Source organism: Nuphar pumila, chromosome 11 (assembly GCF_984573655.1).
Source record: "Nuphar pumila chromosome 11, dmNupPumi1.hap1.1, whole genome shotgun sequence".
NCBI classification, from domain to species: domain Eukaryota; kingdom Viridiplantae; phylum Streptophyta; class Magnoliopsida; order Nymphaeales; family Nymphaeaceae; genus Nuphar; species Nuphar pumila.
Genome location: NC_143259.1, coordinates 5,204,269 through 5,276,357, shown reverse-complemented (window position 1 = coordinate 5,276,357; position 72,089 = coordinate 5,204,269). Strand labels below are relative to the sequence as shown.

The following is a 72,089-nucleotide window of genomic DNA, read 5'->3' as shown; positions in this document are numbered from 1 at the left end:
TTTATTGCATTGAGGTAGAGGAGTATACGAACCTGCCTCTAGGTATTCCCCCAATGCTATTTTGTTTTTGTATGTTCTTATGCCTTTCTCTAAGATGGATGAAATTAGGGGCCCCTAATAAATAGGTTAGATAAGTTAGTATGTCAGATATAATGTATTTAATAGGTAAAAAGGCTACATGGTGGAAAGATTTGAGTAGCAGGAGTAGCTATATTGTCATAGATATGCTATGTTCTGAATTCTGCTATATATATAGCCTCTGATTTCATCAAGGTATGTGTTTTTCACGACAAGAATGTGTATCTTTTTTAATGAGTTTGATATACACTATATATAAAATAAAGATTAAAAGATAAGGATTCTATGTCGAGTGACAAACATTCGCATGATATATAATGGACTAAAGTCATAGGAATCAAGAGACACCAACATGTGGTTAGAGGACCCATGAGGAAAGCAACTTGGATATATAATTAATATATGACTTGGCTAAGTGGGACTTTTGTGATACAATACAAACACTAGACACCTGAGGTGATACTTTCATTTTTAAAGGGATAGTACTTTCTCGGATGGTTTCTTGATAAAACCTTGTATCCTTTGTCATGACTTGTATCTATGATTGAATATTTTAGATAATGACTCCTTCAAAAATATATATATTTTCGATAGTGCTAGTTATTGTTGCATAAAATGGAAACTAAGACATACTCAAACCTAATGAGAATGTAGTAATCTTCATGATATGATGGCGAACGAGGGATCAGCCCACATTTTGGACATTTTTTGAATTTTCCTCAAGAGCAAAGACTTGAGCTACATAGAACCAACAAATTGATTATGAACTATCATGGAAAATTAACTAGCATCTCAATGATTCCACACCACATTGCCCCTGCCCCCCCCCCCCCCTTCCTCAAACAAGCTGCTTAAGTTTGGCAAGCAAAATTTTTCTTTTTAATTACATAGGAAATCGATTCTGCATTAGGAGACCTGGCACACTGAAAAGCCTTTCCCACCTGTGGTTGCGAAGGTCTAGTAGCGTAAAACCCCAACCCCCCACCGAAAAAAATAGAAAAAACCCTAAACCCTAACCAGGGAGCCTGTTGCTTCAGTCTTGTGGCAAAGAACGTGCACCCCAGGTATCAATCTCTTGATTTCCTTAAGCTTGAGCATCTTAAGTTAACCCACATAGCCAGGTGTGTGGAGCCCCTGTCGGCTTGGCGAGCAATTTTTACCTTCCTCACGAAAGGAAGTACCATTATATGCACTCAGATATTCAACAATCAGAAAAATCAGTGGGTGCTTTTACTCTTTATGCAGCCAAGCAAGTAATATTTCACATATTGTGGATTACATCTTGATATGATGTTTGTATTTGCGCCTGAGGATTAATCTTAACCTATATCGTTGAAAAAAAAATATCAAGCTAATTATATTAAAAAATGGGTTGCAGATACACCTTACCAACATTTATTCTAACGATGGATGCAGTACCACATTTATTTATTCGTACATTCATTTTCTTGAGTGAGTGAATTAGTTGGATGTAATTGGAATTGTAGTACCTGCCACAATCATGTGAAAGATCTGAGCCGGAGAAATTGCGTGAAACATAAATAAATGCATATTTGTCATGAAATACTTGATTTTCCTTATAAAGTTTGATTACAAACTGGTACGCATTGAGGCAATTTATGATTGCTATTGCTAAGAATGTCCATGAAATGGGTATGTATGTCTTTCAGGCAACAGTTTCAAAACTTAATTGCATCAATCCATTGCAAATTTCATGCGAATCAGTCTGTTTCCTTGAAATGGTTTTCTTAAGATTGGCAATTTCAAAGTGTGTAAAATTACAATTGCTGATAAAGATTTTCTATCTCTTCATTAGAAAGTGTATCTTTTTTTCTGAAGGAAACTAGAAAACGTATTATCTGAACTTGTGAATTAGTCGTGGTATGGTCCTCTACCTTTGGCTAGTTAACCTTTAGATAGCCTTAGTTGGACTAACCCCTTGTTGTCTAGAGATATATGGTAATGATAGAACTCAGCCTTAAATTTTTTTTTGAAGGAAAACATTCATTTCATTGGAATTAAAACAGAAAGTTACAATGCATGTGTAAGGGACGAGGTGTCTCCCTAATGCCAAAAATGAAGAAGTACAAATGAAAGACTAAAAATAAATCGAGAATTCCTCAGATTCTTGGACGTCCGAATCTTAGGAGATCAATCCAGTGTAGATCAGAATCCAGCCATTTGACTTGATCAATCCAATCATGTCAAGAACGAACCCCATTTGTTTGAGGTGTCCGATAAAGGTCCTCTAGCCAAACTGGCCTCCATGCAATCAACAACCAGCAACGCCTCACAAAGCCCCATTTAGATCCTTTCGGATGAAAGTCTCTTGCCAAAAGTAAGTCCCTAAAAGAGTAGTTTGTGTCAATCAGCCGGCCCGACTCCCCCCACACAAAATGATTTAAATCACTCACAAATTTACAGTCATTAAAAAGATAGTTAATTATCTCTTCATACATGAGTCACACATACGACATTTGCTAGCTAAATGGAAGTCCCTTGATTTAAAAAACAAACCTGTTTTAACCTTGTCATGCAAGATTAACCATGCAAGGTAGAACCTCTCGCAGAAAGATCCTCACCCCAATGTAGCATGCAACATTTGGACATAATGCTCTATAGCAAGACTTCACCGAAAAGTACCTTAATTTCGTAAGCTTGATATCCATACATTCAGCTAATGTAAAGAAAAAATCAGCCTACTGAAAAATCTACAATTATCTCGCGGTTGCTTTTTAAACAGTCAGGATACATAGTATATATGCCTCCACCAAAAATGCTAAGAATACATGTAACTATGAGAGATTCATATTAAAGCATATTGTAGCTGTGTGTGTAAGAGAGAGAGAGAGAGAGAGAGAGATCCCCCACTAGTGCATTTAATCGGTGCTTTAGCGAGTCTAGGACATCCATCAATAATCTGAATGTATATATACCGTGAGAATGAGTGCATTCAGGCACCCTTCCTTGTCCCTTCTTTACCATAATTGATGCTCTCTCTCTCTCTCTCTCTCTCTCTCTCTCTCTCTCTCTCTATATATATATATATATATATATATATATATATATATATATATATATATATATATATTATTGCTCAAAATAAGAGCATAAATGTGGGAATGGATTTTCCATTTTTTGTTGCTACTGATATGTAAGTTTGCTTTGTTATCAAATTTGGGTTTATCCCCTCAACTCACATGATGGATTTCCATGTGTTTTCCGTCCGACATTATCATGAGATCCTGGATAAAGTTTTTGTGTGATCCAAGAGATCACATGCTAGAAAAGGCTGCAGAATAAAGTCATTGGGCTGCTGCAAATTGATCAGTTTCAAAGATACCAAGTTGTTGGTTTACCTAGTAGCACAGAAAAAAACAAAAAGTTAGAGCATCAGATAGAGTCACCCTCTGGCGTGTATGTACTGGATCTGTGCATGGTTGGCTGAAAGTTGGATTAACAGGTTAACTGGACAAAGGACCTTGGACAGTCTCTAAATTGTCATGGCCTTCTCGTTCCATTGATATCCTAAATATTATGGTTAAATAGGTTCAACATTTTTTTAACATTAACATGGTTTGTTTGTTGAATAAAATAATGAATCTCTGCATGTAAACTAACTGACTGTCATGGTTCATCAATGCAATGAAATGAATGGCAGGGATAGTTGAGAAATGAACAGAAAAGACAAAAAAAAAATCAAGAATGAGACAACCCCCGGATCGCCCGAGTGGCAGCAGGGCTGAGGAGAAGGTGCTGACTCCTTTGTCCCATGTTCAACACTCAACAGGTATGCAGGCCCGGTGCCTTTAATCAGTGAGCTCCCTAAGGGCGGGGGTGTGCGAGTTTTACCTGAGAGGAGCAGGCTCATTAAGTAACACGGTTCTATGTCGGGGTGTAAACGGGTCCAGTTTACCTGGACCCGACCCAGACCAAACCTTATAGGGGTCGTGTAGGGTGACAAATAAGAAAACCCGATTAAGACCTGGGTCCACACCCTAAAGTTTGATTAATACATGGACCTGGGTATAGTTTGTGAAATTTTATACCAGACCCGGTCCTTACCCGAAAGTTCGATTAATACATGGACTCGGGTATAGTTTGTGAAATTTTATACCAGACCCGATCCTTACCCGAGTTCTGATTAAGACCTGCATTTTTTCAATATAAAAATGATAAAAAATATTATTTTACCAGATATGGTCTGGGTCTGATTCATGTAGTTCTTATTGGGTCTGGGTATGACTTCTCTTGTAGTAGACCTGATTATACCCTGGTCAGGACCCGATACCATAACGAAAAATCTGGTCCAAGTCTGGTTCCACCTGGTTTGAACCAAACCCTGCCCATTGACATCCCTAGTTCTAAGTAAATTAATTGCTTTTTGCTTGGTTCCATATGGTCTTCGATCCATGTAAAGGAAAAAAAACTCTCCCTTTAGACCTCTTATGTGATGTTATCAATTTCTTTCTTTGCAATCAACAAATTCTTGCTGGCCAAATGTAATGGAGAGTGACCTTTCCTGCAGTCCATACATATAGAAAAAAAAGGAAAGAGCTCCAACAAGGAAACATTAACAAAACCGCCCTTTCATATGGTTTAGATCACTTGGTTTTAAAATTATGCTCTTCCTCACTACTATAACAGATCCAAGGTGGGGGGACTATGGTTCCTCGTCATGAAAAAAAAAGAAGAGAGGGTGTTCTAGCTCCACTTGGTTTTAAATTTTTATGACAAGTCAAATTATGCTCAAGCTGGCTTGTTTACAGACAACCATATTTTTAAAAATTAAAAATAATAAGATTTGTACTTTAAACATAGATAAGGCAAAACTAACTCATTTATTAAATAAATACATTGTTCCAAAGTTGTAAGCAATAGGATTTGAACTCTAAAACTTACCGCTTGCCAGCCAAACATTTCAACAATTTACTCTCTGATACTTAAGGTTGGGTGGTCGTGACCTCAACCCGGAGTTCCCGCAGGGTAGCAGGCCCATTAAGTAACCTAGTTCTAGTTGAGGGTTCCTTGGTCATGATATATATATATATATATATATATATATATATATATATATATATATATATATATATATATATATATATATATATATAGAGAGAGAGAGAGAGAGAGAGAGAAAGAGAGAGAGCCGAACTATAACCATCAACATTACGATACGAAAACAGGTTCAACCATCATTGAACCTACCGGGTAACCAAACACGGGCCCAAGACATGCCAAGTAGCCCAAAAAAGGAAAAAAGAAAAGAAGCGATGCAAGGAGAGAGAGAGAGAGAGAGATTACTAGTTAATGAGCTTACACAAGCCCATCTAAGTCAAATACTTATTGTTTATGTTGGACTGGACAAACCTATTTCATGAATTCAGACGACCTATTTATAAATCAAGCCATGAATGCCTTGGCTCGTTCCCCAGCCCTAGTGGAGAAATTAAGAATTATATTCATATACATTTTCATAATCATGCCCGTCAAGTTTTTCCCTTTTTTTTTTTTTTGATAAATCTTTTTTTTTCATGTTTTTGACTAGTCCCTTATAGATTGCATATCTAGATTCACATGGCTGCAATATGCACAAAAATTATGAGCTATACGCATCACCTTTTACTTTTTTTGAGAGAGAGAAAGATGCTCTATGTCAGAATGACATATAGGATCAAGACTCAAGATCCACGATGCTGTAGATGTGCATTAAAAAGACGGCATCTGGGGACTTGGAGTTCCACAGGAAAGAAATAACTTGCCAACTAAACTATGCCTACTTTAAAAAGGTGTCCCTGAGGTGCTGCCTGCCACCTGTAAAGCTGACTTCACCTTTTGCGTTAAATCTAAAGGTACACTCGAAATTTGTACAAATGGCAGCATGACATGATGGAACTTGACGTTAGGATGTTGTACGGGGTCAACTATTGAAGATGAAGAAGAATTCTCTCCCAATTAAGCCTAGTACACGGTTCACTTGAAAATTGTGAGCAAGGTGATCCTAGCAGCGCAATATTGGCCACTGAGGGTACGTTTGTGTGTCACGGGAAATGACTGTTTTCGGCAGAAACTCATACTGGAGTGCGTTTCTGTGGGGACTTCCGTGACAACACAAACAGTAGAAACTGCCGTTTCCGCGAAAAACTTTCGACGGGTGTGCCAAAATACATTCTCGAGGTGGGTTTTCCGCGGAAACGGTTCCCGTGGGAGATCCTATTCCGTTTCCCCCTAAATCCTCAAAAAAAAAAAAAATGGCACAAGAAATGTTCGTTATATCATTCAAGGTAAAGGACAATCACGTGGGGCTTCGATTCATTTCTCAACGGAACTCGATTTTGGTCCTGGCTGTAAAGTTATAAGAATCAGCCACATCGAGGTTCTGCCACCTGTGTGAAGTTTTGGCCGCCTTCAAGAAATTTTTTTTATCTGATTAGGGGGTGTCAATGGGTCGGGTTTGACCCCGACCCAACCCCTAAGGGTTTGGTGATAAATAAAGTCCAATTAGAGTTCAGGTAAGGGTCTGATTAATATATGGAATCAGGTATGGTTTGTGAAATTTCATAATAGACTTGAGTTCTGACTAAGATCCATAATTTTTCAATGTAAAAAAGATAAAAAATAATAATATTTTACCATGTATATGGTCAGAGTTTGGTTCATAAAATCTTTATAGGATTCGGGTATGGTTTTTCTTATGGTGGGTCTCATTAAATCCCGATACTATCATCTCAAATCAAGTCTGGACTTAGTTTCACTTGAGTCTGAACCAAACCCGACACTGTTGACACCCCTAATTTTATAGCCTCTAAAAGACCTCTATGCATTTTCCAATGAGTAATGATGTGTTTGGCTTCTTAATAAAAAAAATGACAATTTTATAACGTAGACCCACCTTTTACTTGTTTGGAACTTTAGAACTAGAGTGTAAACTAGGCATTTTTATTTTTTTATTTTTTTGTGAATCCGACCCGATGCATTCAACATGGTCCATTTGCTAGGTATCAATTATTAGATCATGTTTTATTGACAACAAGCCATGATTTTTAGGTGCTTGAATATTTCTGAAAATTTTTAGCTGTTTATTTTCAAGCCTTAAAAAATCCTGCATTACAATTCTCGAATGATTGTTTTATTGACAACAAGACAGAAGGTTTCCATACTGACTTCATATGTTTCCTTGTTAAACAAAATTCTAAAAGCCCAAAATGGAAAAAATGATAACTTTCTTCAATCTTTTTTTTCCTTTTTCATTTTTAAGGGGGCTTGGACCCACATAACTTATCTGGATCCTGGCCCCCACATAAATCTATTTTTAAACATCCCGCGGACGGGAATTCAAACACACCTTAAAAGTACATCATCGCCAAATAAATGACAAGCTTTAACACATAAATAGCCTAACTACATTTAGTAAAATATGTGGCATAAATTTGACACTATTATTATTTTACTAAAATGACATTGGTACCATGTGTTCTGAGAATGTAATTAAAGATGTGATTGGGCAATAGTATTTTTTTTTTTTAAAAAAAGGTGTTACTTAAATGACAGTTTAGTAAATTTTCAAAAACAAAATAGTTACCATTTACCAAGGTATAACAGTTCAAACAGATAAGCACAACCCTCTCTTTTATATATGTCATATGGAAAAACTGAATAGTTACTATATCACGCGTAATTCTAAACCCAAAAGATAGGGAAAAAAACAGGTAATGTAATTTGGGGTAACAGCCAAAATCAACCATGATATTTACTTTTTTTTTCTAGGTTTTAATCCTCCAAATGATGTTAATTAAGGAACACCACAGGTTTTTTAGGAAAATCAGTTGAGAATGTTTAAGAGAATCACAATTCCTCAATTTTCTGGGCAGTTTTCACCTATTGAACATAACGTAATTAGTGTTTCTATTTTCTCTTCATTTTCTTTCTTTCTTTCTTTTCCCTTACAGTCCATAAGAAATTGGTTTGAGATCTCTTTTGTCTATGTTGGGATCCTTTTATTTAAGCCCTTCATTCTTGGAGTTCCAATATAGCATTCCAGGGCTCACGTTTGGGCAATCCATCAGAATGAGCCCATCTGCAACTTTGAATTAGGGATGGCAGTGGACTGGGGCGGGGGGCGGAGGACAAGATCTCCACCCCGGCCCCGTATCAAAATTTCGCCTTCCATCCCCACCTTCATCCCCGCATGGGTTTTAATTTTAACCTTCATCCCCGCCTCCATCCCCGTTTCATATCCTCCATCCCTGGTCCAAACGGGGCGAGGTGGGGCGGAGCCCCGTTTCTCCTCGGTCCACTGCTATCCCTAAAGGCATTTTTTTTTATTTTACTAACAAGGATCGGGAGCAGGGCGGGGAAAAGTGTAATTAAGTTCATCCCCGCCTCCATCCCCGCACTAGTTTTGATTTTAACCTTCATTCCGGCCTCCATCCCCGTTTCATGTCCTCCACCCTGGTTCAAACAGGGCGAGGCAAGGCAAGGCGGGGTGGGGCCCCATTTTCCCCAGTCCATTGCCATCCCTACTCTGAAGACCAATAAAAATAATTAATTGAGCGATGTTTAACGGCAAACTTATTTGAGTGCCCCATTCTGAAACTGCAGCTAGCCTTCAACTCCATGGTTAGGTCACGCATAAATTTTTATCTTTTTTCTGAAAGAAAGGACCTTCCATATTCAAATGCTTGCAGTTCTAATGATATGTTATTACTTGCAAACCTTTTGCTTCTTGGGAGCATCACCTTCCCCTCTTGCATTGAGATTATTCCTTTTTCAATAGTATTTCATTTTTCCTTGCTCTTATTAGAAAAAAGATAGTTGGGAAGATGATTGATATTGGCAAAGTTGTTTGTGTTGACTTCACGAGTATGTATTTCAATTTTCAAGTGCATAATTCAATGCAAATTTCAATTTGTTTTGTTTTTAAATCTATTTACAGTCCTTGTTATGCAACATTTTAGGATCAATTGATAGTTACAACTAGCATGTTGAGGTGGTCAGTCCAAATTGACCCTTTTATGATGTAATTAGGAATTGCTAATAAATTAATGATACATAAGTTATATATAACTGATAGGCCTTATAGATGGCAAATGAAAAGCTATTGATGTATTGACTTCTGACCATGAGTTACCCCTGACCCTCTCTCTCCCTCTCTCTCAAAATAAGAATCTTTTAATTAATTTATTTCATGACTTAATCCAATCAGATTTATGTAGCGTACTCCTAATTAGATATAGAACATTTGCATACAACCATCACTATATTTATATCTAACTTTTAATAGGTCTTGGATTATTAGATACTAGTGGTGGTAGCAGATTAGATTCAGCAGATGCATGAACTGTAATTAACATTTTTCCTTAGTTTATATGTAAAAAAGTATTTTTTATTATTATTTGGATGATCAGTTTCATTGTTTTCATTTAGATCCGATGACAGTTGGAGTTTCCAGTTCAGATTGATGTTTTAGGGCTAGTTTTGGTTGCTTCTATTAGTTTTGCAAAGTTGGTCTGCAGAAACCAACATGAATCTAGTCTATTGAAAGTTATTGCCAAATTTTTGTATTTATGTGTTTACTATGTTACTTCTTTAGGCTATTAAGTTAGTTGTCCATCTACAAATGGATTTAGACTTTTCAGTTGCTATTGGCAGTGTCTATTTATTTATTATGGGTTGGATCATGTGTTCAATATGAAATTAAGATATATTCTGAACCACAAAATATGTTGCAAAGAAGGCAAACAATTTTTAAAAAAAATGTCAAGTTTGAAAGACCAACTTCTTATCATGATTAATATTGAAATTGCAAGATCACTACAAGAAAAACACTAATTAGTGATAGACATTTGCGCCAAATTTTGTTCGTCGCAAATTGGCGAGGAATTAGCGAGAGAAAGATATTCGTCGCTAAAATATCGTTTATTTACGATTTTAGCGACGACAAATATTCTGTCGATAATCTATCGCTACTTTGCGATGGATTAGCGATGAATTTTATTCTGTCTCCATATTCGTCGCAACTTAGTGACAGATCAGCGGCAGAACTATTTTGTTCGTGAATCCGTCGCTAATTTCCCCGTAAATCTCTATTTTTTTCTCCTTTCTTTCTCTTTTCTGTTTCGTCTCTGCCGCGTTTCCCCGGCCTGCCTCTCATCGCCCCTCGACCCGCCTCCTGTTGCTCCCCGACCCGCTTCCCATCGACCCCCGGCCCGCCTCCAATTTTCCCCCGGCTCGACAACATCGTCGTCGACCCTCCTACCTAACTCACTGTTACCCCCTCCCTCTCCGGCATCCTTGTCGACCCCCTTCCGCCGTGCACCCAACCTAGGCTGACACCCCCGTTCGAACATCCCCTTTTCCCCTCTTTTTCGCTCGTGTTCCAGACATCCCCGATGCCTTACCCTCATTTTCGGCAACCTCGCAGGTAACCCCCCAGCCCGCCTCCCTATATTGTACTGTATATTTGTGCTTCGCAGGTACGTTGCTAAGCTAATTGCGTGATGCTTAGTGCTAAGCATCGCATGCGGCTAAAAATATAATGCAAACAGAAATAAGAAAAAAATGCAAAGGCATAAGCAATTCAAATTAAATAAATACGCGTGGTGAGTAAGTGATGCAAACACATCACATGCTATTTAATTTATTGGATGTAACATTTTTCTGTTCACACACTCATTTAGTTGGGGATATTTAGGACTGCTTTGATAAAGTTTAGAGATCATGCTGAGAATGATTTTAATGTATGAGAATAGAAGTGTTCTTATTTTTGGAGTACGGATTCCATGCTCAACATGGTAGTAGTTAGCGGGATATTGGAGTGTGTTTGCTGCAAGTACATGTTTGATATATGTTTTGATATGAATGTATTGCAATGTTTGATGTGTCTGTATCCATGCTTGCACGAAGTTATTTTCCATTTGATTATGCCTTCCATATAAAATTGTATCCTGAAAACATACTTCAAATAAATGTATCATTTTATGAATTGTGATTTCATATTTCTAAATATCATCATGATGTGTATAAATATGATGTGATGGTGTTATACATGAAAATTTACGCATTCAAAAAATTGCTCACAAATAATCACCAAACAAAAATTAATAAATAAATTAGATATTTTTTTATCATAGGATTATTAAGATTCTCTTTTAACTGGTGATGATAATATCTGTAATATTATAGGACAAAATGACTGCAAACCGTGAATGGATGTACCATAGGATAGTTGATAATGAGGTGTTGCATGAATATATGGATGGTGTTGACAGTTTTATTGAATTCGCAACGGCAAGTGTTAGTAAAGTGGATCACACCGGTCGGATCAGATGCCCCTGCATGATATGTAAAAATAATCGAATTTCTAACTCATTGTTCTGTAGCAACTATTTTGCCTACACATAACCCACCTACGCTGGATGCAGGGTCTTCTCAGTGTGACACACGCCGAGTAATTCAAATAGTGTATATCGATAGTCGACCGTAACTATTTCATTGTCACTTGTCTAATACTTAACTTATAAAAAGTGTATATCGACAGTCAATTGTTAATGTGTATCAATTTATGTGCAGTGCGAAGTTTGAGCAGTAAGAAGTAATATGAGAAATTATGAAGTCATTACTGCATCATCTTCTAGGACCGGTAGCGCAATGAAAAGAGTACCCGAGAGAGATGTTGGACAGATTAATGTCCTCATTCATGGTATGCAATCGTTTATCATAACAAGAAGTGTTTCATATTTATGTGTGCTAACTTTCTGAAAGTATTTGTAGGATTTCCATCGCTTCGTGACTACAAACGAGAAGAAAGATGTGGGGTAGTATGGCAGAAGGTGGTTGCCAATCGATTTGATGACACACTACAATAAATCTGTGGATTAGCGACGACCTAATCCGTCGCTAAGCCATCGCTAAACAGTTTAGCGACGGCTTAACGACGGATTAGCGATGGATAGAGGCCATCGCGAATTTTTGCTCGCTAATTGGCGAAAAACTTATCTGTCGTTAATTCCGTCGCAAATTTGCGACAGATTAGCGATGAACATTATCCGTCGCTAATCTGTCGCTAAATTTAAAAAAAAAATAAAAAAAAAATTGATCCCTGTCGGGCGGTATTCCGGCAGCAATAAGCCGGACTTATACCGCACCCGACAGGCATTTCACAGACTTGTATCGTCCTCCGTGAACCGGTGCTCTCCGGCATCGCCGGCCTCCGTGAACCGGCGTCGCCTTCCTCCAACAATCGCTCAGCCTCGTCGCCATCCATCGTGAAACGGCGTCCTCCGAACTCGTCGCCGTCCTCCGACGTCGTCACCGTCGCTGTCCTCCGACGTCGTCACCGTCCTCTGGTGTCGCCGTCCTCCATGAAACGGCGTCCTCTGAAGTCATCGCCGTCCTCCATCGTCGCCGTCCCTCGTCGTCGTCGTCCTCCATCATCGTCGTCCTCCGGCGTCGTCGTCCTCCGTCGTCGCCGTCCTCCGTCGCCGGCGTCGCCGTCCTCCAACAATCTGCCTCATCGCCGTCATGCTCTCCAGCGCGCTCTTTGACGGGGAGAGAGCGGTTTAAATCGCGCGATCGATTTAAATTTCGAACGAGGAGAGAGGGAAAATTTCGCGCTTAGTTTAAATAGAAAATTAGCGAGGGATTTAGCGAGGGAATTTTTCCGTCGCTAATCCGTCGCTAATTAGCGACGGAAAAATTCCCTCGCTAAAATGGTTTTCTTGTATTGAGAATTAGCGACGAAAAATTGTTGTTGTTAATCTATCGCTAATTAGCGATGGATTAGCGATAAAACAACTTTCATCGCTAATCCGTCGCTAATTAGCGACGGATTCATGAAAAAAGTTTTCTCTAGCTAATTTGTCGCTAATTTGCGACGAAAAAAATCCGTCGCAAATTTCCGTTGCTAATTAACAATTTTCTTGTAGTGACATGTTGCACAATATGAAGACTGCAACAAAAAAAATAGCTGGTGGGGTAGATGATCCACTGCAGTAGAAGAGCCATGGACCTTCTACTATCAGGAGAGATTATTAGGAGGGCATGTGCGACAAGTGGGCGAGCAATGAATTTCAAAATCGCTCAGCAAAGGCTGCACAAAATTGAGCGAATATGCCCGATGCTCATCTACACACAGGTGGATCTAAGACTTTTATGAGCCACCAGAAGAGAATGATAACTCATCAATATATATATTGTCAAATTTGTAAGTATTTCAGTATACTTATTAATCGATTTTTTAATTATTTAACATTGCAGGAAGCATAAAAAGGAGACATTATGCCTTAGACGGATGTGTTTGTTGAACCACATAAATGTAAGCGCACAGGAGATTTTGTATCAGAGAAGGCGAGAGCGACATCGGTATATATTTATTGTATTAATAAACATTGTAATATACAAGTTATTTTGAATTGTGTTATCATAAACATTATAATTCTAAATTATTAATTCATATTCTAATCATTACTTTGTAGGAGTCATACGAGCAACAAATAGTACAGCGATATGACGATGACTCCACTCAGCATCTGCCTTTTGATCCTGTAGCATGGGTGACTGCAACTGGTGAACCTAAAAAGGGTCATGTGTTCGGGTTTGGAAGTAACATGAACACCACACCAATCGTTGCCTCCTGTAGCCTTGACTCTCAGAGTTCTCCCGCCAGCATCAACTCCCAACGTTTGATTGACCCTGCTATATCTTAGGATGGTGTCTGTCAGCGTCTTGAGAACAAAACTGCAATACTTTTTAAATGAAGTCATTCTCAACATTGTCTATAATGAGTTGTGCAACTTTTTTCAGGACAGGAGAACTTCGTCTGCATTCAACATGAGCTTTGGTGCCCTTCAGGTATAAAGATTCATATCATTTGTTTCATGTTGTTAGATTTCAAGGTAGTATATGCATGATTGAATACATATATGCATGATTGCCTCACTATGAATTTTTTTGACATCTTCTAACACATATATGCATGATTGATTCACTATATAATTTTTTTGACACCCTTATAACACATATATGCATGATTGATTCACTATGAAAGTTTTTTTACAACCTTACAACACATATATGCATGAATTCATCACTATAAATTTTTCTTAGTGCCTATAACACATATATGCATGATTTAATTACTATAAAAGTTCTTTGACAACCTTAGAATACATACAAGCATGCTTTCATCACTATGACAACCTTAGAACACATACGATCCTGATATTGGTATACATGAAAGTTTTTTAATGTCTTATAACATATATGAGCCTGATATTAGCATATATGAAAGTTTTTTAATGCCTTATAACACATATATGCATGATTGATTAACTATAAATTTTTTTTATTGCTTTAGAATATGATAGACATGATTGAATCATATATAAAATTTTTTGACTGCCTTAGAACATATATAAGCATGATTTCATCACTATGAAAGTTTTTTGACTGTCTTGCGACACATATATGCATGATTGTGATACATAACACATTTATTTGGCAGTCTTATAAACTATATATGCATGTGTGAATCACTGTGAAATTCTTTGACAAGCTTAAAACACATATCTGCATGATCGAGTCACTATATATTTTTTTTCCAGTCTTAGAACACATATTTGAATTCTGTTAATGTTCTTCAGTTTATTGCTATTCTCTGTGTCATTTAGCTATTTACTTTATTGCATCAGATTAGGTGCATTGCATATAATTTATTTCATTATATTTTGTTTATAAATACTAACATTTTTTTTCTCTTGTAGGATGCTGAAGGTGATCAACGTATAGGAGCTGATGTAGGCATGAAGGGAGGCGCAAATCGATAAAATAAAGATGATGATGCCCAGAATTTTGACGAGGATTAGATTCATTTGTTTAATTTCATTGACATACTTGTAACTAATTATAACTTGGCAATGACTGTATTTGGTTGTTAAAGTTTGCCTAACTTAGAACTTGTTACATTTGTTTCACCTGCATATGTATTTTTTATGTGTATTTTATTTTTTATAAGCAGGTTATATGTTTTGTATAACGAGAATTTTTTCTCGAGTTTCAGAAAATTTAAAAAAAAAAATTATTTTTTTTTTAAAAACTTAGCGACGGATAATATCCATCGCTACTCCACCGCCAATTTGAAGCAGTCATCGGTTTGCGATGAAATTAAATTTGTCGCTAATGTCCATTGCCAAATTAGCAACGGACATTAGCGACTGACATTAGCGATGAATACATATCCCTCGCTAAATAGTAGCGACTGATTAGCGATGGATTAAATTCCGTCGCATAATCAAATCAGTCTCTATTTAGCGACGGATTAACGATGAACATGATTCGTCGCTACTTAGCGATAGATAAATTCTGCTGCAGTTTAGCGACTAGGGTTATGCGACGGACGCTATCCGTCGCAAAAGCCGTCGCTAACATATTTAGCGACAGATTAGCGACGACGTAGCGACGGATAGCGTCCGTCGCTAATACACATTTTTCTTGTAGTGGATGAAGATCATTTGTATGAGATAATTAAAATTTTTTTCAGTATAAAATTATGTACTTTATTTTTATTTATTTCATTTCATTTTTTTTATCTCTTATCATTATGTTTCAATATTAAATTTTTATGTATCTTTTTAGGCTTTTTTTATTAGTGCCTGTCCTCTTTTGGGAATTGTAGGCAAAGGTAGGTCTCTAGTTGATTTTTTTTTTTTAAATCTCAAATCAATTGGGTTAAAAAATTAAACTTTTATGGTCCGCGGGTTATCATGAAGATTTATTCTTGAGATATAGGATCGTTGTATGGTAATCATTTTTGGCTTTCAACTATGCAATATTTTTTTGAAGTCATTATTATGACGGTGAATTTTCAGCTTTGAAACTTTGTGAGATCTTATTTGTAATATTTTGCTTGTTTTATCATAAGAATTCATGATATATAAATAAAAAAGTATAAAGAAAAACCATAAATGTATAAAAAAATGGACAATGATATGTAGATGACCTTCTCTTTTATTGCAAATACCATTGCTAACCGCAAGTTAAAAAATATAACGAACATGACCAATTTACTCATTACAACACTTTTACCTTTTGTTGTCTAAAAATAAAATTAGACGTGTGATTTTTTTAAGGGACAAATACGTGACCAAGGCATCTAATTTGTTAGGTGACAAATGGGTAAAACTGTCAACAAGTGGCCATGTTTGGCATATTTTGAGTAATGAATTGGCCATGTTTGACATATTTCTCTAGTATTGGCCAAAACAAGAAATGGTTTCAAAAGTAAGTATCATATACGTTATTAAAATAAATATAAGCTTTTTTCTTGAGTTTGTACTGATGAAAAAAATTTGCATTATCTTTAGAATTGCTGACATTTTTCAGCGAGTTCATAAATGGCCCAATTTTCTTTCTAAAATAGTATTTGGACAAACCCACTGTCCACATAAGCAGCAGCTAGTGTGCACCAGAATCCAACAAAATAGGCCTTTTGGACAAGTCGGGGGTTTGATTGAATGGAGCAGGGTTAGGCAGACCCCTACCAGTTATACATCTATACCATTAGGTTTTGAACATGCAACGTCCCAACACAAGTTGACGTGCAAGAGCTGCTCCTACCAGGCAAGAATCCAACTGATATGGGTACAACACAATCATGACTCTAGTTTGACATGCAAGTTCTAACATTTTTGGAAAAAAATAGGACACGAGGAACAGAGATTTTTTTAATTAATAAAACATTAAAATCGTTTTATATTGAAATGTTGTTAAAAGGTATTAAAAGCTAATAAAAACATTAAGGTGATCCTTTTATGTGTTTGAGTCGTGTCTGATTCGTGTTACAGGTGACACATTATCTACGACGATTACTTTGAATTATGGATCATTTCTGAAGTTGACCTGAATTGTAGTAGTTGACAATGAAGGGTGACCTATAAGATTGACTCATTTTGGGTAAGTTTGGTTGTGTTTTTGAAAAGTGAAAATACTGTTTAAAAGCGATTCACTTTTAGAATCTCAAGAGATTTCAAAATCTCACCGGACATCATAAGAAAGCTAATATTATTCACACAAATGAGATTTATTTTCTAAGGTTTTGTGCCAACTCATTTATTTTTATAAAACTTTTCATTTTTTTTTTATGAAACTTAACTTTTAGGTTCTATGTCAATTTGTTTTATGTTTGATTTCTTTTGACTAATGTTCAAATCTGATTCATTTTGTAAATCTCGTGATTTTTTTGGAGATGCACCTGAACCTAACCTTAAAGTAGGTGTAGAGCCTAGTGTAGTTAGTGATTAAAAAAAAAAATGTTAGGGTGTCAATGGATTGGATCTGGTTCAGATTTAGATCCAAACCTGAATCCGACTCCATAAACTAATCAGATACCCAGATTCTAATCCGATTGAAAAGCAGCAGGCAGAGTCGGTGGATCGAACGACGATGGCGTCGGGGGAGGGCGAGCGGTGGAACCAAGAGATCGTCCCTCGTGTCTTCGTCATAGTGAGCGTTGGCAGGCTCACCCAACGGACCGTCTACCGTCTCTTGCTCGTCAGCCCTTGGTGCCGTCGCTCGCTCCTCTCTCAAGCTCCGCTCTGGGAGGTAAGGTAACCCTTCGCCCGCCTACTTCCCTTCTTGTTTTGGGCCGCTGGGTAAAAGGAATTGGAAGATTCGGATTGCTTGCTAGTAACATCTTCATTGCCCTCATCGTCATCGATTCGGAGAACTATTGTTTGGTCCTAATTGTCCGATAAATTTCTTCGCACCCACCTTGGAACATGGCTTTGTGTTCGGGGGCTTGTTTTTATTGTTGTTTCTGCATAACTAGAATTGTTTTGATGTTGAAAACTTGGTTCACAATGTAAAAATAAGTGAATTATAAAGTTTTCTGTAGAATTAGCACGTAAAATACGACAGTGAATGAATAGCCTGTTCAACCCTGGAACCCCAATTAGTTGTTATGGATAGAGACATTTTTCAGAGGCTTGCCATGAACTTTCACCGTATTCCTCTCTTGTCTTAATTTGTCAACATCTTCCTCCTATTCCTCCCTAGTTCCTTTTCCAAACCTTGAGACTCAAAGTAGAGGAAGATGGAAGGTTACAATGCAACAAATTCTGTGGAACAAATGAGAGGATGAAGAGGTATGACGAGAGATAATAAACTTAATAGGCAGGCAGGCTGATGTAAGTGTCCCTTTCTCACTTATTTAAGACTAGTAATGTGTGTGTGTGTGTGTGTGTGTGTGTGTGTGTGTGTGTGTGTGTGTGTGTGTGTGTGTGTGTGTGAATTAGTTCGTGTGTGCGTTCGTGCATTACTTGTTCATGTGTGTGTGTGTGTTCGCACGTGCCTGTGGTGATGAATGCTTCTGCTATCATTGAATTTACTCATTACATGAGCTACATGTATATGCACTACACATTTAAACATTAATTGATTTAGTACGTAAGTTGCAACCTATATTTGATATACGGTGACATATGTTTATTAAGATTGAATGGGAAACTTTGGTGCCGATATGCTTACCTTAATTATTCAAATTTGTTAAATGATTAGTTTCTTAAGATTTCAGGCATGTTACCCTTTTATTTGATGCTAGGTATAACTTGTTCTTCTAAATTTTTGAGTCTCAAATTAGCAGTTGTTTTAATTAAATTAACTGTTCTTATTCCAGGTGCTTGATTTGCGTGAAACTAATTGTGCTGGTGAGCGACTTTTGGCTGCCCTCTCATTGGTTAGTAGAACTCATACTTTTCTCTTTTACTTATATCAACACACACACACACACACACACACACACACACACACACACTCCACCCACACATCGGCCCACCCTTGAAGATTCTTGATACCCCTTTTTGCATCTTTGTAATCTTCAAGCTTCTTGTTGGTCATATTGTTCTCAAATCATGATGGCTGGTAAGAACTGACAAATGAATTCTTGACAAAGTATATGAATACATTGATTATTTATATAGCTTTACAACTTTACAGTTGCTTAAGTTCTTCATAATTCATACCTAATGCAAACCAAAGCATATTGAGCTACCTATATGGAATAAAAAGCATTTTAGATAATAACAGTCAAACGAATGCAAAGTTTTAGGATAAAGAACATACCAGTTGTGGAATAAATGAACTCACTATCTGAAAAACAAAAGAATCAGTCAAGAATCGAGACTGAAGAATGTCATGAATAAAACCTCTAATTAGCACAAAAATTGTCAACGTGAAATTATGAACATCCATGTAAAAAAGTTTCATAAGACAAAGTAGCAATTATCCATAAGCAATATCCTCTAATAGTGGTAAAAAGAGAGAAACAAATGGACTAATCAAAGAACAAATTATTACATGGCAATTTCATTGAAGAAAACGGATTTGATTAAGCAAAATGCTGCAGCCTGTAATTAGAAAAAGATGGCAAGAAAGTCATCGAGGCAAACTTGTTGAAGGGTGGGGGGGTAAGAGATGATGCTTATCCACTAGGCTGGACCCTGGTCTCTGTCATAATGGAAGAACATCACTACGGCATTCAACTGTGCTGCTTCTGCTTCACAAGATCTGTCAAACGTACATCTATATGCAGGTTCATAGAAAGATACACGCCTTTCTATTTAAAACATCAAAACATATAAAATCAGGTTCATGTAAAAAATATGCACAAATCATAAACCTTGTTGCTCTTGGATGAGTGTTCAAAAGATTGGGGCTTTTAGGGTTTTAGTTAGAATTTGCCATTTTGACAAAACTAAAAGAATACAACAAAAATGATGCAAGTACCATACTTAGTCTAAAATATTACATTCTTTCAAAATATAATCTAATGCAAATAACGTGAAAGTAATTTTTGTGTAGGTTGTTAAAAAAAATTAATACCACATATATCCAGATGTTTCATCTTACATGGTAAAATTCATTTTTCACTGTAAGGGAAGAATGATTCCCATGCATGAGCAAAATTATTACCATATATATCCAGAGGTTTCCTCTTACATGGTAAAATTCATTTTTCACTGTAAGGGAAGAATGATTCCCATGCATGAGCACAGGTTTCGTAGTAATGGGATACACATTCCCTCAAAACTTTTCCTCCAGTTCCCAAATATTTCCTATATGCTGCAATTCATGTTTCAAAATAGTTTCCTGGAAGATACATTTTTCGTGCTTTAGTATTTTTTTCGGGCAGCAATTATCTATGTATTCTCTCAATCTCGCTTTTCCTGAAATCAAGGTTTCTAAAGGTAACAGAAAACTATTATAATTGACATTACTCATATCATTTTGGAATCTTTGTGTTTGAAATTTTGAATTGAACAAGTGGACAGGGAGTTTAGAACTTTTTACCTTGTTGCTAATTGAGTATCCTGGAACTGTTTATTAGTTTTCATTGCTTTTTGGTAAATAACATATAATAGCCTGAAAATATCTAGATTTCAGCAATAGTGGATGGCCTTTGCTTTTTTACTAGAGTTTTCTATTTTTTTTGTAAATATTAAGAAAGGAAAAGGGAACTTAGTGCATCCACTGACATTTCACGAAATGACTTGTCATCTACGCAGCCAAGGTACAAGCACGCCAAGCAGATAAACCTTGAATTTGCACAAGATATTGAAGACAAACATCTCGCTCTTCTTAAAGGCAAGGTTAGTTGATTTCATTTGACAATGCTTCTTAGAGTTTAACCCTTTGGAAAACTCTCTGTTTATTATAGTGTCTATCATGGTTATATGCAAGTATCCAGATAATTATGTTTTCTTCTAACTATTTGATCATGCATACAGTTGTTTGAAGACTTGCAGTATCTTAACCTAAACGGTTGCCAAAAGATTTCTGATCATGGAGTTGAAGCTGTAACTAGTGTTTGCCCAAAGCTTAGAGCCTTCTCTATCTATTGGAATGTGAGGTATCTTTTATTCATGTCTTAAAATGTCACATTGTTTATGCTGTTGTTTTTTATGTAATTCACATAATTTTATCGGAGTCATAAGACATGCCTAATAAGGGTTTCAACTTGTTGGAATCAGGCTCAACCCAGGTGGTTCTAGGTCTTGCTATGGTTCTGACCTTAGGATCCCTTACTAAGCTGAGGTCCACGTTCAATCAGGTCTTGATTAGATGGAGGATTTAATAATGTCTCTGACTGAGTATAGACTAAGTCTCCCTTAGTGGGAAAAAACCCTGATCTAATTAATGTGTAAATTCTTGGTTCTTAGTCAGTTCCTGATGATATGCTTCTGCTGACTTGTCCTGATTGCCTTGTTAGGTGAAATTGGGTGGGTCTAAGTCTGGCTCCTATTCTGTTAGAGTTGGTCTGCTTGGGGGACCCAGTAACAGCCCTAATGCCTGAGATAGGGGGTTGTTGCAGCATACCTTTGGCTCACCTAGGAAATGAATGTTGCATGGATTTTCCTTAGTTAAATATGCAGTTAAGATTTCTTTTGTTTATATACTGTTACGCTAGAGATTGTGCATTTTTTTCCCCAGCTCAGATTTCTTATGGCCTTTTTCTCCCCAGTGATTAAAGCTTCTTTTTAATGTAGGGTCACAGATTTGGGCATCAAGCATGTTACGAACAACTGCAAGGAGATGGTTGACTTGAACCTTAGTGGCTGTAAGGTGCTTGTGATATCCTTGCTTAAATAGCGTATACTATCAATCACTCTTGTTGCAGTTTTAAGTTTGATAAATGATAAGGCTTGGTTCCTTCCATTGTTTCAAGTAAATCTATTGGCAAGCACATTGAAATTGGATGTGTTGGTGGGGGGATCCAGATTCCGTCCACATGAATGGCATGGGATTCTAGGATCTGAAGAAGTTATCTTAACATTTTCCAGATGCCTATAATTGACATTGAAAAGTCGCAGTGCATCAAAAGATCAAATTGTTTCTTTGGTGGGTACTTATGAGTGCTTCGGCCAGCTAGTTGTCGTGTTTATCCAGATGGTCTAAGGGACTACTACTTGAGACGTGTAGTCTTTTTTTATACATCATTCCTTCTTTATTTCAAACCTTTTGGATGAAGCTTAAAAAGAATAGAGTGTAAGAAGAAGAACCAGTCCATGTTCCTGTTAAAGAATTCACAAAGATGTGCGTTGGGCCAAAGCAGTGGCTAAAGAATTTCAATATCTTCAAGCAAATCATACCCAAGTTCTTTTCTACTGCCAAAGTGTCTGGCTTACTACTGGTGGGATGCAGGGGAAGTCACAACAACAACAACAACAACAACAACGCCTTCATCCCAAACAATTGGGGTCAGCAATATGAACCAAAAAGAAAATCATTTTGGGTCCTCCACATGAATCCTTCTCCTCCAATCATTTCTATCCAATGTCATGTCCTCGGTGAGGTTCAAAGCCTTCATATCCTTTCTTATCATCTCCATCCAAGTCTTCTTAGGCCTACCCTGACCTCTTTTAGCTAATATATTTTCCCATTTCTCCATCCTTCTAACCGGAGCATCATTAGGCCTTCGTCGAATATGCCCAAACCATCGTAAACGATTCTCACTCATCTTATTTTCAATGGGTGCAACACCTACCTTCTTACGTATTTCCTCGTTCCAAATCTTATCTTTTAGTGTCTTTTCACACATCCATCGAAGCATACGCATCTCAGTTACACTCATTTTTGAAAATGATGTCTCTTGGCAGCCCAACATTCCGTACCATATAGTAAAGCGGGTCTAATTGTCGTCCTATAAAACTTTTCCTTCAACCGCAATGGCATTCTACGATCGCACAACACTCCAGTTGCACTTTTCCATTTCATCCACTCAACCTTAATCCTATGATTTACATCTCCATCAATTTCTCCATTCTTTTGAATGATAGATCCCAAATATTTGAAACAGTCATCCACCGCTATTTCTTGCTCACCAAGCTTCACTACACTCTCATCACTACTTCGTTGCTTACTAAACCGACATTCCATATATTCTGTCTTACTCTTACTCAACGTAAAACCTCTTGCTTCCAAAGTTTGTCTCCATAATTCTAACTTAGCATTAACCCCAACTCTAGACTCATCAATTAAAACAATATCATCAGCAAACAACATACACCATGGCACATTTTCTTGAATTGATCTCGTAAGTTCATCTAACACTATAGCAAAAAGGAAAGGGCTTAATGCAGATCCTTGATGTAACCCAACCGTTATAGGAAAATTGTTTGTCACCCCTCCACAAGTGCGGACATTGGTTACTACTCTTTCGTACATATCTTTAATTATACTAATGTACTTGAGAGAGATACCTTTCTTCATCATTGTCCACCAGAGAACATCCCTAGGTGCTCTATCGTATGCCTTCTCCAAATCAATAAAAACCATATGCAAATCTTTGTTCCCCTCTCTATATCTTTCAATAAGTTGTCTAAGAAGATGTATAGCTTCCATAGTTGATCTTCCAGGCATAAAACCAAATTGATTATCTGATATCATGGCAACCTTCCTCAACCTATACTCAATCACCCTCTCCCAAAGTTTCATAGTATGACTCATGAGTTTTATACCACGATAGTTTGTGCAATCTTGTATATCACCCTTATTCTTATAGAGAGGCACCAAAGTACTCTTCCTCCACTCATTAGGCATCTTATTTGTCCGCCAAATCTTGTTAAAAAGATTTGCCAACCAGACTAAACCTTTCTCACCCAAGCATTTCCAAGCCTCGATAGGTATATCATTCGGGCCAACTGCCTTTCTGGATTTCATTTTCTTCAAAGCCTCTGCAATTTCTTTCTTTTGAATCTTGCGCATGAAGTCACGATTCATCTCATGAAAAGGAATGGAGAAGTCTCCAAGATCCTGGGCATGCCTTCCATTAAATAGCTTATCAAAATAATCTTTCCATCTCTCCTTAATCTCCTAATCTTTAACTAAAACCCTTTGCGTTTCATCTTTGATACATCTAACCATACCCAGATCCTTCGATTTCATATCTCTCATCTTTGCAAGCCTATAAATATCCTTTTCGCCCTCTTTGGTATCCAACTTGTCATAGACCTCCTTATATACCTTATCCCTCGTGTTTCAAACTACTTTTTTAGCTTCCTTCTTTGCTACTATATACTTCTCCAAATTCTCATTATCACGACTCTTACTTAGATTTCTATAACACTCTCTTTTAACCTTAATAGCTAATTTGACATCTTCGTTCCACCATGATGTATCCTTACCTAGCGGTGCACCGCCTTTAGACTCACCCAAAACCTCCTTCACCATCTTTCGCATGCAACCCGCTATCTTATTCCACACTGATTCTGCATCCTCCTCGAGACACCAATTAGTTGATAAAGTTTGATCTGCACCTGCATTAAGAGAGAAAACAGAGAAAGAGAGGGAGAGAGAGAGAGAGACGAGAAGAGAAAACTAAAAGGGACCTCTACGGCTGTCATGATTTTTGTAACTCAGAAATCGTGACCTAATGCATTGTATAAAACACTTAAGTGTACATGGGTCGGGTCGGGTCTAATATAATATCCGAACCCAACCCAAAAGAAAAGAAATACATTACAATGAACTCGGGTCTGGTATAGGATCCAGACCTGAACCCGAAACAATATACACTTTTTCACCCCCCTCAAGTTGAGCATGGTTGTGAACCATGCACAACTTGCCTTTGAGCGTCCAAAAACGATCCTTTGTTAATCCTTTCGTAAATAGGTCTGCAACTTGTTGTTCAGTATGGACGAACTTAGGCTCAATCTCTTTTTCTTCAACTTTCTGTCTCACAAAGTGTTGGTCAATCTCAATGTGTTTAGCACGACTGTGATGTACTGGATTGAATGACATGTTAATAGCACTTTGGTTGTCACATAGTAAGGTAGTGTGGGAGATCTTTTCTCCTACTTCAGTCAGTAGATGTCTGATCCATGTGACTTCGGCAGTGGCAGCAGCCATAGATCTGTATTCAGCCTCAGTACTTGATCTAGCGATAGCTTTTTGTTTTCTATTGCTCCAAGAGACTAAATTTCTTCCAATAAAGACACAATATCCTGATGTGGATCTTCGTTCATCAGGATCCCCAGCCCAGTCTGCATCACAATATACGGTGAGTCCATGCTCATCTTTTCCATATGACTGTGGTGAGTATGTCAATCCATCCCCAATAGTCTGCATCACAATATACGGTGGTCCCTTTTAGATATCTAAGGATCCTCTTGACAGCTTCCATATGTCCAGTACGTGGCGCATGCATAAATTGAGATACTTGATTAACTGAATAAACAATATCTGGTCTAGTGAAGGTCAGATACTGTAACATTCCTATTATGCTTCGATACCTGGTGGGATCATCGCACAAATCTCCATCATGAGCACTAAGTTTTTGATGCAGCACACTCGGAGTTCCTAGAGGTTTGCAGTCTTTCATACTTGCCTTGCGAAAAACATCTACGGTGTACTTGTGCTGTGTGAGTGTCAAGCCATGAGTTTGATTATCAACTTCTACACCAAGAAAATAGCGTAGAGTTCCAAGATCTTTCATTTTGAACCTCTGACCTAGTAAGTTTTTCACTTCTTGGATGTGAACCACAGAGTTTCCTGTGATAACAATATCATCAACATAAATTAATAACAGAGTGGTCACAGTCTGGCTTCTAAAAAAGAACAATGAGTGGTCCAGCATGGAACGCGAAAAACCATGTTTCTGAATCTCTAGTGAGAAGCTATCAAACCAAGAGCGAGATGCTTGTTTCAAACCATAGATAGCTCTCTTTAACCTGCACACATGGGTTTTACAATTTTGTTCTTGATATCCAGGGGGTTGCTCCATATACACTTCCTCCTTTAAGTCCCCATGCAAGAAGGCATTCTTTACATCAAGCTGGCTCAACTTCCACCCATGTTCAACAGCCAGAGAGATAATAATCCGAATTGTTCCCATTCTTACAACCGGACTAAAAGTCTCATCATAGTCTTGCCCTGCTTCTTGAGTGAATCCTTTTGCTATGAGCCTTGCCTTGTATCGCTCAATAGTTTCATCTGGCTTGTACTTTATCTTGTAGACCCATTTGCATCCAACAACATTTTTGTCAGGCGGTCTGGGAACAACTTCCCAAGTTCCACATTCATGCAAAGCTTGCATTTCATCATTCATAGCTTCTACCCACTTGATAGAGGTGGCTGCCTGGTAGTACATAGTGGGTTCATCTTCTTTATTGAGAGCAGTTAAAAACAGCTGAAGATCCAAGGAGAAGTTGTTATAGCTGACCCACCTGTCAATGGGATGTCGTATGCGGCTTGATTTTCTGATCTCAGGAGTGTGAGAAGGAGTCAGATTGTTGACTGAAGCATGATCTGAATGGCTTGATGTCATCGGTCTGTGTCTGGAATAAACAATACCTTTATATCTACCAGGTATTTTTTCTAAATTCTGTGACCCCGACGTCTCAGTGTTTTCAGACATCTCTTCTTCTTGTTGCACGCAATCTGGTGAACATGCTTCGCTGGCGCTAGCAAAAAGTTCTGAACTCAACCAAGGATAGTAAACTTCAGTTGGTATATTGGTTGCATCAGCTTTGTCATCGAAATTTTGCTCATCGAAGACAACATTTCTTGAGATTCTGATGCGTTTGTTGGTGGGATCATAGCACCTATATCCTTTGTAGTCATCTGCGTATCCCACAAACCTACACTTTTGGGCCTTGTCTTGAAACTTGTTTCTCAGGGACCGATCAACATGCACATAGCAAACACATCAAAAAACACGCAGATCATGATAACTAGGATGAGTTCCAAAGAGACAGTGATAAGGAGACTTGTTTTCCAGAATGACCATTGGCAATCTATTTATCACATGCACGGCAGAATGAAAAGCTTCTGTCCATAGGTTGGTGGGAAGATTGCTGTCATGAAGCATACTCATGGCACTTTCAACGATATGTCTATGTTTTCGTTCAGCAATCCCATTTTGTTGAGGAGTGTGAGGGCAGGACACCCTTCTTCCTATTCCGTTATCTCGAAGAAAAGAAATAAAATCATGGGATGAAAATTCCCCACCTCCATCACATTGTAAAAACTGAATGGACTCAGAAAATTGGTTTTTGACCAAGGAAAAGAAGTTTTGAAACAAAGAGAAGACTTCTGACTTATTTTTTAAGAAATATATCCAAGTGTATCGAGAATAGCTATCAACAAAGATTAGATAATATCTGCTTCCAGACCCAGAGACAATTGGGGCGGGTCCCCACACATCAGAACAAATGATCTCAAAAGGTTTTGAAGCTCTCTTATTAATTGAATTGAAAGGCAATACATGACTCTTGCACAAAAGGCAACTGGAACATTTATGACTACTCTCATCCCCTTTAAGACTTTCTTTTGGAATGAGATTATTAGAAACAAGTTTCTCAATAAAATGACTCCCACAATGTCCTAACCTACTATGTCATAAGGATGACTTATTGCATTCAGAGATACTAAAAACACTAGCAGAAGAGGAGGAACATGACTCTGATGAAGACTTCGAAACCAGGTGGGAAGGGCGAACATCACGACATGGAGCTTCTTCAAAGACATACATGTTGCCTCGTCTCTTTCCTTCAGCGAATGTTTCCCTCGTGCGTATGTCCTTGACCTGCACAGAGAAGGGAGTGAATTCAACTGAAGCATTATTATCACCAATAAGTTTAGAGACGGAGACAATATTTTTCTTAATGTCAGGAGCATGAAGAACGTCAGAAAGAGTAAGAGTGGAATGTGACATGGGAATAACAGTCTTTCCAACATGGGAAACAGGATGGTGGGATCCATCTCCAGTGACAATCTTACTTTTTCCAAAATAAGGAATAGGATTAGAAATTTTACCTGCATCGCCTGTCACATGAGTCGTTGCCCCGGAATCGACAAACCAAGTGCCTTCATCATTTTGCTTCAATTTTAACTCTGACAAGGCAGATATCAACAAATCTTTAATCTCTCCACTGTCTCTGGTATTTGTGAACCTTCTCTTGATTTCTATCTGTGGACTCTTTCCTTTATTCTCTGGATTATGCCAACAGTTCGCCTTGATATGTCCCTTTTTGTTACACAGGAAGCAAGTAGGGATGGATCTTGTTCCCTGCGCATGAGTAAACGTGTTTGGAGTGGGAAGCAAACCACGCCCTCCGTGTCCACTTCGCCCTTGTCCTCCTCGTCCTCGTCCTCTACCATAGGTCACTTCTGTAGCAAAAACTTCTTGAGAATTTGAATGATTATGAGTTTCTTCAGAGAATCCCTTCAGAGTCATTTCATATTGGATCAATTTGGCTCGTAGCTCATCAAAGGTAGGAAGAACAGGGAGATACAATAGTGAAGTGACTATCATGTTGTAGTCAGATCCCAATCCACTCAGGGTTTGTTGCACCATGTCACTGTCACTAACGGCACATCCTATAACTGCAAGTTGATCTGTAATGGTCTTCATCTTGTTCAAATATTCCATGATGGTCATGAAATCTTTCCTTAACAACTGAAATTCTCTTTTTAAAAAAACTACTCTTGCTTGAGAAACCTGTGAATACGTCTGAACTAGTCGTTCCCAGAGTTGAAGAGCTATACAATTGTCAGGAATGGCAAGTAGGATCTCTTGAGACAGGGTGGATGTGATGTATGCAACATGGTTGCCAGTTGAGGAAGCGGGAGCGGGAAGCGATACGGGAAGCGGGAGCGGGAAGCGAGGCACTTTCAAAATTTTAGGAAGCGGGGAAGCGTGGGACCACTTAGGACCGATTCGGGAAGTGTCTCGGAAGCGACCTAGGAAGCGTCTCGGAAGCGAGGGGGAAGCGAAAAAATAAAAAATACAAAAAATTGAAAAAACAGGGGAAGCGTGGGGGAAGCGTGGGGGAAGCGTGATGGGAAGCGCGCTTCCCATTAAAGGGAAGCGCGTCCCCCATTAAAGGGAAACACGCTTCCCAAAAAAGGGAGACGCTTCCCCCCACGCTTCGGAAGCGCGACGTTTCGCGCTTCCGAATCGCGCTTCCCCTTTTAGCTAGGCGCTTCCGGTAACCCTGGTATGCAACAACTGACTGGTCTTTTCTTTCCCAATTGAGGAATTCAGCATTTTTGACATACACGATTGAACTCACCCCTTTGTCATCTTTTTCTTCTCTCGGGCTAAATTCTGGTGGAACTAAAGTGGTTCCATCCAGGTGACCTAAGAGGCCTTGACTCCTTATGAAAGGAATAATCTGCCTCTTCCAGATCAAGAAATTTGAGGTATTCAACTTCTCAGAAACAGGTTGGTTAAGAAAACTTGAAGAGAGATTTGATTGAGGATGGTAGGGATCCATAGAGAATAGGAATCAACAGACAAAAAAATCAACCTTCTCCCAACCTTTTTTTTTTTGTGGAGATCACGTCAAATCTGGTGGCGTCAAGTCTAGTTGTAATGTCTCCCCCCTTTTTTTTGTAACCAGATCAGATTCAACCCCCCCCCCCCCCCCCCTTTTTTTTTAAATGTTCAAGAAAGGAAGTCTGAAACAAAAAAGGGCGATTCAGAAGAAGAAATTTCAGAAGGTAATGTCAGAAAAATAGCGTCAGATCTGATCTCAATTGCAGATCTGATCAGAAACAATACAATAAATTTTGAATATGATTTTTGGCTGAAAATAGATTTGGTAACGAAAGGAGTATAGGGAACGATAGAAGTAGATGTTGAAATCGATTGGAGACTGATCTCAGATCTGATTAGGGATCGGTCGACAGAGCAGTCGTCAGTAACAAACCCTTATCCTGACGATCTGATAAAGACCAAAGGAGTGGAGTGAAATGGAGAGGGGCAGATCCGTTGCCCAAATTTAGGGCACAGCAGAGTCTGATCAGATCTGCCCTAAGGTGAAGAGACTTCAAGATAGAAGAAAGAAGAAGAGGGATGAGGAGGAGAGGTGATGACCCAACAAGAGAAGATCTCACAAGACACACCTTTTGGAATCGATTCGTTGAGCAGAAACCATGATCAGATTTTCGCCCGCTCTGATACCATGATAGAATTTGATCTGCACCTGCATTAAGAGAGAAAACAGAGAAAGAGAGGGAGAGAGAGAGAGAGACGAGAAGAGAAAACTAAAAGGGACCTCTACGGCTGTCACGATTTCTGTAACTCAGAAATCGTGACCTAATGCATTGTATAAAACACTTAAGTGTACATGGGTCGGGTCGGGTCGGGTCTAATATAATATCCGAACCCAACCCAAAAGAAAAGAAATACATTACAATGAACTCGGGTCTGGTATAGGATCCAGACCCGAACCCGAAACAATATACACTTTTTCATTAGCTTCCTTAGCTACCTGTTCTACAAACATTTCTTGTTTAGCTCCTTTCAGTGCCCACCACTTAATTCTAGGATCTATCCTATGTCTATCCCTTTTGTGGCATTTTCTAATTTTAAGATCTAAAATTAAGACTTTATGCTGTGTAGCTACACTTTCTCTCGGTATAACCTTACAATCGATGCAACAACCTCTATCTCTCTTTCTGAGTAGGAAAAAATCTATCTGACTCTTATTAACCCCACTTTTAAATGTTACTAGGTGAGACTCCCTCTTCCTAAACCACATGTTGGCTAAGATCAAATCATAGGACAGACGAAAATCTAAAATCCTTTCTCCATTTTCGTTTCTTTCTCCTATACCATAGCCTCCATGGATACTCTCAAAGCCATCCCTACTAATGCCTACATGTCCATTAAGGTCTCCGCCGATGAAAATCTTTTCTCCATGAGATATCCTTTGTACTACTCCGTCTAAATCTTCCCAAAATTGACGCTTAATGGAATCGTCTAAACCGACTTGAGGTGCATAAACACTAATAAAATTAATAATATCCATACCTACTACTAATCTAATAAGTATAATCCTATCCCTCTTCCTACATACCTCAACTACATTATCTATAAACTCACGACTAATAACAATCCCAACTCCATTCCTATTCCTATGTATTCCTGAATACCAAATCTTATATCCCCAAGGTTGTATCACTTTTGCTTTCTCACCTACCCATTTAGTCTCTTGTAAATATAAAATATCAATCTTTCTCCTACACATAACATCTACTAACTCTACCAACTTACCAGTTAAAGACCCTATGTTCCAAGTGGCTAACCTAATTGTATGGTCTTGAACTATCTTTTTCACCCTCACCCGTCCACCAAAGTGCGGGAACCCTTGCCTATTTGACCCCACCCCCGGGCGCCGGTTTGATGCATCGCTTCTGGGCAATGTCCTAGCTACCCTTGCCCACTTATCACTGCCTCCGGGCCTATAGAGTACATAGCGTCACTTAGTAGGGAATGCCCCAACGAAATTCGCATATTGGTTCATATTCATAGGGTGTGACTAAGTTTTTATGCTGGCTGTCACTGGCCTACCGCAACCCTCCTCCGTTATCCGGGCTTGGGTCAGACAGTGTATAACTAAACAGTTATGCACAAGATAAAAAAACACGGCCTAAAAATGTATAAAAAGCAAGTTTTTTTTTTTGAAAAGAAACGACATGAAAATGCCACAAAAGGAGAATTTGGCGGAAGTACATAAAAAATACCTTGAATCGTCGCTCATCGAGGGGGGCTACCTCCGTCGCCCGTGTCGGATCTCCCAAGGCGTGAAAACCCCCTCCCTGCCGCTGAGAGAGAGAGAGAGATAGATGTGCGGGGAAGTCACATGTAATGAAATATATATTGCTCCCTTTGAGTACTATTAGTTCATTACGATCCACATAATCTGGCTGGCAACCTGCCCTTTAATACCAAACAACTTGTCGATTTATTGGAAAATGATGTGCCTTTCTATTCCTGCATCAGTATGGTTAAGGTTTGCTTCCTATTCTATGAAAATTTCTATACTTCGAGGCTTACCTTGTCTTCCTCACAACAATCAACCTCCTTTTGTTGCTGTTTTCTCTTAGAATCCTTGTTATGATGACATGAATTTTCATCCATTTTTGCAACTGTCACGTAGAAGCAAAATAATTTCCAACAGGTGTAGCTTGACACGGCATTGCCACTTATGACTATTTCATTTAGTTACTTATTTGGTGCCGAATCATTTCTTCCTGATTCTCTTTGCTTGAGAATGTTGTGTCATCTCTGCTTGTTCTTGTTTAACAAATTTCCTGAGTGAGTGTCTGCATCAATTGGGTTTAAGTACCTTGAAGTTTATAAAAAATGAATGGACGTGGGAGTATTGGTTTGACTCTGTCACAGATATCAGTAGCATTTTGAATTTATTTGCAGTTTTGCTGTGATAAATTCTCCAAATGTGAAATTCATGATGAATTTGCACTAAACTTGATATGTCACTTTATTGATACAGCTTATTTAATTTAGATTTAGACTTTATATTTTCTTTATTTTGATCCAAAGTTTCTTTTCTTAGTTTTTAGTTCACCAAGATTTTCCTAAAAAGATCTTTGTTAATAGTGAGTTTTTCCTTGCTGAAAATCTTGAGAATGATACTTGTAACACTGGTTTGGGTATTAGTATGCAACTAAGATTTTTTTTTTGAACCAAGAAAAAGTAACTTAGAAAATGGTGTTATACCTCGAGCGCTTATACACTTGGTTTGCAGTCCACAAATCCTGAATGCAGAATCAGTTAACCTGTACGGTTGTATCATATGTGTTTTCCTGAGGCTTTCTTTTTAACCATCATCTTTCTTGATGCTCAATTTTAAATTATGTGTTCTATATGTTATATTTTATTGGCCTTGTATGGCTAAGTTGCTTGTGTTATTGCAGAATGTGTCAGATAAAAGTTTGCAGCTAATTGCAGACAACTATAAAGAGCTGAAGGTTTTAAATTTGACAAGGTATGTAAGAAGTATTTTCAATATTGTGCTAATAGTGAAATTTCTTCCTTTTTGAATTTCCATGTTACAATAAAGCCTGAAGCATGCACTGGTTCTTTTATTGACTTATTCTTTCATATACATTTTTTTAATGGAAATCTTTGAAGTTTGATTTCACCAAATTTCCTTTATAGACTAGTTTGTTCCTTTCTTTTTCAGCAAATTAAAGATTTGAGACCTTAGAATTGAACTTTCAGATAGAGTCATCCTCTCACCAGTCACCATCTATCTGTTTATGGGGCTGGGTAGGGCATCTTGTTATCCATAATATTTATAACATCTACTAGGTAAGATTCCTTGGAAAAAGTTCTCATGAATATTTACATTTTTTCTTATAGTAGTCAGAATAGGCAGTGGAAGCGGGAAGCAGTGAAGGAAGCAAAGCTAGAACTGATAATTTTGTGGAGAAACTGGGAAGCAGAAAGTGGGAAGGTTGACAGTTACTGGAAGCTTCTTAGGAAGGTGGGAAGCGTGCTTCCCATAAACTTGCTTCAGAAGTGCGATACTCCTCGTTTCCGAAACTTCACGGGAATCTTGATTCCCCTACGCTTCTTCTATGCTTCCCACACACATTGTCCATGCTTCCCTACGTGCTTCCTTTATGCTTTTCTCACATTTCTTTTCATGTTTTCCATGTGTTTCCTCTCGTGCTTCCACTCACTTCTCATGTTTTTTTTTTAAAATTGGTTACCATCATTTTTAGATTTCTAACAAAATTTTAATTCTTTTACTGAAAAATCATGAAAAATAAGAATAATTAATTTTATTTTAGTTTTTTATTTACTTGTTTGATTCTTATTCAGTTCTCATATTGCTTCCTTTTTTATTCCTATTTCTCTTCAAATTGATACCTCACATGTCGCTTCCTATAAATTTTAAAATGCCTCACTTCTCGCTTCCCATATCATTTCCCCCTTCCACTTCCTAGTCTGGCAACCTTGGGAGCTGATCTGCCTAATTGTTTAGGAAATGAAGCAGAATTCATTTAAAGAACCGGGAACCAAGCGAAGTGACAAGAATCATTTTAGGAAATGAATAACATAATCTATAGAGCTCTAAATCACTTTATCTGAAAAGAATAACAGGTGGTCTCCTTTTTTTTCATTTTTAACCACTACCTCATCCACGTAAACCCATGCATCCAATATTAGAAATAATACATGTTTGTAAAATTTGAGATAAGAATGGCATTTATAATAGTAAACTAACTTTGTACATTATGGTAGTATGAATAATAAAAACTATTAATATACATGAATAAGCCTTGTGAAATATGTATTAGCATTTCGAATAAAAAAATTTGTAATAACATAATCAACTACTATTTGGTATTACTAAGTAATCAAACCACAAAAATCTCACAAAATGATTAATAATCTTATACTCAATGTATAATGTATTCTGGTTATATAAAAAATTATATAAAAGGAAGTTGGTTCCAAAAGTAGAGTCCTCTATTTAACTTTCCCATATGTCCCTTTTTGTATTTTAAAGTTTTAAATGCATTTTGAGTAGTCAATTTTTCACATTTTGAAAAACATGTTTATATGTCGTATTTTAAAGTTTTAAATGCATTTTGAGCAGTCAATTTTTCATGTTTCGAAAAACATGTTTATATGTCTTAAATTTTGTGTAAAGCATATTTCTTACTAAATAAATTATAAAGAATAAATATATGAGGTCTGATTGATGCGATGCTTAAGCATTGGAGAAGGGAAGCCATCCAATCATCGTTGGTTGTAGATTTTAGACCTTCTTTTAGTTGGATAGTCCCCCTTCAATATATATATATATATTTATTTATATTTATTTATTTGTTTATATACATACATAGAAGAAGATCATTTTGACCATATCGGGGCTTAAAAAACATTTTAAAGAAAGTTATAAAATAACAGAAATAAGTAAGAAAATATCATGTTTAGATAATAAAATAATTCCCCAAAGGGGTTTGGCACTGTGGGATGGGGCCTAGGCCGCTAGGCAGGCGGTCTAGGTTCAAATCCCATGGGCGTCACTCCTTGCAAGCTTAAGCGTGGCGCCTCCTTGGGGGCAAGGGGTAAACCCACAGAGTTTTACGCTGCCAAGACAGTGATCGTAAGCAATGTTGTAAGTATTGTATCGTACGATATAGTACGATATGTATTATAACTATGGCCTAACTCGATACGATACACACCCATATCGCGATACAAGTGTAGCGTATCTGTATTAGTTGTATCGTATGATACACCCTGTATCATACGATACAGGGTGTATCATACAATATGTACTTTTAAAACGGCCAGAACTCGATTTTTTTAATTTTGGGTTTTAAAGACCTCCCTATGGCCAATTCTTTCATTTGTGTAGAGGCCTTTAGAGGAGAACCCACACACCCTAAGAAGCGTGAAAGCGATTTGAGTGTTGATTTGTGTGCAAGGGAGAGGGCTTTTGCGTATTTCTTGCGTAAGAGTGCATTTCTATCCTTTTTTCACTGAAGGAGTGGGCTAACACTTATATTTTAAAAAAAACTTGGTAATTTAACACTTAAGTGTTCATAAACTTGGTTATTTTTGTTTTTATATGTAATATGAAAGTATGGGTCTTGTGACATGTTCTTAATTGCAAGATATTTAATATTTTGTATTGTTATTATGAGATATATGTTAAAACATATGTAATAATACCATAATACCCGATAGGGGTATTATGGTCATTTCATAAAGTACCCCATAGGGGTACTTATTTTGTTTCTCGTATTTCACTATTTTTTTATTTTTATTTTTATTTTTATTTTTGTATTTTTTGGATACCGAAAAGGGGCCCCACAATGGAGTCGTTGGGCCCCCCAACGGTCACATATGTGACCGTTGGGGGCTCCCAACGACTCTATTGGGAGCCCCTTTGGTCTCCTCTTCTTATAAATAGGGGGAACCCCCCATGTATGTTGTATTGCTCTTGAGAGCTCCTCTTCAATAATAGTGATATTATTTTTCATGTGTGTAGCCTTTTTATAAGGCCCTTTGTATATCCCTTAGTGGATTTTCTCTCTTGTGCTTGTTGCATTTGTCCGTGTGGGACATAGTGAATGCTTTAGCATTCTTGGTTTCTTCCGCTTATTTCATTACATGGTATCAGAGCCATAAGATCTTCTAAAGGTAAAATCTTGTCTCTCTCTACTTCCTTTCTTTCTCACATCTTCCTTGTGTAGCAATGGAAGTCAAGATCGATCTATCATTCAAACTCAATGGAAAAAATTACATGATGTGGGCATCCGCAATGGAGAATAATCTCAAAGGCAAGAAGCTTTGGGGTTATGTAATGGGAACCGTTCCGGAACCCCAACTTAAGCTCACAAAGATGGAAGGAGATCAAGAGAAAGCACTTGAAGGCGATGCTCGTCTCAAGGCCATTGAAGATTATAATCATCAAATGGAAGATTGGGAGAGCAACCATGCAAAAATCCTTGCATGGTTTATGAATAATGTCGAACTTAAGGTATGTGCAAATATTGCAAAATTCCGCCGGGCAAATGAAGCTTGGTTTTTTATGAAGGGTATGTTTACCCAAAAGGATCTTGCAAGAGCTTATTTCTTGCAAGAAAAAGTAAGAACCACAAAACAAGGCGACATGAGCATACAAGATTACTATAGTGCTCTAAATCCTTTGTGGGATGAATTGGCTCTTTTAGAGCCTAAATGGGTATCTATGGAGGATGTGGTTCTAAGACAAAAACAAATGGAACAAGATAGATTGTTTCAATTTTTATTTGGGCTTCGTCCCGAATTTGAACAAGTGAGATCCTCACTTCTTCATAGATCCACGTTTCCTCCCTTAGAAGAAGCTATTGCCGAGATTACTCAAGAAGAGACTAGGCATAGCATGGGTAAAAGCATAGAGGAAGTTCTTGCCGTATCTAAACCCGGCAATCATGTTAAAACATACAAACCACCTCATTTTGGTAAGCAAGGGAGTGGTGGAAGAAAAATGATTATATGTCACCATTGTTATGAGCCGGGACATATTAAACCCGTTTGCCCAAAGCTAAATGGGGCATTCAAGCCAAAGGTGGCTTCCGTTGAAGAATCCACCACCAAAGAAGATGACGGCAAGAACGGGGATCTCAAAGACACTCTTGGACAAATCTCCTTGGCTCTTCAACAAATCTTAAAGGTCACTTCTTCCACCTCCGGTGCCGCCATTGCCTCATCATCACCTCCCGGTACGTACTCTTGGATTTTAGATTCCGGAGCTTCTTTTCACATGACCCCTCATGAAAATGCATTAACCAATGTGCACACCAATTCAAAAATGTCTTGTGTCTCTACGGCCGATGGAACTTTTCTCAAAATAAATGGTGTTGGAACTCTTGATTCTAAAAATGTTCAAAATTTCCTTGTTCCAAAAGTTAGAATAGTTCCAAAATTAAATCTTAACCTCTTTTCCGTTTCTCAAATAGCCGACCATGGATGTGAAATATCTTTCTCATCCCAAGGGTGCTTTGTGCAGGATCTTCGGTTCGGGAAGCGGATTGGGCAAGGCCATAGGAAGGGAGACCTTTATTTTATGGATAATTTAATGCTTTTAAATACCTCATTTTGTACTTATGTCCAAGACAAAAATATTGAAACTTGGCATAAAAGGCTTGGACATCCAAGTTACTCTAAAATGTATCTTTTTCCTTTTGGACACAAGTTTTGTAAAGAAAAAGATATCAATTGCAAAGATTGCATTTTTGGCAAAATGAAGTCTACTCCTTTTCCTATTAGATCCTTTGTGACAACAAGACCTTTTGAATTGGTGCATTCCGATGTTTGGGGGCCATCTCCGGTTCTATCTAAAGGTGGTTATTCATATTATGTTACTTTTATTGATGATTATACTAGATATGTATGGATTTATTTTCTTAACTTTAAATCGGAAGTTTTTAACTTCTTTAAAGAATTCCATGCAAAAATTCAAAATCAATTTCAAAGTCAAATATCCATTCTTAGATCCGATTCGGGTGGAGAATACTTATCAAATGATTTTCAAGCATATCTAAAACAACATGGCATTTGTCATCAAAAATCTTGCCCAAGAACTCCACAACAAAACGGTCTAGCGGAAAGAAAACATAGGCATATTTTGGAAACCACTAGATCCTTACTCATTTCTAAAAATATTCCTAAAAATTTTTGGGCCGAAGCCGTGTTAACCTCCACCTATTTAATCAATAGGATGCCATCTTCAAAATTGAATAATATCTCTCCTTATGAAAAACTTTTTAATATGACACCCGACTACAATCGTCTTCGGATTTTTGGGTGTAAATGCTTTGTTCTTTTACATAAAAGAGATAAATTGTCACCTAAAGCAATAGAATGTGTATTTTTAGGATATGGTGAAAATCAAAAAGGCTATAGATGCTTTGATCATAAAAACAATAAGTTATTTGTCTCCAAAGATGTAACCTTTTTAGAAGATGAAAATGGATTTGACATATTGGAAAAATCAAATGAAATTGATTATATGTTTATCAATGATCTTTTAGAAGATTCAAATGATGACTCTTTGAGTCATCCGGAAATTTTAGAAAATACTCATGATTCTCATGATGATGATGTATCACCAACTAATGGTGACAATCTCCAAGTATACACTCGGCGTGAGGAAGCCCAACCTATTAGTGCTTTAGAAAAATTCTTGCGGCTTAATGAACCCCTAGAAGAAACCTCCCTTAGGCGTTCTTCTAGAGAATCAATTCCACCTAATAGGTTTGTCTCATATGAAACTCTTTCACCTAAATATAGAGCTTGTCTAATAGCCTTGCATTCTTACTATGAACCCTCCCATTATAATCAAGCAAAAAGTATACCTCATTGGGTTGAAGCAATGAAAGTTGAACTAGATGCTTTAAATAAAGCTAAAACTTGGGAAATAGTTCACCTTCCTCCAAATAAGAAAGCTATAGGATGTCGATGGGTCTACAAAGTCAAAACAAAAAGTGATGGTTCCCTAGAGCGCTATAAAGCTAGATTAGTTGCTAAGGGATACTCACAAGAATATGGCATCGATTATGAGGAGACTTTTGCTCCCGTGGCTCGCATGACAAGCGTTAGAACTTTAATTGCGGTAGCATCATCTAAGAAATGGCCTATATTCCAATTAGATGTTAAAAATGCCTTTCTTAATGGTCAGTTGAATGAAGAAGTATATATGGATCCTCCGCCGGGAATCAGTGTTAACCAAGGTCAAACCCTTCGGTTATTAAAAGCCTTATATGGTCTTAAACAAGCCCCTAAGGCTTGGTATGATAGATTTAGTGCTATCATGTTACAATTGGGATTTCGCTCATGTTATACTGACACTGCTCTTTTTGTTAAAAAGGCAGGTAATAGTATCATCATCCTTCTGCTTTATGTTGATGATATGATCATCACTGGCAATGATGAAAGCGGTATTCTTAAAGTTAAAAATATGTTAAAACATAATTTTGATATGTCTGATCTGGGTTTTCTCAGGTACTTTCTTGGCATAGAAGTTGCATACTCTCCTCGAGGGTATATACTGTCACAGATGAAGCTTGCTGCAGACATATGCTCCAAATCTGGGATTTCAGATGATAAAAAGGTGGAGACTCCCGAGGTTATCAATGCTAAACTACGACTGGAGGATGGAGTTCTGCTGGACGATCCTACGCCCTACAGGCAACTCATAGGCTCCCTCACCTATCTGACTATCACCAGGCCCGATATTGCTCATGCTGTGCACTCTGCAAGCCAATTTCAGCATGCTCCTACATCTGTGCATATGAGTGCTGTGCTCCGGATCATTCGATATATTAAAAATACTTTGACTAAAGGGCTATTCCTATCCTCAATCTCTTCCTTAGATTTACTAGCTTATACTGATGCTGACTGGGGAGGAAACCCAAATGATCGAATCTCAACTACTGGCTTTTGTGTATTCCTAGGAGATTCACTAATTGCTTGGAGGTGCAAGAAACAGCAGAAAGTCTCATTGTCTTTTACTGAAGCAGAATACAGGGCTATAGCAACCACTACAATGGAGCTGGTGTGACTTCGAAGTCTTCTTCAAGATATGGGAGTCGAAATTACCGGGGCTTCGAAGCTTTGTTGCGACAACAAAAGTGCTATCTACATTGCCAGCAACCACACTTTCCATGAGAGGACGAAACATATTGAAATGGATTGTCATTATGTACGTGATGAATATCTTCGTGGGACAGTAACACTGCCATATGTCACTTCAGAATATCAACTTGCTGATTTCTTCACCAAAGCCCTGCCTGCTCCTCGCTTCTTGTTCCTCCTTGGCAAACTTTCGGTCATTCCCCCGTAAAGTTTGAGGGGGGGTGTTAAAACATATGTAATAATACCATAATACCCGATAGGGGTATTATGGTCATTTCACAAAGTACCCCATAGGGGTACTTATTTTGTTTCTCGTATTTCACTATTTTTTTATTTTTATTTTTATTTTTATTTTTATTTTTGTATTTTTTGGATACCGAAAAGGGGCCCCACAATGGAGTCGTTGGGGCCCCCAACGGTCACATATGTGACCGTTGGGGGCTCCCAACGACTCTATTGGGAGCCCCTTTGGTCTCCTCTTCTTATAAATAGGGGGAACCCCCCATGTATGTTGTATTGCTCTTGAGAGCTCCTCTTCAATAATAGTGATATTATTTTTCATGTGTGTAGCCTTTTTATAAGGCCCTTTGTATATCCCTTAGTGGATTTTCTCTCTTGTGCTTGTTGCATTTGTCCGTGTGGGACATAGTGAATGCTTTAGCATTCTTGGTTTCTTCCGCTTATTTCATTACAATATACTTGCAATATTATCTATATTAGTTGATGTTTGATGATGTCTTATGCAGCTCATAGAGATATAAATGCTTCATATGCGATTTTATGGTTGTATTTTGTAAAATTCATCATTTTTCATGTGTTATGATTTTTTAGAATTTTTGCTAATTTTTTATGATTCTGTTGGAATTTTTGAAAAAATTATGATTTTTTATGATATGCTATGATACATATCTAACTTTTGGCCCAACTGATATGGTTAACGATGCACTACTTACAACCTTGATCCTAAGTACGGCAGGTAGAGCCAACACAAATAGGTCTCTAATCTTGGGGGGCGGTTTCTTTGTCTAAACTCTAAATTTAAAAAAAGATGATAAAATACATATATAATAAAAGAAATAAGTAAAAAAATACAAAATAAAGAAGAAAACACATTTAAGATGTAAAACATAAATAAAAATAGTAACAATAATTGAAATAAGTCATTGAAATCACTTCATTTTCTTGTTTCTTCATGTTTTGGAGGTTCTTCACTCATTATAGCCACCTTTCTTTTGAGTTTTGGACATTCTTGTTAGAAAATAACATATATATGTATATACTTGAATATATATATATATATATATATATATATATATATATATATATATATATATATATATATATATATATATATATACACACACATATATACATACATACTCTTCGTAATATAAGAGTATGTATATGTATATGTATTTAAAGTATATATGTATATCTTTGTAATCTTTATTTTTCTGTATTTTTGTTTTATTTCTTTTTATTCTTTTTTTTCTGTTTTGTCCTTTTCCCTAACAGTCATAATGACTGTCACTGTACAGTCATAATGACTCTCAATGTACAGTCATAATGACTCTCAATGTACAGTCAACCATCAATATTTGATTGTTGATCATGCATATAATTCACATTTTATTAATCATTATTTATGCATGATCCATGTTAAAATCGCTTTAAAAAACTACTTTTTATTGTTAGTTTCGAGAAATCGAATCGCATTGAATTTTATCAGAAAATCTTATATTCTGAAGTTTTTCCCTGCGTTTTTAGTGTTTTATTAGTTTAGGAGGTTTCTTTTAGTTATACTTTGATTATATTAGGTTCTAAATAGCTAAGTTAATCAATTTAGGAATAGGCATTTTTAGGAAAGTTATTTTTTTCAAGCAAAGCCTCTTTTGAAAATTGCTTAACTCTTGGGACTTGTTTTGAAAATTTTATTTTAACCTAATATTGTATTATAAATAGCATAACTCAGCAAAGAGGAGACGTTTTTTCTTTTGGAGTTGACGCCCCCTATTCTTGCCTCTCTCTCTCTCTCTTCTTTCCACCGGTTTTCCATCTTCATCTTCTCTTCTTTTTCTTGCCTCTCTCTTCGTCGGTGTCTTCTCTTTCGTCGAGACGTGTCACACAAAAGGAAAAGCCATATCTTTTCTCAACCAGTCTGTCGGAAGCACTTGTGAGTGTTCTTCTTCTTCCCTTTTCTCTTTACGTGTTACTCTTTTGTTTTTGCTGAAAAGAAAAATATATATCCTAAGTTCTGCATTTTTGTTTTAGGGTTAACGTATGGGTCATAGTTAGACAGTTTGATTCCGGTTTTTTGAATCTATGCAATAGCATTAGTGTTATTTTTAATTTGTTTCTTTTGATCTCAGCTTGTTCCAGTTTTTTTTAGCGTTTATTAGTGTTCAGTTATGTTTTTCTTTTTTTTTTCGGGTGTTTGTTTCTGCATATAGCATATTCAGTTGATTTGTTCATCATCGTTTTCTAATATTTAGTTTCAGCATAGTATAACATTTAGATTTAGGGTCTTCTTTATTTTATTGGGTTGGTTCAACATCTTTATTATTTTATTGTTTCAGCAGCTCTGTTATTGAAAAAAATATTTCAGAAAAGGTAGCATGTTTGTTATTACTTAGTTTAACGTTTTCTAATGAGGTTCAACGTTTTTCTTTTTTTTTGTTCAGCACATTTTATTAGGTTTTGTATACAACGTCTGTCGATTTATTTGTTAGTCGTTCTGCATCATGGGTTAGCGTCTTTTGTTTCTTAGTATTAATCGTCCTTCATACATTAGCTGCATTGGTTATTTCATTGCATTGACGTTAGTTGTGTTAGCTATGATTTGTTTATTGTTGCATTAGTTATTTATTGCATTCATTATATTAATTCATTAGTGTCACTGATTTCATTTGTTAGGTTGTGTGATAAATTCCATGTGCAATAAATGTTATATGGTGATGTTCTGTAGGTAACGTTATCTAGTTAAATTGTGTTCCTTTGTTACTTGGTAAGGATGTTAATATATACTAGCATTGTTCTTGAAGCCAATAAATTAGAGTGGTTGCTTTGTCTTGTAGTGTAGTCTAGATCGTGACATAGCATTTAGTTAGAGTAGAGTTTCCCCCTTCTTTTAGGTCATCAAATAAATTTAGAATTCACGTTTTTTTTATTGGTTAGCTGTATTGAAGTCATTTGGTCATTGTGTTAGTGGTTAGGTGCATTATTTAGTTATTTGAATTGCATAGTTATTAGTTACATTATTTAGTTATTTGAATTACATAGTTATTAGTCACATTATTTAGTTCATTAGTAATAGATGTTAGTTCTGGAATTGTTATTTGCTGTGTTTATTTGGTGTTGCAATAGATCTTAACATTCTTAATTGTTATTTGGTTTGTTCATTAGTCGTGTAGTGTAGTTGTTCATAGCTCTTTCATGTTATTTATTTTATGTTTTTGTGATTTTTCATCATATTTACTAGTAGTTTTCTCGTAGATTGCTTGTGCCTGCTGTGTGTTTTGTTTTTGTGTTTTGCAGGGAAGCGGTGGAACGTGCGATAAAGCTATTTTCATCAGTGTTGTGAGAGGCGTACGCCTCAGTACTTGAAGCGTACGCCTCACAGGCGAGGCGCACGCTCAAGGTACTGAGGCGCACGCTCAGTACCTCAAGCGTTCTGGAATTGCTTTGAATACATAATTATCTAAAATAATTTCAAATATAACACTGTTTGGATTGCCCTCACTATGATTTCAGCTAAATGTTTGATGGAAGTTTCAATAGCATTAATAGCTCCCGATTAATTGCGTGGTGGTAAACCACTAAAAATTATAACTAACTTAAATTTACATATACCTGTATATAAGTAAGAGATGTGCGCAAAAGTGCATTGCTGAAAAACTATAGTTTCATGATAGTTCTATTGCATGTATGCATTTGATATGTCCAAGAAAAAAATATTTATATGCATCACTAAGATTTTTTTTTTGTTTAGGCCGTTTTTGATGGAAACAAATTCAAGGTTATAATTTAAAAAAATTGGGAGCTATTTATTTTTCAAGTCCTTCAAAAACCTTATATTTACTAAATCAACCATCAAACAAAATCATATATGTATATAACAAACTCATATATGTATATTTATATTAAAAAACCATTTACCAGTGCTATTTTATTAATATTATATATTTTATTATTTTGATCATGAAGCTTACGCTTCAACGCCTCGCTTCGCCTCATCGCATTTAACAACCTTGATTTTCATACCCCTGAAGAGCCCTCTGAGGTTTTTAAAAGGTTTCCTCAAGGGACCCCTAGACCCTTAGAAGTGCCCTCAAGGAATCCCTCAGAGGGCCCTGAATTAAACCATACAAAAGTGTTCAACCTAGAAGGGACAAAAAGGGATCACAAAAGCCTCAAGCACTGAAGACTCTTGACTTTCTTTTTAGCTTAGGTTTTATTTTTATTTCATTAATTGGGTTGTAATAAGGCATTTTTATTCTTTCATTTGTTTAAGCCCTCTGCATAGGGCAATACTCTCTTAGTTAACTACTTATTTAATTAATTCTTTTTTTTATTTTGGCAATAAAGAGTAGCTTAGCTTGTGTGTTTGAATACAAGTATCTCCTGTTTCCTTAGATCGACCCGGACTCCACCATTCGTGCGAGCCGATTTTTATATTTTTGGTCTCTGGCTTTCACTTAGATGTTATTAAAATATCATTTTTAAAACTGTTTTCATAAAACTCACATCAACTGTTGACAAAGAGTTGTTGGGCTACTCCCAACGGCTCTAATTAGAGCTGTTGGGAACAGCCCAACAACTCTTTCAAGTGAGCCAACACTCTATAAATAAGGGCCATTTGTGCCCATTGTAATACACTTTTTGTAGAGGGTTTTACCCCTCAATAATATTCAGATTAACGTGCTTTTAAGCACTCTTTTTACATCTTTGTCGTGAAGCATTTATATGCTATTTTGTTCTAGCATATTTGGTGGATGTATGTTTTGTCAAGTTATTTATTAAACTTGATTATTTGTGAGGTTTCTTTTCAATTCTACGTGCTCAGTTCATTACAAAAATGACAAATGAGTTTTCTTTCTCCTTCATTGTATTTTTTCTCAAAGTGAAGAGGTCTATATGTTTTTACATTGGTCTTGGGACTTGATACGACAAGAACCTCATCACTAGTCTTGTGCATCCCAATTCTAGTTTTCGCTTGACATATTTGGCAAGAGCCTCGCTTATAAGAGGAGCATAAGTTCTATGGAGAAGACATGACCGCACTTGCTCGAAAGAAGAAAAGATTTTCTCTTTCTAATTGTCTTTGCCTCATTTTTGTTGTCGGACCTTTCCATTTGGGTTCTAGCATAGCCAATTCATCACATATGGGAGATAATATCCCATAATAATCTCTTACACTTTTATCTTCTTGTTTGGTATCACGTACATTATCTTAGAGATAATATTAACCGAGCTATGTCCTTTTGAATGAACGTGCTTTTTAGATACATCCATGCATCACATGCTTTCTTGAATTTGATAATATTTGTGGCAATCTTGAACTCCATGATATTCATGAACTATGAGAGTATTTGAACATTGTTACCCTCTCAATCCTCCATCTTTTCTTGATTTTCTTGTAGAGCCTTCTCTTTTTCTTCTTCGGTAAGAGCTTTGACTTGATCTCCTTCTTTTTTGTTAGCTTCAATTGGGATTTGGTAGTGATTCTACTAAAAAAACTACACGTTTTTTCCTTTGATGTGTTTTTTCATAGTGGTAGCCCACATCAAGTAGTTACTTTCAATAAACTTGTAAAATATGATAAAAGATTCTCTTTCGGTCATGGTGACAATCACGGTGAAGATGAAGATGATCGCCTTCATGAGGAGAACACAATCAAGATGACTTTCAAAATACAAGAGCCCTAAGCTCTAATACCATGAAATAAAATGAATATCAAACACAAGAGAATGCCACTAAGGGCTACAAAGAATTGCAAATACATAAAAAGACCACTACGGGTCAAATACAATCTCACTATGGAGACAATCACAAGATCACAAATCTCAAAAGAATCACTCTTAGAAATATAATGTTGTATATGCACGCATATGCTTGTGAAAAGCATAACAATATACAAGGAAGATGGGCTCTATTTATAGAGCAAAACAAGGAGTTGGACTGCCTCCAATGACTAGTTGTACTGTTCCCAACAGTCATGTTGACTAAAACATAAAACAAAACAGAAAATAAAAGACAAAAAAATATAGGACTAAAAAGGTCTCTATTACATTAAGTGAAAGGACCAAAATACCCCTGATGCATATATATATATATATATATATATTTTAACATACACATGGGTTTCAAAGAGGCATGGTTAGGTGATCGGCCTGGGTACTTTACAAAGTACTTGGGCCACACAAAACACAGAAATCGCTAATGCGTGTAGCGATTTTCTGTGTAAAACATAAACATGGAAAATCGCTATATATGCATCGATTTTCCCTGTAAAACACAAAACACAGAAAATTGCTACATGCGCAGAAATTTTCTGTGTTTTGTGTGGTCTGAGTACTTTGTAAATTACTCGGGCCTGATCACTGGATCTACTCCAGGTTTCAGAGGGATCACAATTTCTCTTACCCATGGACCGGGCATCCCAAATGTATAATCACTTTCAGTTAACATCCATTAATAAAGCTCTCTATATATTCAAAGGAATGGATAATAGACAAGGAGATGTCAAGTTACTTTTAGACTTATAAATATTACTGTATGCATTACCAAACCAGTATATGACATATTGGAATGCCTCACAGATATCGTATAGGAACACATGGTGTCACGTCCACATTCTAATTAACATCCTTTTTCATGCTTCTTTTGACACGTTTACACCTCACTGATGAGGTTGGTTGCATTGGCTGCCATGAGATCCTTGTCTTTTGTCTTACATTATAAGATGTTGTCAAGGATGGAATTTGGTTTCTCATGACTGGGTTGAATATATTGAAATTGGTGTGCCACTTGTTAATAGGCAGTCAAGGGTGTCTCCTTCCATCTAGAAATTTTTATTTGCTAACTTTGGTTATCAAGATCAGTTTCTCTTTGCTGTGTCCTGGTTGGTTCTCTCAAGTCTTCAAATGGATAATGAGTTTAAGTTAGAATTCATTGTTGTACTTAATATTCTTACTAGTCATTTATGTCGTTTAATGGATTAATTTGGTCCTTGCATCATAGTTTTACTTGTCAGCTAAGGACTATCTGCTAACCATTAGCTAAATGACTATTATGGTACTGAGTGCTATGATTGTTGCCATTTGATGCTCCTGGTTCTCAGCTATGCTTGGATTCAGTATTTGTTGTCTTAGAAAAATTTGAGCATCTGATAATTGCAGTACACTTATGTGCTTAGGTAATCTTTTATGAACTACAATGATATTGAGTATATGTGAGATGCTTAATAATTGCAGTACATTGAACCATTTTTAGTGTGATACTAGCTTGCTTAATTCCTAGATTTATTGTCAACTACTTGTCTCATTTAGGTATTCTTATGGACAAATGACATCTCATTATGTTCCTTTGATATTCTTTGAACTTGAATGAAATTCATTATGCATGGCATGAATTATGCAATGAATACCTATATTCTTTGCAGGTGTACCAAGCTCACTGATCATGGGTTGCAACAAATATCATTCGGCTGTGCAATCTTATGGAGCTTGAATCTCTATGCCCTCTCAAGGTATATAACCAACGGTTTGCAGGACATCAGAATAATTGCTCTCCATTTTTTCCTTGTAATTAGTTGGTTGCATGCTATTGCTGCAAAGCTGCAGTTGGGCCACTTTTTATGCATTGAAAGCTATTTCTTATCATTGCAGTTTGACAGACAAGGCATACAAAAAGATTGCATTGCTTTCTCAACTAAGATTTTTGGATCTTTGTGGGGGCACAGGTACATTGAGTGCATATACCTGTTAAGTAGTATATGAAATTTTAATGTAACTTAAATGTGCTAAACTTTATTGTCAGAACTTGTCTGATGAAGGTCTCTCCTCAATAACCGAATGTAAAGATCTGGTTTCGCTGAATTTAACATGGTATCCATATATCTCTAAGACAATGCTGAGTTATTGTTGCTTGCTTGGGGCAAAAAGTAGAGAACTGATTGTATTGCATGCATCTGTAACAGGTGTGTTCGTCTTACTGACATTGGAGTCCTAGCGCTTGCACGGAGTTGCACCTCCCTTGAGTTTCTTAGGTAATGAGGTGTACTGCTCCCTCTGGGTTAAAAGCACAGAGATGCTGCCTATGTTACTGCAAATTGATGTAGTATGTTGTGCATGCAGCTTATTCGGGGTGGTTGGCGTTTCGGATCAAAGCCTAGAAGCACTCTCGAAGTGTTGCTCACACACTCTTACAACCCTTGATGTCAACGGTTGCATTGGCATAAAGGTTGTTTATGCTCACTGATTTATAGCCTATAATCTTGTATTTGTGTCGCCAGATGTTTTCATCCCTGTAATCAAGTCTGCGATCTGCCTTTTTCAGAGACGTAGCAGGGAGGAGCTTTTACAATTATTTCCAAACCTTATCTGTTTCAAGGTGCACAGTTAGTGTAGAATATCCACGGCATTCATTTTTTGGAATGAGATCTAGTGCAGTATGCCACCAATTGCAACAGTTTTTTTATAGGCATGTAACATCTCTTTCACGACATACTTTTTTGCTTATGAAGCGTTTGATCTGCCTATTGGTGCTGGCATTTCTGATCATAGCAATGCAATCAGTTTGGTGCGTCAATCGGTTAATCTCTCTCCCCCCCTGATCGCTTCTGGTTAAGGAATGGGATTCCTCGTGGTGCATTCCTCCCTCATTCTCTCTCATTCCCAATCGCTCTCTCCAACAATGGATTAGATTTTCTCCTTTTGGATAAATGCATCCATCTAGCATTTACTTCAGTTGGCATGGGTTTAGCTTTTGGTATTTCAACGTTTTATACACCTTAACAAACTATTGAACTGTGTGCTTCCCTATTTATAACTGCCTTCTTAGACCAAGGTCTTCCATGAAACTTTACCTCACATTTATTCTTCAGATAACGCATGTTACCCATCTTATTATATTCATTTGAAAAACCATGCCAATGTGTAAAATTACTAGACTACCCTTTTAGATTAGCTCCTAATGAGCCCTGAAACCATTATCAGGGAATTGCCTAACCTTGTGAATTCATTTTGGCAACAAGCTCATACCCTGCATACAAAATTCAGAAAGTTCATCTAGCCGCTGCCCGCTGGGTCATACTTTAAACTGCTGGGGATAACACTTGATCTTGGTTCCAGCTCTGCTGGGACTTCTGTGTCTGGATATTATTTCCTATTTGAAACATTTGATGCAGCAGCAAAATCCATGGGGATAAACGAGTACCAAATCATGATTGGTAAAAGCTTGACAAAAGCTTAATCAGAATAAGAGGTTTTCATGACATTATATGTACAAAAAAGTTCAAAATTATTAACAATATAATATCTTCAAAACTAGATGCGTCACAATGGCGTGATTAGAATTAGAAATTTCAGAAAAATAAAAGAAAAACCTGAGATAACTATTCTCTGCATGTTTATACGTGTTGTTTACTATTTCAATAGTTGAGGATTTACTTGAATGAGATTAGCTACCGCGAGAATGAAATGTTAGAAGTAGCATCTGTTGGAGAGCAGAAAATGGTTGTCACAAAAATGCATATTTAATTGCACATATAATACGTTATTATGTATGCTTTATATGTTAAGATTTTAAACCACGGCTTTGCTAGTTTTGGAGTTGTCTTCGGCTGTGTTTTTGTTTATTTTTCTGAACATGAATAAAACACATTTTATAGAAGATTTTTTTCCCATTTATAATCAAATCAAGGTTTGGATCACAATCTATTCAAACTTGGGTTGACGTGGAAAGAAAGATAGATGGTGGATATGTGAGGATGAAGATGTGGTGGTGACGATTGTGAGCAAGCGGTGGTGGTGGTGAAGGGGCAGTGGTGGTGGTGATGGTGCTGATGCTGGTAATGGTAATGATGGTTGAAGAAAGAGTGGTGGTGATGGCAGCGAAGAAGAGGTGGTGGTAAAAAAGGGGTAGTAGTGGTGATAATAGTTAAAACTTGTTGGTAGTGAAGAAATGGGGCAGTGATTGTAGAAATAAAAATAGAAAAAAAGGTCCTTAGAAAAGGGGTGACTTCTATTTTATTTAGGAAAACTTGTTTAAGAAGAAAAAAACCGTCAAACATGAAAATAATTATTTAAAATAAACAGAAATATAAAAAAGCTATTTGTAAATAAGAAACATTGGCTACCCTCGTGGGTTCCAAACCACTTAGGTGAAACTCATGGCGGGGAGGGGGGTTCATTTTGACCAAATCTATCCCCATGGATGTGTAAAACATGGTCAAAATAGTAAGAATTGATCCTTGAATCATATCTTTTTTGAAAATTCTGTGCAATGAATGCCATTGGTTTTTCAACCTTCCAAAAATAGGATATACACATCAGAAAAACATGATCCAAGGGTGAGTTTCTACTAAAGCAAACATGTAGATTACATATAGAGGGTTAGACGTGCAAAAAAAATAAAAAGATATTAAAATTTTCACTAGAGGCTTTGGAACCCAGGAGGGTAGCAAACATTTTCCCTTATAAATACATCCAAAACATATAGAGATGGTAACAATTAATAATAATAATATTATTTTTTTTTGTTTCCTTTTGACTCAAGTTGTCTATTCGACGGGTTGGAAGATCACACCACGTACAATATTTCCATAAAATCAGAAACCTCCTTGAGCACATTTAGAGTGATAAGAAGGATTACTAGGGCCTTGTTGGATCCTCATATCTCATAGTATCTGAAAATTTGTCTCCTAACAACCATGACAGGGTACTAAAAACAAATACATCTGGACCCCCATGCCTGTTGCATCCCCTATCAAGTGATCTACGGGCATGTGGAATGTCACAGAACAAATACCTTTTATAATTTCAGCAACCTTGTACCTCACCACTAAAGGCCAGACTCGGATGATTATTGGTTGGATGAGACCTTTGCTTAATCACTAACATTTGATCTGTACACCACAGTCATAATTTAGACAATTCTACAGAAACCTTTAGGAAATCCAATCCCTTCACCCCTTTCTTCTCGGCAAACCGGTTCTCAAAATGTCCTGCATCAAGCCAGGTTTGCAGCCAAGTATTCAGCATTCTCAAGTATCTAATCTGTCGTTCTTGCATTTTCTTCAATCTCGAAGAGGAAAAAAGAGTCGAGTCCCATGACTTCACAGCATCTTCAACTACCTGAATCTGGATTTATGCATGTTGTAAGAAACAAAATCAACATACTTTGCAACTGATCACAACATTTGGTGGTCTGCTGTCACCTAAGTGGTAACATCATAAACAAAGAGATTTCTGTATCAATTGTTAGAAGGAATTTATGCAACTGAATCGTCAATAACCAGTTTCAGTTATTTCCAGGATTATACTTTGAAACCAAAATATAATTTGACCATCATATCAAATTTTGTACCATATGGTTAAGAAAGTAACTAAACAACCCTCAAGGACTGATAAGAGTCCTTAAATATTCCATAATCAATATACATAACGTATATCTCCATCTATTATTCTGATGATAAACAGCAATGACAAGTGCTTAATTGTGCTGACATCTAGTGAATATTGATCAATGAATATTTCGATAACTGTATAAGTTCTGAAAAGTAGACACACAAATAGAACTATCAATTGCATAATCTGTCATTTGGTTGTGGTTATTGTGTAGGCTTGAGTATGGCATTCTTTTCTTCAGTTACGCCTAAGGTATGCAATGCACTTCTCATGGCATTCTTTTCCTCACACCTAAGGTATGCAATGCGCTTCCCCTCATTTGCCCAGGTTTGAAACCAAATCTTACAACATACGCCCAAAAAATCGGCACTAACATTTCTGCTAGAGGTAATTAAAATAAAATTGTATCTATACCTTTGTCGAACACTTCAGTTTCTCAAATCCCAGCCCATTAGTCTCAGCCTTATTGCAAAATACTGGATTGTTATCCACAAAGTTCCTATTTGGGTTGTTTGTTTTTCTGCATTTTTTTTCCATTCCTCTGTGTGAAATCCAATAAGAATGTTAATATACAGTAACTTGATATTGCAATCATGACGGTAATAATTTTACAGGACCTTCTTTTTCTCTGTCTAAGAAGAGAAAAACTGTCTACTACTGAAGAAAAATTGAAGTTGGTAGGAAAAAATTACATCTGCAAGCATTTTCTTTGAACCTTAGAGATTAAAAAAAAACTGCACATAACAAAATCCGTTAAGCAATTAAGATAGTAATTTGCGCTCTTAAGATTATCTCATGCAAAAAACAAGAATGAGGAAAATTTTCAAAATTCAAATAGTGAACAAACATGAAATAGGCAAATAGAAAGAAATGTGGCAACATGATCAGACCCGTGCAAATAATTCTTTACATGAAGTAGCTATAATACGAAGGATCATATTGTAGGCTTTATTGCTTTAGCACTAAATGAGATTAGCTTGCTTCTGCCACTTTATTTGAAGACTGAAATAAAACTGCATAAGCAAGTCATGAAATAGTTTAATTTGAAACTTACACAAGCAATGTGGCTCCAAGCCCCTTCAGAGGGCTTTATGCAGAAACACATGCAATATATGATTAGCACATGATTGAGAGTGAAATAGTCACAATGAACATGATTGAGATTATCTTGCTGCTGCCACTTTATTTGGAGACTGAAATATAACTGCATAAGCAAGTGATGAAATAGTTTAATTTGAAATTTACACAAGCAATGAGGCTCTGGTGTGCACTTTGAAAGTGTATTTTTAAAATGATATTTTGATGAAAAGTATTTATGAAAGTTGGCCACCAAATTTTAAAATTTTAACTCTCACAAGTAGTCAGAACCGAGATCGAACTCGAGGAACGGGTTGATAAAACTTCGTATTCCACTCAAAGCGAATTATTTATTGCCTTAAAAAGAAAAATTAAACTAATTAACAGTGTTTACAAACTGAATATTAAAGAGTTATTACAAACCCAAAAAATGCTAAAATTAAAATTAATTACAATGTTTGAATGTGGCCAAAAAGGCCCTAATTAATTAAGAATTGAAAAACTGCTAAAAAGCTAAAATTGGAGCTCTTTCGCATTTGCTTCTTCAATTGGACTTCAGATCCACTTCACTTCACAATATAGAATCAGCAAATGATGCTACCTCTTACAGAAAAATCAGAAAAAAATGCAAAAATATGAAATTCTATGCTACTTTGAATTAATACATGAATTTACAATTCTGCCACTATCTATTACAAAAATTCCTGTCAGAACAAGTTTCTGTAATTTGACAGAATCAGATAGTAAATGGATTCAAATTCTTCTTAAAATTTTCAAATATAATCTCAACACATAAATGAAGAGGATCCAATTTACAAAATTGTAAAATTCAATGTAGAACTTGATTTATTCACTAATGAACAACTTCAAAACATGTAATTGTCTGTCAAGATTTTTGACAGCTTTTGATCTCCGACATAATTGAAATAGTAAATCAGAATGGATATTGATGAAAATTTTACACAAGAAACTAGACAAACTCAAGAATCCAATCCAATTTACAGAATTAGATTTGGAATTTAGAAACTTAAGATCTAATCAAAACAAAATACAAGAATTAGAAATTGCAGAAAACAGAGATGACGGAATATATGGTCGAAAAAAGCTCAGAACGACCCATCAATCAGACTCCGATCGTGCTGAATTTTTGCAGAGAGAAACTAGACTCAAGCACAAATCAGATCCAATTTACGGATTGTGATTTGGATTCCGAAATCTCCAGATATACTAAAAATAAAGACACAAAAAATAAGAAAAAACAAAATTCTAGAATTTCACACTTTGATCTATTGCATTAGATCAAAGAATGATCAATTCCAAATTCGTGAAATCAGATCTATCTATTTAACTAATCTAATTCTAGAAAAACCACAAAAAATAAGAATTAAATTGCAAAAATTGCATAAATTGAAATCTAATCTATTAGATGAATTGATCTAATGCTGTAATTGAATTGAAATCAATCAAGCATAGATCTCCATCTTGTTTTTGAATTTTCTTAAGAACAAAAAGAAAATTATAGCAAAAAAGAAATTGCAACAAACAAATTTCAGAATGAACAAAAAAAATCCAAGAAGAAAGACAATAAAAACTAAAGAGAATTCATAGGGAATTAAGAAGAGAGGGATTGAAAAACTCACCAAACCTTAGATCTAGTGAATTCGATTGATCATCAACCTTGTAAATGTATGCAACTCCACTCCAGATTTGGCTCCAAGTACTCCTCCATGACTAATTTAGAAGAAAATAAGAAGAAAGGAAGAAGAAGAAGAAGAAGAAGAAGAAAAAGGAGAGAGAAAAGAAGAAGGGGAAAGGAAGGAATGAAGTTGGCTTGAAATGAGGCTGAGATCCTTTTCTCTCCAACCCATTAAGAGATATTTATAACACTAATTAGGTTTTTTAAAATTTACAAATTAAGTTTCTTATTTTAGCAAAAATTCCAAAACAAGACCTAACTATGTTAAAATTGTCTAAAAGGGTGTGGCGCCATTTCAAAAGAGGATTTCTAGAAAAATTATGAAATGGGTTTGATTTTAGGTATTTGCTGATCATATTAGCATTGGATTCAAGATCCAATTAATGTGTTTTGGACTGGATCATGGTCCGAATGGCCTTGAGATTCGGTCCAGGACCGTAAAACGGCCATAATTTCCTCGTTTTAACTCCGAATTTTGCAAGATTCGAACCGTGACTTCTTTAACCTTGAAACATCATAAGCATAAAATGTAAACCAATAAAACACACTTAAATGCATGATTTATGTAATAAAATGAATGCATATTCATGCATTATCAGGCTCCAAGCTCAAGCACATGCAATATGTGATTAGCACATGATTGAGAATGAAATAGTCAAAATGAATATGAAACACACATGACTAGATAACCCAAGTCTTCATTAGTCCCAAACTTCTATTGTGGTGAACAAATTCAACAACAAAATAAGCTACACAACGGTTATAGAATACAAATAATAAAGCTCATAGCTCAATAAGCAAATGGAACCCAATGAATTAGGTGCTATATCAAAAAGCAAACACTCCAACAAGTCTGTAGGCAAATGGAATTCAACAAATCAGATGACATATCTTACAACAAGAATCTCAGATGCCAAATGACTTGGGAAATACTATTTGGGTTACAAGTTTTAATTTGCTGAATTAAATGCTTTTTCCTTTCAATGCTAAAGCAACCCTTCCCTTTCAGATGGCACACAGAATCGATACTCTAGAGGGATAAACCCAATGCCAAGTAATGCTTTCTTGCAAATGAAATAACCTCTACACCAGCAAAATATACCACAACAAAGAAATGATGATTTTACAGAGCACAAATCAAATGCAGACAAAGGGCTTGCTGGAAAAAGTTGATCATGGGACTGCTTATCAATTCTTAATTGTGAACTATAATGTACAGCAACGGACTCAAGATGGTACAAATATAATCATACAAAGCTGATAAGATGGCAGGCACTATTTGCATCTTGCTCCTTATTCAGTTCCACTGGTCATCAATCGGCCAAAGTTTGAATTAGGGAGTTTAAAATGTAAAGTCTGCACAAAATGTCTGGTCCACACAATGACAGAAACTGTACAAATAGGCTGGTTGGTTTAAGATCGCCTCTTTCATGGAGCTCACAGATCAATTTGTTGAACCAGCATGCTGAGGAATTGAATGTAAACATATTCACTGCAACTGGTAAATTCGTTAACTCTTCAGTGACTCTATAGATGTCATTCCATTTAGATAGACTTGACACTGAATGACTGTTTTGCCAACCCTGAACCCCGGTACCACAGTAAATCCCACTGTTGCCCGTGCCCCATTAGCACCTGAACCAGTCAAAACTGATCCTCGAACAACATTTTCCATGAAAACCATACAGAACTCAGCACCTCTCTTGACCTGAAAGATCCCAATTGCAGGTTCGAATGCAAAGGCCAATATATGTAGCAACCATATTGAATACGCCATCTTCACAAAACACTCAAACAGAGGTTTATCCAAAGGCCATTTAGCGCAGTTATGATTCAATACCATGTCCCTCTGCTCCAAATTCTCAAAGAATGAAGCTTCCATCTTAGGATGCAGCAGCTGCAGATACTTTTTCTGGCAGAATTTAGAGAACCCACATTCTGAATTTCTCTGCAAAACCTCAAGAGCGTCGAGTGATCTACACCGAGTGAATTGCTTCAAGCGATCCTTCTCCCTGAACATCGAGATATCCATCTCTGAGAAATTCTCTCTATCAAACCCACTGAACATCTCAAGACAAACATATGACAGAAATGCATATCTATTATGCCCCTTCTTCGCGTAATCGATCCCCGGATGAAGCGAATTTGCAGCAGAATCTAAATCCCACTTTGCCTGCTTCATGTATTCAATGAAAACCTTCGTGAAACTATGCGACAACCTGGTAGCCTCCTGCAAGGCCGAATAAAAAACACTCAAAGAGAGGGAGACCTGCCTAGAATTCCACTCATCCAATCGCCTCTGCAACCTTGAATTCTTCCTACCCAACTTCTCGATTTGCTCCTTAAGCATCGAGGCCTCCGCATCCATTCGATCGATCTCGGACTGAAGCCGGTTGACGGTCAACTCGTACGTTCTGAGCATACTCTGCCTCTCCTGAACCAGCGCTTCTAGAATCCAATTCGAGAATGGGAATTCACAAAAATTCCGATATGAATGTTTGATTTCGGAGAGTTTCCGAAGCTGGGCAATGGCAGCCTTATCGGCGGCCTTCACGTTTTCGACATCAAACGGCGTGTGTGCGGTTTGCAGCTGTAGATAAGCCGATTCGAAGGCCGAAACACTCGCCAAAACGCAAGAAACCAAAGAATCGAGACATGGGGAGCTGCCAACTTGGGGGATTTCAGCTGGGTCGCGAAGATGATCGGGTCTGATGACGACCACCTTCTGGTCCGTGATGATCTCCTCCTTGGAGTCGAAATCGTCGGCACCCATCGTCGGAATCTGCTCGTAATCTTCTTCCTCGGCGAAGAACTTCATCGTTTTGGATTTGCAGACACTAGCGAACCGCTGAAACAGTTGAGAGATCTGGGCAGCTTTTACTGAGCCCTCTTCGTTCCCCATTTCCTCCATCTTCACTGCAAAATTGAAGTGAAAATAAACGAAAAACTGAAAGATCAACTGAACAAAACCACTCCCTCTCCCTTCTTCTTTTCTTCGATTCTTTCTTTTCTTTAGCCGTTGGGGTAGTGATTGACCGTGCCCAAATTTGGCACCCTTCCTATCTTGAAGACAGAAGAGGAACAGGAAGAATGTGATCTTTTTCCCTTTTGCTTATTGGTGGAACGGGTGGGAGGAATTTTTGTCTAGAAATGAGAGTTGGGATGGTGGGAGGGAAAGGGGAGCTCGAGTTTTTTGAGCGTGTGAAAGACAGAAAGGGGAGGGATGCCTGTCGTTGTCTCTCTCTACAAGTTTTCTTCATGTCTCTTTCTTGCAATACCAGAAACGCCCTTTTTCTTTTGAATCTTGTGTAGGGTTGTATCACAGAACCATTCTTCTTTTTTCTTTTCATTTTTTTTCTGGTTTTTTTTTGTGATTGCTTTTTCGGTGGTGTTGAGGAAATGTCACGGATCCCGATATTGGAGATTTTATGATGAAGGAAAATCTTGGGATAAATTAAGATTTTTTTTTAATAAAATCTTAAGAAAATATCAGCAAATATAGAATTTTAAAAATAGAGCAACACAATTAAATTAGAAAAAGTTTTCATCATGTATAGTGTTGGCAGTACATGTTTTAATCGGCGGACAGTGTTGATAGTATCCGTTTGAATCGGCCTATTTGTTAGAGATAAACCAATCCACACGATAATTGTTATTGTGATCTCACTGATTGATTACTAGGGATGGCAGTGGACCTGGGCGGGGGCGGGGGACAAGGTCTCCACCTCTGCCCCGTTTCAAAATCTAAACCTTCATCCCCGCCTCCATCCCCAGTCCAAACGAGGTGAGGCGGGGCGGGACCCTGTTTTCCCTCGGTCTATAGTCATTCCTTAAAGGATTGAGGACCGGGTGGGGAAAGGCAGGGATTGAGACGGGGGCGGGAGGGGTGGGAGAAAGCGTAAGTCCATCCCCCCACGGGGATAGATTTTAACCTTCATCTCTGCCTCCATCTTCGTTTCATGCCCTTCATCCCTGGTCCAAACGGCACGAGGTGGGGCGGGGCCCCGATATCCCCCGGTCCACTGCCATCCCTATTGATTACCTATAGATAAGTCAAACACTCAACTAAATCCCATGATAAGTCTAATGCTTAGCTAACTCTGATCAAAGATTTTGAAAATAAATTTTTTGTTATATAAGAGCTATCCAAAATCGTGGAGCTTGTTTTTTTTCTTGTATAAATATATTATAATACTTGACGTGAATAGAAACAATCATTATTTTCAGCAAGTTTTCATTTATTTTCCATTTTAATAGTCTCATCTCGTTTAACATGGTATCAAAGCGTAAGAGTTGATTCATCTTGGTCAATCGATGACCAACATTTTTGTCGGCAAAGGGATTTGATGAGCATCTTTGAGCATTGTTGCCTCTAAATGTATGCTACGAAGTGCTGCACGTTCACAAATTTTTTTTTTTTTTGTGATCAGACACTGTTGTTTCGAGTGGTATACTATTTTATGCTAGCTTAATATTGTTTGTTGCATTCTGCTTTCTCCATATCATTTATTTTTTTGCTGAGTTCATGTGGTGAGAAAGAAATATGTTTCTAGCATATATGTGTGTGGACTGTTGCCACACATTTTGGAACCGAAGGCCCGTATTAAGAACCACTTCTCCAAATCAGTTTCAAGCATATCCGCAAGAAAATTGTTGCAAAAACTGTGAAATTCACCAACACCAAAGGAGATTCATCGATTGAGTCAGCCATTAGCTCATATTTTTCACATCACTCAGATAACTGATGTACGATATTGGTATCTCAGGTTTTAACTGAGGATAATTATTCAACATAAAAACGGGCTATGATAAGGGAAAATGTTTCTAATTTATAACGCATTAGGTAAACCCAAGTTGAGCGAGAGTAATCATCTACAATGGTTAGGAAGTAATATGCACCAGATAATGATAGAGTTTGGTATCCTCTCCGTAAATCAATGTGAATGAGTTCGAAAACTGATGTGGAGTTGATAGCACTATTTGAAAAAGGAAGATGTGATTGTTTAGCTAAAGGACAAATTGAACATATACCATCAAACTTGCAAAAATTCATTTTATTAGAATCAACAAGATATTGAAAACAAGAATGCGAAATATGCCCAAGACAATAATGCCAAAGATGAGCAGGGCTAAAATTAGAGAGGGCGACTCCACTCTGAATTTCAAACATATAAAAGTTATTTTGCATTTTACCCACTCCAATCGTCTGCTTCAAGCGTTGGTCCTTAAAAATACAAGATCCATTAGTGAAAACAACATCACATTGTAAATCTTTTGTTAATTTGCTAACAAATATCAAATTGTATTTAAAGTTAGGGACACTTAAAACACTGATTAGGCATATTTGTGAAATTATGTTTGCACTGCCAATGTGGGTGACTGGAGTAGATAATTTGGTGGGTAATCCTATTGGTGGGCAAATGATGGTTCGTGAAGAATGCAACGAATCTAAACTAGAAACTATGTGATCGGTGGCCCCAGTGTCTATTATCCAACAAAAAAAGCAAGAAAGAAAGGCTAAAGTTTTACCTGCTAGGTTGACTTGTGGTTCCAATTTACCTTGTGACATGAGGGTTACGAGGTATTTATATTGTTTGAGTATGATCTATAATATGATATAGTCGAATTCACCCTTGCACTTGTGTTGCCATTGTTGATTGAATTTAGGTAACCATGAAGTTGATAACATCTAACCTTAATGTGACCCAACTTATCGCAATGGTCACATTTGAATCTTGAGTGATTTGGACATGGTCTTGGTTGAAAAAATCTTAGATTTATGCTTTTATCATCTTTACGCTCAATTGTGGCAACATGTCGTGTTCATTGGATGACAGAGGAAGAACTCACATCTCTCTTTGCCTCTCTTCTTGAATGATAAGGGCATATGCCTTCAAAACAGATGGAATCGATTCCATTAATAGAATCTTGCTTCGAATGCTATAGCTATCATTAAATCCCATAAAAAATTGCATCAATCAGTCTCTTTGTTGCATGTCTTGAACTGCCTTCATTGCCCCACAAGAGCAAGTTGGATATGAGACATATGAAGCTAATTCATCCCATATTCCTTTAAGTTTTGTAAAATAAACCGCAATAGATTATTGATGTTGTTTGTGGTTAATTATATCAAACTGAATTTGATAGATGCGTGGTGCATTTGATTGAGAGAATCGCTTATGGAGTTCATTCCTGACAACAAATACAGTTTCAGAATATATAACACTTGAAGATAAATTCTTATGAATTGAGTTCAAAATCCATGAAAGTACCATATCATTACATCTTTGTCATCCTGCAAATGAAGTAGAATAAGTATCTGGTCTTGGGACTGTTTCGTCGATGAAATCAGATTTTTTTGCCATGATCAAAACCCAATTTAAAATCTGAATCCAAAAGGTTAAGAGTGATAATGGGAGTTAATTTTTTTTAATTAAATGTAGACATTCTTTCGCAACAAGGGTATTTTTCATCAACATAGTTGTGTATATACCCCCAACAAAATAAAGTATTAGAACACAAGCATTGAGATCTTTTCAATATGGCTCGAGCCTTGCGGTTTCAAGCAAATCTTCCTATCAAATTCTTAGAAGAATGTATCATGACTGCTGCATATCTCATAAATTGTGTCCCTAGCACAACTCTTAATGGACGAACCCCTCGTGATATTCTATTCCACAAAAGTCCTAATTATCAATACCTCAAGGTTTTTTAGTGTTTATGCTAGGCTCACAATATCAATCACTCCCACAAATTTGCTAGTAGAGTGAGAAAATGCATTTTTATTGGATATCCATATAGTCAAGTTGCATACCGTTTGTATGACCTTGAGTCCCATGTTACTTTCACCAGCAGAGACATGATCTTTCATGAACACAATTTTTCATTCCAATCTGATACATGTGCGCCATATAATGATGCAAATGTTGTTCTATGTATTCCTTCTTATTTCTCACCAGATGGTTCATATTCGATCCAAGCAACTAATACTCAGGCCAGCATCTCGAGTTCTCAAGATTGTCCCAATCTATCGGCATCTATTTCTCCCTCTCTAGCCAATCCAAACCCTTTCCTTTTGAACTAGTTAGAACCCCCTGTCTTTGTTCCCATAAGGCGATCTTCTAGGGAGAGAGCTCAACCCACTCATCTCCAAGATTATAAATGCTATGTTACATTTTGCTTGCCCACATCAGACACTTAGAGTGTCAACCAGAAAGGTTTAAGGTATCCTCTTGCTCATTGCCTCACATATGAAAATTTCCCCTCATCTCACCGTACTTTCCTTGTAGTTAATACCAAAAACCCTGAATCCGAACCTTTGCCCAAGCCATAGGGTGTGCTCGTTGGAGGGAAGCAATGGTGGCCAAAATTCGAGCCCTCGAAGACAACCAGACTTGGATGGTTACACACCTTCCACCAGGTAAATATCAAATCGATTGCAAATGAGTTTACAAGGTGAAGTACAAATTAGATGGGACCATTGAGCGCTATAAAGCATGCCTTGTTGCAAAAGGTTATACACAGATCGAGGATCTTGACTACCATAAAACATTTGCTCCTGTGGCTAAACACGTCATTGTTCGGTACCTCTTGGCCATAGCTGTCATAAAAAATTGGATTCTTCATCAATTTGATGCCAACAATGCATTTTTACACGGAGATTTTGACAAAGAAATTTACATGAAATTACCTCCCGGTTTTAGCCGACAGGGAGAGCAGCAAGTTTTTTGGCTCAACAAATCTCTCTATGGCCTCAAACAGTTATATTGAAATTGGGTTGCAAAATTTTCAAATTTTCTTAAGGGATTGGTTTTATCCAATCTAAGGTGGACTGTTCATTGTTTTCCTACTTCACAAAGCATGAATGTATATTTGCTCTCATATATGTTGACGATATTATCATTGTTGGAGATGACACTACAAAAATCAATCAACTAAAGGTACTTCTAAACAATGCATTTTGCATCAAAGACCTAGGAGTACTCAAATATTTTTTGGAAATCGAAGTGGCAAGATCTAGCAAGGGCATTTTCTTATCAGAGCATAAATGCACATTAGACATAATTGGAGATCACGGGTACTTGGGGGCCAAGCCGTCGGATTTTTCCATGGAGCAACATATGAAACTTACTTCAGAGAAAGGAGAGCCATTGAATGACCCGAGCTATTATCGTCGACTAGTGGCTGGTCGGCTGATATATCTTACTATTACACCTCCTGACATAGCCGATTGTGTCAATATTTTAGGCCACTTTATGCATACACTAAGGAGGCCACATCTTGATACCGCATAGAGGCTCTTACGATATCTCAAGTCCATGCCAGGCCAAGGCATACTGTTGTCATCCGACAACAAACTCCAACCGTCCGTTTATTGTGATTCAGATTGGGCATCATGCTCAGAAACTCGAAGGTCTACCTCGGGTTATTGCACTATGTTAGGAAGTAGTCCAATATCTTGAAAAACAAAGAAGCATACAACCATATCAAGATCGTCAGCTTAGGCAGAGTACAAATCAATGGCTTTTGCTAGTTGTGAGTTAACGTAGTTGAAATATTTATTAACTGACTTAGGAATCAATCACCCTCAACCCATGTTAATGTTCTGTGATAATCAAGCGGCATTGCATTTTGCTGCAAATCCGGTGTTCCACGAGCGTACTAAGCACATAGACATTGACGTTCATGTCATAAGAGAAAAAATTCAGAACGGCTCAATCAAAACTCAGCTTGTTCCCACAAATCTATAGTGTGCAGATATGTTTACCAAGCCTTTGGGATGCGATCAGTTTTTTCAGCTCAAGTGCAAGTTGGGCATCGTTAATCCCCACGCTCCAACTTGAGGGGGAGTATGTTAGAGATAAACCAATCCACAAAATATTTCTTATCGTGATCTAACCGATTGGTTACGTACGGATAAGCTAAAAGCTCGACCAAATCCCACGGATAAGTCTGATGCTCAGCTAACTCATATATGATCAAAGATTTTGGAAAGATTATTTTTGTTGTAACTAACCGATGGATAAGAGCTATCCAAAAATCGTGGAGCTCATTTTTTCTTCTTGTATAAATATATTGTAATACTTGACATGAATAAAAACAATCATTATTCTCAACAAGTTCTCGTTTGTTTCCCATTCTAATAGTCCCATGTCGTTTAACACTATTGGTATGGTATCAACCAGAATTCGTTATTGTACAAGGCTGATTTGGCTTTTTAAAATTTTTTAAATTAATTCAAAATATTAGTTTTGACCTATTAAATATTATTTTAATATTTTGTGAAACATCTTATTTTCTGGTTGCAAGTTGACCAATTCAGTGCCATTTAACTCCGAATCAGAGTAAACTGATTCACTTAAATCATTGTCAAACTCTTAATTAATTGACTGCATCAACAGAATCATTTAATCATTTAATCATTTCGGTTAATTATTCTAGGTTCGTTGGGCGTAATAGGAGTTTTTATTCTCAAATGACATCAGAGGGTTTTGAATCTAAAACCAATGAAAATTTTATGGTCGGAGCGTGTTTGAGACTGATTAGAGGTTGAAGAGTCTTTCTGAATTATTCCCTAAAATGAGACTTTGTATTAAACAAGAGTGTAATGAAGGCATTATATTCCAAAAAAGAAAAATCATTATCAAACATGGTAACTTCTTAGATTGCCCAATGTCATCACCCAAGTATTGGATTAACACCACCAATCGTTCAACTTTACAAAACTAAACCTCAACATAGATCTTAACTTGAATGACCAGCCTTAATCTAAGCAAAGATTCTGATCAACCCGGATGCAATATCTGAAAATTCACGGCCAAACCAGGTTATGATCCTAACTTTTCTGAAGTCTGAAACAGGACTAGGATTACGTTGTTTAAGTTCCAACTATATATATATATATATATATATATATATATATATATATAGAGAGAGAGAGAGAGAGAGAGAGAGAGAGAGAGAGAGAGAGAGAGAGAGAGAGAGAGAGAGAGATGGGCATTTCCAACACTTATTTTGCAAATCCAACCATGTGGATGTGCTTGGCATGGTGAATTTGCTAGGAATCAACCATTGAAACTTGTATTTTTGATGAAAAAAATGAAAATTTGAATGCTTGAATATTTATTAAGTTTATGAGCCATTGATTTTAAAGCCATAAAAAAATCTCGTTTATGCTTTAAAATCGGACGATTCAAGAGCGGGTTCTTATAAAACCAAGCACGCAAATCACATAGGTATGGTTAGATTCAAGAGAAAAAAAAACAAAAAAATCATGAAAATCGTGGTTCAAACATCCCATCGATGCTCGTTCATTGATTATGTGCAAAAAACAGGAATTAACAGTGGTCAAGGACCATGCTAAAGCCTATTTTATGCATTAACACGAGCCTGTCGCTGATCGCAGGTGTGCATCCGACCCAATTTACTCATCCATTGTTATGAGTTACCTTATATATATATATATCACTATAAGAAAAATGTTATTTAGCGACAGATATAATCCGTCGCAAAGTTGCGACGGATTAGCGAAAGAAAACTATCCATCTTTAAAATTAGAATTAGTTGCGAAATTTGCGACAGAAAAATTCTGCCGCAAAGGCCGCCACAAATTTGTGATGGATTAGCGACGACAAAATTTTGTCTCATGCTCCGTCGCTACTTCGCGACACCATTTTTTTGTCGCTACTCCGTCGCAAATTTGCAATGGCGTTTGCGACGAAATTCGGTCGTCGCTAATCCACCGCTAAATTTTTCGTAAAACCCTAATGTGAGCCCCCCTTTCTTTTTCCTTTATGTTTCATTCATCCGTTCCTCGCCCTCTCTTCTCCCCCTTTCGGCGACCGCCTCCTTCTCCGGCGACCTCCTCTCTTCCCTTCTCCCCCTTTCGGCGACCACCTCCCTCTCTGCCCACACCGACCGATGCCCATCCCCTCCCAGGTACACTCTTTCCTCTCTTCTCTTCTTCTTCTTCTATTGCCGGAAGGTCAGCAGGATGTCGCCGGCCCCCTGTCGCACCTCTCCCTTCTCCTCCTCTCCCCCGTCTTCTGGTTCTTCTCCCCCTCTTCCCTCTCTCTGTTGTCTCGACAGGAGGCCGATGCCTCTGCCGTGCCCTCCCTCTTTCCCCCTTTTTTTTTGTTGGCTCATCAGAAGGTCGGCAGGAGGCCCACGACCCCTGCCGCACCCTCCCTCACTCCCCTATCTCTTTGGGCTCATTGAAAGGTCGACAGAAGGTCGACGCCCTCCTGCGGCGCCCTGCCTCTCCTTCTGTTATGTCGCTGGGAGGTCGATGGCCCCCTGCCGTACCCTCCCGCTCCCTCTGTTATGTCGCTGGAAATATGGCAGGAGGCTGACAGCCCCTATCGCACCCTCCCGCTCACTCTATGCTCGTCGGAGGGCTGGCAGGTGGCCGACGCCCCCCTGCCGTCTCCCTCTCTCTATTGTGGTTTTTCGGATAGCCGGTAGCCCCTGCGACACCCACCCCCTTCTATTGGTTATCGGAGGGTCGATGTGAGGTCGACAATCCCTCTGTCGTGCCTTCTTCCCTCTCTCTATGTGTGAGAAGGGTCTGTCTGGTGGCCCCGTGCCGCCCCTCCGCCTCTCCTTTGGGCCCTCCCTGCTCCCCGCTCTCTCTCTGTTCCGATGGGGTCAGGCTCAACTAGGTAGCCGAGTCCACTTCTCTATCGGTCAAGGTTGGGGCCGAGCTCGGCCTGGCAACTGACCCACGCCGGTGACTTTGTCATCCTCCTATTCCAGTAGTCTCGCTCTGCAATCGACCCACGATCATATATAAATGTGCTTTGCAGATGCATAGCTAAGATAATTGCGTGATGCTTAGTACTAAGCATCACATGCGGCTAAAAATGCAATGCAAAAAGAAATAAGAAAAAAATGCAAAGGTAATAACATGCAAATCAGGTAAATACCCGTGGTGAGTAAGTGATGCAAACGCATCACAAGTTATTTATTTTCTTGGATGCAACACTTTTCTTCTAAGACACTCACTTAGTTGTGGATATCTAGGACTGCTTTGATGGAGTTCAGAGATCATGCTGAACATGATTTTAATGTATGAAAATAGAAGTGCTCTTATTTTTTGAGTTCAGATTCCATGTTAGTCATGATATTAGTTAGCGAGATATTGGAGTGTGTTTGTTGCAGGTATATGTTTGACATTATTTTGATATGAATGATTTGAATGTATTACAATGTTTGATGTGACTCTATCTATGCTTGCATGAAGTTATTTTCAATTTGATTATGTCTTTAATGTGAAATTGTATCATGAAAATATGCTTCAAATGAATGTATCGTGTTATGAATGTGTTTGCACGCGAAAATGAATGATAAGTTATCAATGCTTCAAATGAATGATTTTGCATATGAAAATATTAAGTTATCAATATATACATCATAGTTCTTGTGATTGAATGACATCATATATATATATATATATATATATATATATATATGTGTGTGTGTGTGTGTGTGTGTGTGTGTGATATATATATCAAATCATTACATCCACCATGAATACATGATAAATTAGATATTTTTTTCATCATAGCATTCTTATGATTCCCTTTTAACTTGTTAGGATAGTATCCATAACATCTGTCTCACAAAATAGCTACAAATTGTGAATGGATGTATCGTAGGATAGTTGACAATGAGGTATTGCTTGAATATATGGATGGTGTTGACAATTTTATTGAATTTGCAATAGCAAGTGTCAGTATAGTGGATCTCATAGGTCGGATCAGGTGCCTCTGCACAATGTGTAAGAACAATCAATTTGTAGAACCTCATGACGTTAGACATCACCTATACAAGAATGGTTTTATGAGTGATTATCAGAATTGGACGCTTCATGGTAAAGAATTTTGGAATAATTTTGTCGCATGGGTGAATGTGACACACAATAATTCAAATATAGATTTGATATTTGATGCCGCATGACCAGAACCGGGTTCTGCTATGGGTCCTAGTGATGTACCAACTGGAGTAGAGGAAGAAGCAACAAACGATGCAGTTAGTAGATTTTATGATTTACTTAGAGATGCTGATGAGCCACTTTGGAATGGTTGCGAGAGTCACACTATCTTGTCTGTAGTTCTTCAACTAATGAATTTGAAGTCTGAGTATAATTCGAGCCAATCATGTTTTAACCGTCTGTGCTCTATTGTGAATAATATGTTGCCCAAAGATGAGAAATTATCACAAAAATTTTATCGTATGAAGGTTATGGTCAACGCTTTAGGTATGATGCATCAAAAGATAGATGCTTGTCCAAATCACTGCATGTTGTATTTCAAAGATCAAGAAAATAGCAGATCATGTTCGTCTTGTGGGCATTCTCGGTTCAAGCTAAAGACAAGAGGCAATGATAGCACGAGGTCAGAAGAAGTGTCATACAAGTCGCTCTGCTACTTCCCTCTCACCCATAGATTGCAATAATTGTATATGTCTTCGAGGACAGCTAAACACATGAGATGACATGCAAATAAAGTTTGACATGATGAAGACAAGATCACACATTCTATTGACGCGGGAGCTTGGAAGTACTTTGATCGTACTCATCAGACTTTCGCAATAGAAGTGAGAAATGTTAGACTAAGTTTATGTATAGATGGATTTAATCCATTTGAGGGGTAGGTCAACTCCATACTCGTTTTGACCAGTATTTGTTACCCCATATAACCTTCCTCCAAACTTGTGTATGAAGCAACAAAATCTTTTTTTGTCTATATTGATCCATGGTCTGACCTCTCCAGACCAAAATCTTGATGTATATTTAAGGCCATTGATTGATGAACTAAAAATACTATGGGATGATAGTGTTCTCACGTACAATGCCCACAAAAAATAAAACTTCAATATGAAGGTTGTTGTTCTATAGACAATCCGTGACTTCCCTGCATATAGTATGTTATCTGGTTGGAGCACACATGGAATGTTGACATGTTCGTACTACATGAAGGATACAAAATATTTTAGATTGACGTATGGACGAAAGTCGTGCTAGTTTGATTGTCACTGTCGATTTCTACCCAGCGACCATTCGTTCAAACAACAAAGAAATGTGTTTCGAGCAGACACAACTGAAGTGGAAGGTCCACCTACACGGTTGTCTGGCATGGATATTTTAAGACGATTGCGATACTTTCTAAATGTACTGACAGATGCCCGTAGTCTGACGCCCTTCCTTAGATTTGTGAAGGATCACAATTGGACAAAGAAATCTATATTTTGGGAACTACCATATTGGTCAACCTTATTGATGCGACATAATTTGGATGTGATGCATGTGAAGAAAAATGTGTTTGATAATGTGTTCAATACAGTAATGAATGTCAAAAGGAAAATGAAGGATAATCTGAAGGCCCGTATGGATTTAAAAGTAATATATAAAAGACCAGAATTGGAACTTGAAAAGTATAATGACAAAGTACTGAAACCAAAGGTAAGGTACGTGCTTGGACCAGATCAAGTAAAACAGGTATGTCCATGGTTGAGATAGTTGAGATTTTCAGATGGATATGCCTCTAACATTACTCAGGCTGTGAAGATAGATGATGGATAATTATATGGGTTGAAAAGTCATGATTGTCATGTCATTATGCAACAGTTGATTCCCCTAGCATTCCATGATATGTTAGACAAACCTATATGGGAGGTATTATCCGAATTGAGTAGACTTTTTAGAACATTATGCACATCGAAAGTTGTAGTAACTGAGGTAAAGAATCTCAAGGATTCTGTCATCACTACTATTTGTCAGCTAGAGAAGATATTTCTGCCAATATTTTTTGATGTTATGGAACATGTGATCATACATTTGCCATATAAACTTAGGGTTGGTGGTCCTGTGCAATATTGGTGGATGTACCCATTTAAAAGATATGTTTTATATATATTTTTCTCTTAAATGCTATTAAAAATTTATTGTATTACGAGATGTATATTGTTAACAGATGCATGTTTGACATAAAAAAAAGTTCAGAATAAAGCAAGAGTGGAGGGTTCTATTTGTGAGACGTACACTTTAGAAGAGATTTCAAAATTCTCATCTATGTACTTTGAACCTCATATTTCAACATGTTACACTTGCTCATCTCGTAATGATGATGGAGAATAATTTACTTTAGCTGACAAACTGTCGATATTTCAACCACTTAGACATTCCTTTGGTAGTTGCCGGTCAAGACTCTTGGAAGATCGAGAGCAAGATGCAACACAAATCTATATCCTTTTTAATTGCTTAGCGATCGACCCCTACATCGAGTAAGTATACTTAATATGTAACACTAAGTTCTATACGTGCATACATGGTTCTGTAATATAAATATTTGTTAAGTGCAGACGATTTGATCTGGAGTTGCAAAGAGAACTTCCATATCTCACTGATTCAGAAGTACATAAAGAACATGAAAATAAGTTTGTAGCATGGTTGAAAGAGTTGGTAAGGATGATGACCTACATTCTTTCTGTGTAAACAATAATAAGTTACTTAATTGGTCGTGATCACAGTCATTGTTTATGCTTGTAGGTCCGCCATGGTGATGTTAATGACCAAGGAATATGTGATTTACAAATGGTCCAACCAAAGTTGTGCAATGTTACAACAGGTACATCATAAATGGTTATCGATTTCATACAAAAGACTACGGTGTAAACAAGTCAATGATGAATAGTGGCATGTGTATCAAGGGTAGCAGCTATAGTAAAAATGAACATGACTACTACGATGTTATAGAAAAAATAATGGAGTTGACTTACTTAGGCATAAATAATAGGGTAACTTTATTCAAGTGTCATTGGTTTGATCCCACAACAATAAGAGTCGACAAAGTCTCAAACATTGTAGAGGTGAATCATAAATCAAGGTTTGAAGCATATGAATCATTCATATTAGCCTCGCAAGCTCAACAAGTTTACTATACTTTATATCCGAATACAAAGAAGTCAGATAAAAATAAATGGTGGACAGTTTGCAAGGTAAAGTCTAAACTATACCCCGGGTATGATCAGTTACAAGAAGACAAGATTGCTGAAGATGGTGATTACTATCAATAAGATGATATGTATGACTTCTCTTATGGTCACGATGTCGCACATGATACGCATGTCATATCTTTATTGTTCGATGACACATGTATGGGAGAATGTGATCCAAATGATATACCAAGTGGATGGGCGCCCAATGAATAAGAAGAAGAAGATGACAAAGAGGAGGAGGAGGAAAAAGAAGAATATGAAAGTCAAACAAGTGATGAGGAAGCATACTCGAGCTAGTGAAATACATCTTGTAATACATATCTTATGTTTGAATGTATTGCAATATTTTAGAGTTGTGTAACTGATCCAATTGTATTGCAAGTTAAGGATAAGTTATACATGATTAGCAAGTGATGTCATATCTTATGTTTTAATGTATTGTAATGTTTAATGTGAATGATTTGAATGATTTAAATGTTTTGCAATGTTTGAATATATTGCATGAAGTTATTTTTGATTTGATTATGTATCCATGAAGATATAGAGTTATGTAACTGATCCAAATAAAATTTTTATTTGTTAGAATATGATTCGTGGAGGTCACAATGGTCGAGCACTCAGTGGTAGTCAATCTCAGCCTTCATCTTCACGTGCTGTTTCGATAGGTATATCATTTAACTAATTGTATACTTGATTAGTTCAAATGCGCATTGTGTGAATTTCTAACTCATTTTTCTATAGATGATGTTTCGTCTGCACATGACCCACATACACCAACTATTCATACACGTCACGAGATAATGCTGAAAGTAGAGTCCTTTCAGTCTGACACACGATGACTCATTCAAACAGTGTATATCGATAATCGACCGTATTTCATTTTTACTTATCCAATACTTATCTTATAAATAGTGTATATTTATAGTTAATGTGTACCAATTCATGTGCAGCATGGGGTTCACGCTATAAGAAGTAATATGAGAGATTAGGCAGTCACTTATTCAACATCTACCAGGACCGGTCGCTCAATGAAAATAGTACGTGAAGAAAGTGTTGGACAGATTATGGTCCTCATTCATGGTATACAATCGTTTATCATAGATAATGTGTTTCATATTTAATTTTTTGTTATAATCATGTCTACTAACTTTCTGAAATTATTTGTAGGCTTCGAATTGCTTCGCGACTGCGATAGAGGAGCAGGACGCGAGGTAGATGTGGCAGAAGGTGACTTTCAGTCGATTTGCAGACATGTTGCACAATATGAAGACTACAACAATAAAAACATCTGGTGGAACAGATGATCCACTGCAGTGGAAGGGCCATGACCCTCCTATTATATGGTCAGATTTTTGGGATACAATATGCGACAAGTGGGTGGGGGCATGAATTTTGAAACCGCTCAGCAAAGGCTGCACAAAACTGAGCGAAGATGCCTGATTCCCATCTACACACAGGTGAATCTATGACTTTTGGAAGCCACCTGAAGAAAATGGTAACTCACCAATATATATATTGTCAAATTTATAAGTATTGTTGCATACCTTTTAAATAATTTTTTTATCATTTAACCTCGCAAGAAGCATAAAAAGGAGGCATTGTACCTTACAAGGATGTGTTTGTTGAAACACATAAATGTATGAGCAGGGGAGAGTTTGTATCAGAGAAG

General features: G+C 37.2%; 2 protein-coding genes across 4 annotated transcripts; one reads left to right on the top strand and one right to left on the bottom strand.

Moving 5' to 3' along the window:
• Positions 1-17,486: 17,486 nt before the first annotated feature.
• Positions 17,487-48,832, top strand: LOC149821730 (F-box protein At3g58530-like). Of its 3 annotated transcripts, none has more exons than XR_016425900.1 (12): positions 17,487-17,676; positions 18,749-18,808; positions 20,637-20,720; positions 20,859-20,980; positions 21,618-21,693; positions 32,797-32,867; positions 47,685-47,771; positions 47,911-47,984; positions 48,062-48,129; positions 48,222-48,290; positions 48,379-48,484; positions 48,581-48,832. XR_016425900.1 is itself a non-coding variant. In XM_089980605.1 (12 exons), exons 1-12 carry the CDS (start codon positions 17,518-17,520, stop codon positions 48,644-48,646), a joined length of 1,041 nt encoding a protein of 346 aa, XP_089836731.1. In that variant the 5' UTR covers positions 17,487-17,517; the 3' UTR covers positions 48,647-48,829. The 3 variants fall into 3 exon arrangements, 1 of the variants encoding a protein (XP_089836731.1); XM_089980605.1 differs by having other exon boundaries at positions 47,911-47,976; positions 48,055-48,129; positions 48,581-48,829; XR_016425899.1 differs by having other exon boundaries at positions 48,379-48,832.
• A 7,102-nt stretch (positions 48,833-55,934) lies between these two features.
• Positions 55,935-57,335, bottom strand: LOC149821729 (protein GRAVITROPIC IN THE LIGHT 1-like). Its single transcript, XM_089981424.1, has one exon. The coding sequence runs from the start codon at positions 57,333-57,335 to the stop codon at positions 55,935-55,937; it is 1,401 nt and encodes a 466-aa protein (XP_089837550.1).
• Between the last annotated feature and the right edge of the window lie 14,754 nt (positions 57,336-72,089).

Coding starts and splice junctions, on each gene's coding strand:
- LOC149821730 (XM_089980605.1), top strand. CDS start 17,518: ATGGCGTCGGGGGAGGGCGAGCGGTGGAACCAAGAGATCGTCCCTCGT. Junction 20,721..20,858: donor TCGCTCTTCTTAAAGGCAAG/GTTAGTTGATTT, acceptor TCATGCATACAG/TTGTTTGAAGACTTGCAGTA. Junction 48,485..48,580: donor ACGGTTGCATTGGCATAAAG/GTTGTTTATGCT, acceptor TGCCTTTTTCAG/AGACGTAGCAGGGAGGAGCT.
- LOC149821729 (XM_089981424.1), bottom strand. CDS start 57,335: ATGGAGGAAATGGGGAACGAAGAGGGCTCAGTAAAAGCTGCCCAGATC.